Here is a 72,089-nt window from a genome sequence, read left to right as displayed (position 1 = left end):
GCCCAGCATGCTCTTCTTCTCTCTCGTTCTCTCTCTCTCTCTCGAAGAATAAGAAAAACTTTCTAAGAAGCTTTGATACATGTTTTGCTTGTGAGTCAGTTTGAACCAAGGTGCTCTAACTCTCAGCTAGAACTTGGCCAAGATGCCATTCGCATTCGTCTTCATCGGTTCATCAATTGAACACTGCTTGCCATAAGGGTTATGATACACACAGGCTGGCTAAGAGCCATTGTCAGATCTTGGATACGACCCAATTGTTGGCATTCCTTGGGTGCCATGTCCTCTAAGTTTGAACAGATCTATCCAATGGATCTATACCACGGAGTCTAGAGGCAGTAAACAGTTGAGACAGCATGGTTGTCCATAAGAGCTAGGCATTTCACTTGTGTGGATCTCCTGCTCTCTCTATAGCACTACGAGTGTCTATGGAAGCACAGTTTTGGGGTAAGACCCAACGGTTGATTACTAAATCACTCCATAGGCATTGAGGATCACATTTTGATCTATTCCCATTATACTTTCAAGGGAAGAATTCCGCACATCTACCACGCGGTAGTGGATAAATTCAGGTTTTTGAGTTGATTCCAATTATTCTGTACATGTTTGACTATGTTGGTTACCGTTACCTACTAGTTGAGCAGTTTCTACAAAGGGTCTTACCAAGGGGTTTGACTACGTAGATTCTAACCAACGGGTTTGGATTGCGAAGGCAACACCCAAAGTTTCCAGTGCAATGTTGTTTGGCTTTCTCACAGGTGGGCGACGTGCTCCTCTGCATTTGAATACGGGTAAGTGAACATTAAGTTCAACTCTCCAGGTACGCATCTATTGATTTGGTGTTCTTCTATTTTTTAGTATATTTTGCTTGGGTTTTCAAGTCATATAAATACGCTTGAATGTTTCAAAGACATGCCAAGGGCATGTTGCAACACAACATTTTGGGCCATCGTGTCCTATATATCTTTCTGCATTATGTTGTTATGAATCACGTGTAGGGTTTGCTTTGGCACATGTTGTCACACGCGATACAACATGGTTTAGAAACTCAAGGAGTTCGTTTTAGACAATGTGGAGAAATGATAATGAGGGTCCCTCTCACTCTTGTCACGGAGTGTTTTGCAGTTACCTCCACACACAAGTACATCTTGTACTTGATGGGTGTCACTTTTTCGGTCATCCTTATTTGAGACATATTCCACATGTGGAGAATATGAGTCTCTAGGATAGACACTGGCGTCGTTATTTCAATTATGTGTCGCGAAGATGTCCCTAGGTGCTGGTCCCATCTGTTTTGTAGACCATTTTTAGCACGACATATCAGGAGCAATTTTAGTGGCCAGAAATTGTCGGATACTTAGAATGACTTGTTAAGGTACAAGTGGTGCTAAACAACATTACAGATGATTGTTTTACATATAGAAAGGCTATGAGTTGTTAATGACAAAGTTTCATTGTTGTACCTAGAAGTGATCATTGTCTCATCTTCTATTATGGTTCAGACGTTTCAGCAAGGCTTGCAAATGATTGCAACTGAAAGTATTTAGTTTCTTTTCAGAACTATTTACATTCCTCTTTAATGTGTGCTAGGCGCATCACATTTGCCATAAGTATTGGCAAGGATGATCATGGATATAGAGGTTCGGATCTGTTTTTTGCTAAATGCATGCACACTAGGTGTTATGGGCCCTAGTGTTTAGCAAAGGCTGATTTGAAACGACATGCATATTCATCAAGTTGTTTCTTATGGAGCATACACGTCAGTACTATCAGTTATCCAAGGGGATAGGAAAATTACAAAGTGTAATCTTGTGCTAAAGGATATGCGAAGTGCGTACATTAGCACCACACGATCCAATTAATAAGCATTTATTGCTCTTCTTGGAGTTTGCTTACCATTAGGTAAAGCATGTTTGCGATTAAGTTTAGTCTCTTCATGTTTAAATCGGGTTCTCAACCTTGAACACTAGTTATGGTGGGGTTGTTTATTTTACTGATGAAATTTGAGAACAAGTCAAGGACTTATACTTCATTGATGAGTTATGTCAGCAAGTTACTTTGACGAAAAGTGAAAAGCGGTACTCTTTCAGGTACATCTTTGTTGTGATAACTCGTTTAAGCATGCTCATGTGCATTCTAAATGGAGTCTACACATTAGAAGGTTCCAAAAGGACAACAATGTGTAAAATCACGATGTTATTCTGATTTCATTGAACCTCCTATTGTACCATGTTTTGATCAAACAAACAGTTGAATCCATGAAGGATACCACTCTGGAAAACATTAGTGTCCTTATGAAGATCCTACCACTTTTGTTTTCGCGGATGAAAACGCTTCTCCAAGGGGGGAGTAATGTCATGCCAAGGGTAGGACTATAGGATACACATGCGGTACACGGGCTATATTTAGCTAAGAGCCAGAGGGCCAAGGGCCGATGTATAGGTATGGTTGGGTGGTTATTGGCATGTCTATCTCCTTATGCTCTTTCATCATGAGTTGAATGCACTCTGTGTATGGGACTTCTATGTATATACGTATATGTATATACTTTAGTACTTGAATTCAATGCAATTCTTGTTGCATAGAGGGGAGGCACTCCACTCTCTTCTTTATAGTTCAACTTAATTCTATACAATAGTTATTTGACATTTCTTTTTAGAACATCAAGATGTAATGAGTTGAATGCACTTTGTGTATGGCACTTCTATGTATATACGTATGGATCATTGAAAAACTCTAAAATCTCAGTTTTTCTCATAAACTTTTAATATTTCATTTAGTTTGTAAGATGAAACTGTGCAACATTACAACTCTATTTGTACCATTGCAATAGATGTGGATGAGTCTAATGTGGGTGGTTGAACTAGGATGTTATACAAAATAGATACATGTTTGCCTAATGTGAAATTTTGGACAATGCTAGATTCAATACGAAATGTTTAATTTTAAATTTCTTCTTGATTTATGGTGTGTATGCCATGTGTGAATGTACTATGTAGTATGGATAGTAATGAGCATCTTTGCATCTGTTCAATGTCTACTAATCTTCTATGCTATGTTCGTTTTGTAATGATGGGGTTGGTATGTCACAAAAGTGATGATGTGGCCCCACTATATGGGGGGGCAACACAGAGGAAGAGAGCATGCAATGTTACAAGTGACAAGGTGATCTATATAAACTATTTAAATGATTGCATGGTACTTAAATGATGTGGTATACGTATGGTGTTGAGCAAAGACGAATCTTGCTTGAGAAGTTGTGTTTATTTAGCCTCTAGCTATAATAGCTTGAGAGTGAGAGAATGAGCTAGAATAACATGCTAATCAAAGTATCCTACACTTTGCAATCCCTAAAACATTGTATTTTATTGAAACAAAATTGTACAACTTTGAACATCAAATTGCATTGCGAAGATTTTTTCTTGCTTGATTATTTTCTCTTTCTTGAATTCCTACCGACTCTGAATACCCTCTTCTAAATCCCTTCTCTTTTTTCCTAAGCATTGAATGCCCTTAAGTTGACTTTCTCATAGTTTTACCGCTTGATTCTCCTTTTAATGTCTCCGGTCAACTTGGATACCCCTAACTAGCTTGGTTGTCCTTCCTATGTAAAGGCTTCCACCTTTGATGCTATAAAGCTTTTCCACCCTCAATGCTTCCTCATGGATCTTCTTCAGTTCTCAGTGACCTTGCTCTTCTTCTCCTTTCTAAGTGTGCCCTTGATATTGAATGCCCTTAGATGCTTCTACCCTTCAAAATCTCCACACTTTGATGCTTCCATCCTTCTTCTTAACGATTCTCTCCCTTCAATGCTTCAACCCTTTTGCATCCCTTCTTCTTAATGATTCTCTCCCTTCAATGCTTCAACCCTTGTCCCTTCCTTTAGTGCTTCCACTCCCTCCCTTTTTCATTCACCCTTTGATGAGTGCTTCCCTTGGATTCCCTTGAAGTCAAACCCTTGAAGCTCTTACAAGTGTTGAATGCTTCTAAGAGTATTAGTCGTTGAAGCCCTCCTTTAATAGACGCTCAAGTCCCCCTTTTAATATCATCTTTTCAAAAATAGTGGATAATGTGGCAGTTGAGCTAGCTTCATGACAAATTGACACCCCCACATGTCAGGTGGAAGCAATGGTCACAAAGAGGAGTCGGGAGTGGGATTGGATGTGCATAGTTTGATTCGGGATCAAACTGCAAGTGATCAACAAGTGATCCCATTTAAAACTAAACCGCAAGTAAACCTCAAGTGATCCCATTTAAAATTGAATTGAACACTAAGCGAACCCATAAATCTCAAAGTGGACATCACATGAATGCATGAGCACATTGTGAGGCCGTGTCTTCCCATGTGAACATCAAGCGAATGCATGAGCACGTTGTGAGTTCGTATCTTCCTATGTGAACATCAAGTGAACCTAGGGATCTCCATGTGGACTACATGTAATCCAAATGTATTCACAAAGTGAACTTTCTCCAACATTTTTTCACTTATCAATCTTAGTTCATGCCACCATTTCAACGAGCATGCAATAGCTTAATGGTAAGGGACTTGGTCCATGAGTGACACATTGTGGGTTTCAACCTTGGGGGTTGCAGTGGAGATGCTTTTTATTTGGTTCCCTTAAAAGACTAACGGTGCACATTGATCGAAGATCGTACACCATTGATCTCACTTGAAAAGGGCGGTGTTTCATGACTGAGCTACAACGTTTGGGAAAAATCATTTTTGCAAACATACAAAATTCCTCTCCTTGTTTATTTCAAGAGAGAATTTAGAAAAATTAGGCTATTTTTTTCAATTTTTACACTATTTTTGTCTATTTTGGACGGCATCTCTCCTTTTTCCCGTGCTCTCAATCGGCATTTTTGAAATTGAAAACGGCACGAAATTAAGTTGAGACACATTTTTCCCGAACACTGCTGAGCTACGAAGTCAACAAAATGCAATCGCTTTTCATGCCAAAAAGCTCCAACCCAGTTTTTTTTATGCTTTTCCCCTTTGGCCTCATCGCCATCAGTTGAAGCCTGAGCAGGCTCAAAAAGCTCAAGCGGCCCCTCCTCTCACTGCCGTGTTTTTTTTCCTTCTTGTTCACATTGTCTTCTTGAATTGCCTCAATAAAGTGTGTCGTGCTCCTCAGTCCAATATGCGTGAAATCTCACTCCAACAGAAAGGAAACACAGCACAGCAATGGAACCAGCAACTCAAAAGACACAACCATAGATTTTGAACACCATGGAACTTGACTAGCTCATAGAACCATACATACTCTAGCTGAAAGCACACACAGCTCCAAGCCCAAGACTCATCGGTACAATGGGGGTGTCGAAGCTCCAATGTGCAGGAAGGTGTAGCCTCAAGACGCTAGACCATAGAAAGTGGATGATGTCCCGACTACTGGAGCCAACCACATACATATACAATCATAAAGAGCCACCAATGGCTAGCAAAAATATCTCAATCGAGCTACGTCTATCTCCAAACTATGGTGGTGGTGATCTAGCCATGATGTCCACTAGACCACCACCACGTCTCACTGCCCAGGCAAGAATCCATCTACTGTGAACTCCATACCAACTATAACTAACTACCTGTTCTATGCCAATGACATGTTGGCCCTGCTGCAACAGCCATTGAGTGGTCTAAAGACAAAAATGACTCTCTCGCATTAGGCCATCAAAACCCCAAGCCCTTTGAGAAACCTTCCTTTGCTTAAGGGCATCCACTGATGACCCCAGACTTCAAACCAAGTCCAAATAATATTCAATTTCTAGTGTGAACTCCATACCAACTATAACTAACTACCTGTTCTATGCCAATGACATGTTGGCTCTGCTACAACAGCCATTGAGTGGTCTAAAGACAAAAATGACTCTCTTGCATTAGGCCATCAAAACCCCAAGCCCTTTGAGAAACCTTCCTTTGCTTAAGGGCATCCACTGATGACCCCAGACTTCAAACCAAGTCCAAATAATATTCAATTTCATTGTACCCCTAAAATGTTGAGTGAACGATACCAAAAGTTGAAACCTTGCATATTTTCCAACCCAATATTGGGTGTCCTTTGAGGGGTCTGAAGCCGATTGAGCCCTTGGGTGCCCTAGAATGGTGGGTGTGTAAAAGAGGTGTAAGAGTGGTCAAAGGGTGCACTTTTCTCCCAAACAAAGAGGTGGACAATTTTATGAGTTTTGGCCTTCCATAACTCATACATACGATCTCTCATTTGAGCGAAGAATATAGATCTTTAATCTACATGTCGAGCTCTTTTTGTAGATATGCTACATGATATGGTTTTACCACTAGATTTTAAATTTTATTTTGGGAGAAAAATTTGAATTCAAATAAACTAATTGTTTTGCCTATTTGAATTCAAAACCTGTCCTTTGATTGCTTTCCTAATACGAAAGGTTTGACTCCCTTCAATTGCCAAATAAAAAGGCCCTCCTAGACCCCATCCTCTTCGTAATGCCTAGTAGATGTGTGAATCGTGTTGTTGTAAGCAAACTTCAGCAATGGCAATTACTTATCCCACTTAGGGTTTTGTGGTCAAAGACATAGTACTTCAACAAGTACAGCACCATTGAATAGGTGATCTCTCATTGTCCATCGGTCTATGGATGAAATAACAAAGAGAACTTGTGTGTTGTACCCATTCTCCAAAACAAGCTAGTCATCTTGGAGTCTCTGTTTGACACAATAGACTTTGGCATCCCATGATACTGGAATATATATGCACTGAAGAACCTCGCCATGTGATCGGCTTTGATTATCTACTCCATTGGAACAGCCTGCAATCTGGAACCTACCCAGAATAGTCCCAATGCCATCATGTCAACTGACGGTATTCAAAAGGTCAAACATGGAATTCATAACAATATTCTTCCACCATTGATCCGGAATCGGTAAAGGTTGTAGGAGAGCTCTTGCCTTGTGCCTCTCATACTTCATTTCCGGGCATACCATACTAGTCCACACAAACGCATCCATATCTGACTTATGCTAAGGCCAATAAAAATAGCTCTCTACTGCCTTGAGGGTGGTCCCTCATATCATCAAACTCATGATGGAATATGGTCATGATTGCGGAAATATGTCTCTTTGCAAGATAGAGCATCTGCAACTACATTCTTGTCCTCAACGTACACAATCTAAAAATGTACTCAAAGAATGTATCACTGCTAAGAGCTCCTTCTCATAGGTCTATGCAATCCTTTCTGAGTAGTTCAGAAGAAGACGACTTTCATAAGCTACCACAAGGTCATCTTGCACCAATACTGCTACCACATGCATCACAATGGACCTCAAAATGACTTTTCAAGATCCGGAACCTCTGAAGATTAAAAGACAGTGTTGTGGTCAACTTCTCCTTTAGTCGCTCAAAAGTTGTAATCCGAGCAGGTCCCCAAGTAAATGGAACCCCTGTCTCTGTAAGACCATGCAACAGTGAGGTAACCTCTACAAAACATTCTGGTAAACGTCCTTTAGTAAGAAAATAGCCCCAACAAGATCCTCACTTCATGCACATTCTTCAACTGTGGCCAGCTCTGGATAACCTCTACCTTAGCTGGATCATACGAACACACTCATGAGACATGAAGAGTGTATCTTCCACATAAAGAACTCCCACTTCTTTCCGTCGATGAGCTATGCCCTCGCACGTCCTTTAGTAAGAAAATAGCCCCAACAAGATCCTCACTTCATGCACATTCTTCAACTGTGGCCAGCTCTGGATAACCTCTACCTTAGCTGGATCATGCGAACACACTCACGAGACATGAAGAGTGTATCTTCCACATAAAGAACTCCCACTTCTTTCCGTCGATGAGCTATGCCCTCGCACGTCCTTTAGTAAAAAAATAGCCCCAACAAGATCCTCACTTCATGCACATTCTTCAACTGTGGCCAGCTCTGGATAACCTCTACCTTAGCTGGATCATGCGAACACACTCACGAGACATGAAGAGTGTATCTTCCACATAAAGAACTCCCACTTCTTTCCGTCGATGAGCTATGCCCTCGCAATATCCGTGCTAGGTGCTCTCAATGCTCATCCTCAGACTTGGAGACAACAATGATGTCATCAGAGATTTTGCCCATATACTTCCTGTGCACTTTGAAATCTGATCCATCATCTAGTTTAATGTTGCAAGAGCATTGGTAAGCCTAAATGGCGTCACCAAAAAGTCGTACAATCCGAAGGATGCCCAAAATGCGGACTTGTGTACAACCCCAAGAGCGATCCTGATTTGACAGTATCCACTCTTCATATTGATCCTACTGAAGCAAGTATAACCCTGCAACCTATCGAGTAGATCATCGATCCCGAGTGTACTGGAAACCTGTTCTTGATGGTAATTTTGTTGAAAAACGTATAGTCTATGCACATTCTCCAAGATCCATCCTTCTTCTCAACAAGAAGCACTAAATCAAGCCCTTGGCTAAAAGCTCATTCACTTGGCTCATGATCTCTTCCTGCTTTGCCACTAACTCTTTACGAGGGTTTATTGGGAGGTGAACTAACTGGCACAAGGTCTTTAGTGTGGTCTTGTCATTAGTCAGGTACTGATCCCACACTAATAGATGCATAGAAAATGGATTCCAAGTCAGGAGGACTCATGTTGGTAAAGTACACAATACCTCCTTGATACCATCAAAAGCTTGTCGCACGTCTTCTGGAGCGGATACACATATTGACATGGCATCCGAAAAAACTATGAGAGGTACCTGAGCTTATGCACAAATGATGCCAAATCCTTTGTGTTTCTTGGTGGATCCCTTGAACTCTTTGGCTCAATTTTTGGACAAGATACACCAAAAAATCGTGAGAGGTACCTGAGCTTATGCACAAATGACGCCAAATCCTGTGTGTTGCTCAGTGGATCCATTAGCAATAAGCCTTACTTTCTGACAAGAAGATTCTCCGAAAAACGAGACTTGAGAAAATTCACACAGTCAGATTCTAACTCAAGGACATTAGAAATGCACTCAAATAATAAATTCTCCTCTCTGACAAAGACAAGCAGGAATGCGTGATCTTGTTAACTTGGAAATTGTGACGCAGATGCAATAGGTATAGACTCCCTTTTGAGTTCTAGAATCTACATCAATGACAAGGCCCTCGCCTCTCCTCTTCAAATGGGCTTCCTAGCCCAAGAGTCCACTATAACACGATTCTTATGGTGCCAAGGCATCCTGATTGGTTGCCACCTAGCCTCGTCTAGTCAAGGGATAATTCACTTCTAATGCAAAGGGAGGATATGGAACTGCTCCCAGAAAATATATATCCCCTCCAAAGGGATGATATGGAGTTCCAGTCGAACAATCCCTTGAACATGGAAACGACGTTTGCCAATCACAGGTGTCATTACGACCTCGTGCCTTGGTGGGAGGATATGGAACTGCTCCCAGAAAATATATATCCCCTCCAAAGGGATGATATGGAGTCCCAGTCCAACAATCCCTTGTGAACATAGAAACGATGTTTGCCAATCATAGGTGTCATTACGACCTCATGCCTTGGTGCCACGAATGTTGCATTCATCTGTGGTCGCATCCTTTCATGCTTCACGCCCAAAACTTCGCCGCTATCTCTGGTAAAATGAAGTTGGCCTTGGCATCTTTGTCGAGCCTCTTGGTTTTGCCCCACGCTCCACAGAGCTTTGTAGACTCATCATCCCGTTGCATCCCCATGAGTTCAACTCAGACATCCCTAATGGCAATGTGCAATCTCTCTCAAACCAGGCATTTTCATGCTCCCACAAACAATGAGCCAGCCACAGATTTCAAGTATAGCCCCAAAAGCGATGTATTCTCCCCTCTAAAGATGACAACAATTAGGTTACCTGTTTGCAATTTTTCTAAAAGATGTGGAGGGGCAAATGGAGCACAACGAGGTCACTGCACGGCAGGGAATGCTTACTTATTTGAAGTATAAAGGCACAATTGGCACCCCTCCCACCTCCCTTGCAATGATTTTTCTTTGAGGTATAAAATTGTATGACCACTGTTGAAATACAAGCAATCACTCTTTGGCACTCCCAACCCTGATAGCGTCTTCAAGGATTACAGAAAAATTGTCAAACACAGACTGCAGTGAATATCATAGCAATCTCAGGTTTGAGTAATCTAGCTTTCATCACTCAATACTCCTTGGTGCTCCCACACATTATTCCATTCATTAGCCAAAAGCGCGTCATAGAAAAGAAATTAAGAAGCCATTCTTTCTTTTTTTCCGAGAAAAAGATCCATTCATTAGTCAAAAGCGCGTCATAGAAAAGAAATTAAGAAGCCATTCTTTCTTTTTTTCCGAGAAAAAGATCCTTCTATTAGTTAATGAAACTGCCCATAGGGCTACAACCACCTCTACTAGAGAGGGCTACAACAACCATAAGGGGAGACTCTCCCAATGAAAAAACAGCATATGTACAATGAGGTTATATCAAAAGATGGGAGGAGGGAAAAGCCACACAGGTGGACGGTAGTGCCACCTGAGCCCACCCTGGACCATGGTGAAGAAAGGCCCAGGGCGCCAGAGTCGAAGGAAAGCCTATCTATGCTCCCGCATGCGATGGGAGCTGCCCTGGAGTCTCTCGCACTATCCCTTGAGAGTATGGATCAGCAGCTCTAGCCAAAGATCTCGAACTGTCTCTGCTGGTGGTACAGGGCGAGTCTCGAAGATGTGGAAGCAGCGGGCCCGCCAGATGAACCAGAGTGTCAGGCCGCAAATGAGCTCCCAACACTCCTCTCTCTCACAGCACCACTCATGTGGAGTAAGCTCTGTAGCAGGCTGGAGTGTAGGTCAACCCCCCTAGAACACTATCATCTTGATGGTGGAGAATAGCTCAAATTGTAGTGCCGGGCCTGTGAGAGTGGACCAAGCAGCTGCCCCCCAAGTGTACTGCCGTGCTATGGAAAAAGCTGGCATCAACCGAAGGACGTGAAGCCAAACCTGCTGTGCCATAGGACAATCCCAAAGACAAACGCTGACTCTCCACAGAATGGCTGCCAAGAGACCACTATGTACAAGCCAGCTCCCCGCTGTTGTAGCTCTATGTGCAACCAGCCACTGGAACAAAGTGACTCGCCGCGGTTGTCTGGCGTCCCACAACCTCATCCAAAAAGCTGACAAGAACTCAGCTGTGAGACCCTCCTCCTGCCAATGAGGTGCTGCAGCAGGGCGAGCCTGTCTCCGTGCTGCCAGTATGTGACGTCTCAGTCGAACAGTGTACTGAAAGAAAGGGACACCTGGATGGTCGGCTGTGGTGAAAGGGTCCCGCCAAAACCACTCTTCAAGATCCCACTGCACTCGTGCCAGTGGACAGCTCTCCCAAGCCCACAGCCTCCAGTGGCCAGTCTCAAGAGCTGCTGGGTCAGGATCTATGACACAAGTCCTCCCACGGATGCCCACAACTCGGATCCTCTGAAAACATCACTCTGCAACCTGTGGGGCCTTAACTGAAACTCGGTGTAAACGACCCTCACCTTGTAGCTCGGAAAATAGGGAAGGTACAGTCTCTGAACAAGCCCGAACTACGATAGGACCTCCAGTCGCTTGAAGACCCCCATCCATCCGCGCGTTGCTGACTCGAGAGGTGTGAGCCACTCAACTCGTACTGCCTCTGTGATGTCTTGACACATGCTTTGCACCTCTCTCATGCCCTGTAGCTAGATGCTCTGAAGCTCCTCCGACAAGCCTGAGAACTGTAGCCAGTCACCTAAGGTGCGTGTTGGACCCTCTGCCATGGGACCCCAAGAAACATGAGGCCTACTACCAACCAAGTGGCCTCTCCGAGTGCTAACTATGGGGATCCAAACAAGGGGCTGTCGCAGACGCTCCTCCGTGCAAGTAGGTTGGTGCTCCTCCAGGCCTCTCCTTAACTGCTCTCAAGAGCAGAGCAGACTCACACCTAAACGGGCTTCCAGTCTCCTGCTCAGGCAAACTCTGCGCATCTCTGTGAAAATCCATCTAGTAGAAGGTCTCCAAGGGCCTCCAGCCTGAGGCACTCTAGCACTAAGCCACTGAAGCAAAAACTCCTTCCAGGGCTCCTCCCCTGGAAGCAATCCTCTGACAACAAACTTCCCAAGAAGGGCTATGCTCTGCTGTGCTTGGCCTATGATCCCAACCCCCCTGAGAACAAGGAAGAGTGATGACCTGCCTGGCCACTTTGGCCCAGGCTATCTGAGTGTTACGCCCTGACCAAAGGAAATTCCTGATCAGCTTCTCTGCCTGGCTGATGCAGGAACTCGAAAAGATCCAACAAGATGTGATGTACCACATAGTAGCCAGCAACATCTGGTTGGCCACTAAAACTTTGCCTGCCAGAGAAAGTCGTGCGGAGCTCCAATGTAACAGCTTTCTCCTGATGGAGAGGAGGAGGGAAGCCATCTGTTGCTCGAAAGACAAGTCCAAACCAACCTAACAGCCCAAGTATCGAACTGCAGTCCCTGATGCACAATAAAAGGTGTCAAGAGCCTGCTCACACCTATGAAGGTTGGCCTCCTGGCCCTCCAAGTACAAAGCAGAGTCGTCTACAAACTCAACATCCAATAACTCGTCGCCCCGAATAGGGAGCGCTAAGCCACGTAGACCAACCTACTGTGAAACCAAAAATCTGCTCATCACCTCAACATAGAACAGAAAGAGGAAGGGGGCAAGAGGGCAGCCCTGTCTGACCGAATGTGTGAGCATGAAGCGATCTCCTCTACCACCTACCAAAAGTACCTGACTGTGTGCCCGTCTGTAAAGAGCTGACACACCTCTAATCCACGCATCTAAAAAGCCCATCCTGCGTAGAGTGCCCTCGCTCGAAAAGAAGTATCACCAGATCCTCACCACGGAGGCGAGCGAGGACAGATGCCTCCCAAAATGTAAAGATCTTGTCAAGGATACTACGCTCCTTGGCAAAACCAGTCTGTGTCCCATGTATAATGCTCTCTAGAAGTGGCTGAATCCTCAAACTCAGAGCCTTGGCAAGAATTTTGTAGGCTAAGTTGAGAATGGTGATGGGCCGCCACTGTCGACTCTCATTCAAGGAGCCACCCTCCTTGGGAATGAGGTAAATCAGACCCTCACTCATGCTGTCAGGCATCTCTCCTATGTGCAGGATGTACTAAAAAGCGCTACAGAGATCTGAGCCAAGCAAGTCCCAATACTAAGAAAAAGTTGGGAGTCAAACCATCCTTATCTGGACAGCTATCACGAGGAAGTGCTTTGAGGGCCACGTGGAGCTCCTCTAGCTGAAGAGGCAGCTCAAGCCTCTGGCGCATCTCCTTAATCACAAGACAAGGTATTTGTGCCCAAAGCTGCTCTCTACATGCATCCTGACGCTCTGACTAAGGCTCTACTGAAACCAGGTCATGGTAAAAGTCAGTAGCAACTGCTCGCATGTCCTCAGGCTCTGAAGCAACTGACCCGTCAAGCCTCCTCAAATGGCTGACCCTAGCATTCGTATGTCGCAGTCCCACTGTCTCAAAGAAATTCCCTGTCACTTTGTCACCCACCTGGGTCCTGAGATGCCTATCGATGGAAAGCAAACTCATGGCGCCTCTCCTCTGTGCTTGCAAGCTCCTGGCGAGCCTACTGCAACTGCTCCTCCAACCAAGGACTGTCTGGATGCTGCTCCTGCATCCTCTGCAAGGAAGCAACGCGCCGTCGGAAACGCTGCTGCTCCTCTCTCATTGCAACCCAAGCGGGCCATGGACTCCTGAAGAAAAATCCAACTAAGCTGAGCAAGTCTAGAGGCCACTCTATGAGAAAGGAGAGTCCTGCATGTCTAAGCCCTCTGTTCAAAGAGCCACCACTCGCTCTCTAAGCACAGAGTCCAGTAAAACCCTCTCCGGGATACGTAGCATCGTGCTTCTCCTCCTCTGTCTATCTGTCACTGTGAGGATCATTGGTGCATGGTCCGAAAAAGAAGTCCCAGCCAGAATGCAAATTGTCCCACCCAAGTCACAAAAGTGGTCACTAGTGTAGAAGCGATCTATCCAGGCTGTCTGGAGGCCTCACAAAGCTAGAATACTGCCACACATCTGAAACCTGCAAAGTCATACATAGCCTCTCCCAAGCTGCCAACTCAACTCCATGCACACTAGTATGGCTACCTCCAATCCTGTCAGACATGTTGAAGTCACCCCCAATGCACCATTGATCTGCCTGCGGCAGAGACTCAACAATATGAGACCAAAACTCTGCACGTGCACTCGCCACATTGGGCGCATAGATGTTCAGGAAGCCCATGAGGTAACCCTGAACCTGTATAGTGATCCATTTAGCCCTACCTGGCACAATAATCCCTCTGCCCACAATGGCCTGCTGCAAAAAATCCGCAATAGTCATACATACCCCTCCTTGGATGCTTCCAGATCCAAATGCAGCTGACCAAAACGTCTCATAGCAACCATGCAAAATCTGACCACACCGTCTAATGCGGCTCTCACAAAGATATGCTCCTGAAGCATAAGAATGTCAATCTCACCACCCACAAGGCATCTCTGAAGCTCCTGACGCAACCGATCCCTCTGACGCTAAAACTGGGGCCCTCCTAATCCCTGCACATTCCATGAGATGATCCTCTTGGAGTCGATGAGAGAAAAAAAATGCTGCCACAGCAACCAATCTCGCTATCTTTGAGGCCGGTTTAGATGGGGAGTAATCCGCATCCGAACGACCTCTATACAAGTGCGAAAGGAGTGACTGTCCCGCCAAAGTGTCTGCACCAAATCTATCACCCCTAAGTCCCCTATGTGGTGTGAGAACTCATTAGCCTAAATCTGGAGCCAATGAAGAACTGTGTGTTGGGTCAACTTTGAAAAATCCCTACCGCACAGCGGAAAGGAGAAACCCACCGCTCTGTCCAAAGCCTCAATGCCTCTAGTTGCAAGAAAGAGGACGTAGACTCAAAAGCAAGCCTCCTCCAAGTCAGGAGAAGAGTCGCCCAAGAAGCTGTAGTCGAAGAAGTCCGAGTATCTATGAATGTCAAAGCTAGTCAAACCTCTAGGGAGTGCTGCAAAAGGAGAAGTCTGCACCAAAAAAGGCGGCCTCAAGTGGGGCTATCCCTCTCGAGCCACACGGCTCGTAGCGAAAGCACTACCAAGAGAAGTGGAGGAGGGGTCAGGAGATGAGGCTATGGGCCCCACCGAAGAGAGAGGAGGGACGGGAGGCGGAGGTGGAGGTGAGGGAGGGAGAGGAGGCGGGGGAGGCGGAGCAGTAGCGTCTGAGGGAGGAGGTGGAGGTGGAGGAACGGAAGTGGACGGGGCCTCCTTAGACGGGTCCTGCTGAAGGGGATCAAAATGATTCCCAGTAAGAACCCAGTGCTGCTGAGCTGCAGAAGGTCGGCCACCAGGGGGAGCAGTGGGGCGAGCCCACCTCTATCGGCAGCGGCCAGGCACCTGCTACCAACCGTCAGCTGCCTGATCGCTGGTCTCAGTCTAGGTACCAGCCTTTTGGTCCTGTGTGTTTGGCTGCTAGGCATGCTCAGCCTTTGGAGACTGCGCATGCGCTGTGGGTCGAGGTCTCCTGCGATTTGGGAGGCCCGCATACTCCACGCTCTGACGGAACCACAACCTCCACTCATCCGAGGTAGTAGAATGACCTTCGGGAGAGTGTGGGTGTCCCGAACCAAAACATGTATTGTGGGGATGCCGGCCGCCTTGGCAGCTACAGGGCTGTCGTGCAAGGTGTCTCCACGACAGTCCCAATCTCTGAGCCTATCCTGGATAAGAGTGGCAGGTACTCCCTCCTCAAACCGGGAAAGCAGACAAAGATGAGAAGGTCTGCCTCCTCTACCAGAACATCTGTAGCTGGATCGAAACCATGCCTCCACTATCGAAAGTGGGCTCGAACTGCTCGGATGGCCAAGGGGCTCATAGCGATGACCTTGGGCGCAATCTCGGAGGTCTCGAACTCTATCTGATAGTAGCCGCGTCCGAGGAATTGAACATCCAAGATCTTGTCCACCTCGACGAGAAGGCGGGTCTCGAGAAGATCACGCACCTCCCCTCTATTGGTGTGGTGCCAAGAATCGTCATCTCCTAAAGGCGTTCCACCTCTGCTACGAGCCTTGCTTGCTCTGTCGCCAAAAGAACAAGTCGAATGGTGGGCTCTGCAGGGTCGGGCGAGGGGGCTTCTTAAGAGTCCCTCTGAGCTGGAGCATGAGCCTCCATCAGTGTCTGCTACTGTGGAGAAGGGGCAAAGTGACGTCGACGAACGATGGCCCTCTGTTGGACCAAGCATGTCGAAGGTGCTGACGAAATCAGCCAAGCAAGACCCACGCGGGGGGGGGGGGGGGGGGGGGGGGGGGGGGGGGGGGGGGGGGGGGGGGGGGGGGGAGCAGCAGCAGCGATCCCAATCTCTTGTGGCTATCATTAAGAAGCCATTCTTGATATCTATCACTAAGAATACCCTTAAAGAAAGACCAATCTTGTCATGTTCAGTCTTGCAAAAAATGATTAGCTGTCAGAAGAGGATAAATGCTTCTTTACATGACAATGAAAAGCACTGTGGATATAGGTTCAAATGGCAACCGAAATGCCTCTGAATTTGTAAACATTAGATGCCTACCTAAGTCAGCTTAGACCATTCAATGTAAAAAATAGTGTACGTAACTGCGAGTGAATTGATTCTAGTGTACATGAGGTAGCTTCTAAGCTGAAGTCCTTCCCTTGATCACCTATACAAACGGAGCTGTTATTATCCAGTGTGTTGACATCTTTCAGTTTCATTACCAATTCCAAGTTGTTGGCACCTTGCCGATCTCCTACCAAAGCACAAAGGTTAGATAATACCACGTAAGGTGCAGTATTTTGAGGCTGGAGTTCCAAGATACTTTTTGCTGCATTGATTGCCAGGAACAGACTACTGCCAAGCCTACAACCACTTAGTAAAGCCATCCACACGATTGGACCGGGAATAAATGGCATTTTTCTGATGAATTCTGCTGCCTCCAGTATGCGTCCTGCACGACATAGAATATCTACCATGCATGCACAATGCTCTTGAGTATGGCTGATGCCATGTTCGCTGTACAAAGAATCAAAATGGTAGAAACCCTCATTAACAAGCCCTGCATAGTTGCACATCGATAATGTGGCGACAAACGTGACGTGATCAAGCTTCTGTTCTACTTGCATTTTGTGAAGACACTCGATTGTTTCCTCTACATGCCCATGTTGAGCATACCCAGTCATAAGAGCATTCCATGAAATTGAGTCACGCTCGTGCATGTCATCAAAGATTTGCCTTGCTGCATCAACATCTCCGCACTTCGCATACATGTCAATGAGCGTATTATTCAAAAAAAGATCAAATTCTACACAAAAGTTTTCAGCAGATTTGTGTATCTGTTTTGCTTGGTCCAAATAACCCAAAGTTCCACAAGCCTTGAGAACATTCAGAAATGTGATCCTGTCTGGCACGTGACAATCTTCCTTCATTTCTTGAAACAAATTCAAAGCTTCTTTTGCATGCCCATGCTGGAGGTATCCTGAAATAACAGCATTCCATGACACTACCTCCCGTAGGGAAAGACTTTTGAAGACATCACAAGCATCATCACAACTCCCACATTTTGCATACATGTCAATGAGCGCATTTCCCACAACATTGGACTGCAGGCCATTCCTTTTGATAAGGGCATGGACCTCTTTGCCATGTTTCAGACTTCCAAGGCTTCCCGAGGCCTTCAATAAACTCAAAAGTGTTACTTCATCTGGCTGCAGACCTTGAGAACCCATTTGTTGGAAAAGCTTAAAAGCTTCCTCATCCAATCCTGAGGAAGTATATCCAGCAATCATAACATTCCAGGTTACTAAGTCTTCTTTGGACAATAAATCAAAAAGATGTCGAGCATCCTCCACACTCCTGCACTTCGAATACATGTCAATAAGTGAATTTTCAACGTATGGAAAGGATTCATAGCCACCTTGCACAATGCAGGAATGAATACGCATGCCATGGTTCAGATGTGCAAGACTTGCACATGCCCTTATTGCTGTGAGAAAGGTTACCTCATTTGGTTCAATTCTGGTCTTTTCCATCTCTTCAAAAAGGTCAAAGGCAGTTTCAATCCGGCCTTGCTGAACGAATCCTGAAATCAAGGCATTCCAAGAAACCAGGTTCTTTTCCTCCAGTTCGTCAAATATATGTTGAGCATCATCTACCTCCCCACATTTGGAATACATATCAACCAAACTGTTCTGAATGAATTTATCTGCCTCATAACCACTAAAAGCAAGAAAGGCATGAATAAGCTTGCCTTTCTCTGTGTTACCTAGACTCGAGCATGCCTTGATCATGCTTAAGTATGTGATCTTGACAGGTTTTGTTCTGGTTTGGTCCATTTTCTGAAAAAGCTTGAAAGCTCGATCCAAATGACCATGTTGTACATAACCAGCAATCATGGCATTCCATGCCACCTCATTCTTTTCTTGCATTCCATCAAAAACTTTACATGCCTCTTCAAGACTGCCACACTTAGCATACATATCTACAAGAGTACTTGCAACGAATACATCAGATCCCAAATGGCTGCACCTTATATGGGAATGCACCAATATTCCTTGTTCAAGTGAAGGCAAGCTTGTGCATGCCTTTAGAACACTCAGAAAAGTCACTCTATCAGGTTGAAGGCCTTTTCGCATCTTATCGTAAAGGTGTATAGCCTCTTCTTTAGGCCCATGTTCCGCATACCCCGCAATCAATGCGTTCCACGAGACTATGTCTTTTTCTTGTATGTTATCAAATGCCTGACGAGCCTCAGTTAAGTCACCACATTTTGCATACATATCCACAAGAGCATTTTTCAATATCAAGTTCGCTATGATTTTACTATTAGCAAACTTTCTGTGGACTGACTTGGCCTCTTCAAGAGTTCCAAGAACTGCACATGCCTTGAATGCACCAACATAGCTTATAGCTGTTGGAGTAACATTTGCCAGCTCCATTTTCCAGAATAAAGCTAGAGATTTTTCTGCATATCCTGGTTGTGCATATCCTATAATCATTGCATTCCATGAAACCTCAGTTTTTCTAGGCATTGTGTTGAAAACTTTCCAAGCATCATCTATGCTTCCACATTTTGCATACATGTCAACCAAAGTGCTACCCACAAAGATGTCTGCTTCCAGCTTTTGCTTCACAAGAAAATTATGAGCCCACATGCCATGATTTAACATCTGCAATTTCGCACATGCCTTAAGCACATTTGCAAAGGTAATCTTATCTGGTTCAAAACCTTCTTTCATCATCTTAAGGAAAAAATATAGGGCATCTTCAAAGCAGCCATTCTGTGCATAACCAGAAATCATTGCATTCCATGATACACAATCCCTCCTTGGCATCTCCTTGAATTCTTGCAAAGCGAAATCTATACTTCCACATTTGGCATACATGTCAACCAAGCTGCTCTTTAGTAGCAAATTTTGATCAATTCCACTCTGTTTTAAAGAGGCATGTACTCGTTTTCCATGTTCCAACAATTTCAGCTTAGCGCACGCCTTTATGATACTTAAAAAAGTTACTTTGTCTGGGCGAACATTTTTCTTTTCCATGTTCCAAAAGAGATCCAACGATTTTTCTGGGGGACCAAGTATGGCATAACCTGCGATCATTGTGGTCCATGTAAAAACATCCTTCTTGTGCATGGACTCAAACAAACTACGTGCATCCACGACACTCCCACATTTGCAGTACATATCTACGAGGGCATTAAATAACACAAGACTTGGCTCACGCTCACTTTCAATGATAAAAGAGTGCACTACTTTTCCAGTTTCCAGATCCTTTACTCTTACACAGCAATGTAAAATAGATGCATAGTCTTCCACTCGTTTACGAATGCCCCTATCATCCAATTTGCTCAATAGAAACAGAGCCCCTCCTAACCTCAATGCCTTGGATAAGGCCCTAATATTTGACTCTTCGTTGCCAGCTTTCAGATCTAAACTCACTCTGGCATCACATGATGATGGAATCAGCTCAAGGGCACCACCCACATTAGTAAGATCTTTCCTTGTCTTCATGAGCAAAGCCATTCATTGTGTTGCAATCAGCTCAAGGGCACCACCCACATTAGTAAGATCTTTCCTTGTCTTCATGAGCGAAGCCATTTATTGTGTTGGAATCCAGGATGCCCCAATTACACCACTTACAACTTGTCTTCATAAGCAAAGCCGACTACCTTGTTCAAACCTAGCATGATGGTACCTGCAATATGCTGCCAGCTCAGCATAAATTTACAAAATCAGGCTCTTCTTTGCAAACTTGTCACTAACCATACTGCATATAAGACATTTTTGCCAGCACATAAAACGTGTGGGATAGGAACAATTTGTATCTACAAAAAAATTCGTTGTACAATCTACATTTCTCTCAACTTGTACGTAGATAGAATTCTTGCCTAGTGAAACTAGCCAGGCGGTGGGAGACAACTTTAGATTTTAGCACAATAGAAGGGGAAGCTGAGACATGGTAGAGCGGAATTCTCCACCTAAATGCACTCGCCCCAAAGTCTGGCCCTTCCGGTACTTTTTCATATCAAATAATCCATAGAGTACAACTGCCAGGGAGTCACTCTGCAGATGTGCAACAATGCATTGATCTGACGATAAGGAACCCCCAAGGCATTATTTTATAGGCACCGAGGCCAAAAGAAACTGTTACAAAAGCTAGCGCCCTCAAAAGCTCTAACTCCTAAAAACACAAGGCCCAAAACCTTGGCAAGTCAGACACTTTCATAGCTGATGCCAAAAAGCACCTCCCAGCTGCCACATCAGCATCTCCCAAATGGCAGCGTGATTTGCGATGGGAAATACGGTCTACCACATCATTGTTCTCTCTCTCTCTCTCTCTCTCTCTCTCTCTCTCTCTCTCTCTCTCTCTCTCTCTCTCTCTCTCTCTCTCTCTCTCTCTCTAGGCGATGGGATGCGAGCAGCCTGTGAACAAGGCAGCGTGCAGCTTGGAGCTGAGCAAGAGCAGGCGCTGCCTTGCAGTCCCACCTCCCCCCCCCCCCTCGCGCTCCTCTGCTGCTCCCGCTCCCTCTGTTGCTCTCTCTCTCTCTGTGCGAGCAGCGTAGATGCCCACGCGAGCGGGTTCTGAGCGAGCAGAAGAGTTCTCTGCAGAGGGGGGCCCCGAAGGACATCCTACGCGACCTGGTGATCCTACGCGCTGGTGACCCTACGCGCTGGACATTCTATGCGTTTTTTCACTTTTTTTTTCACTTACATCCTACGCGTTTTTTCTCACTTACATCCTACGCGATTTTTTCATTTCATCCTAAGCGAGACATCCTACGTGCTGGTGTCCTACGCGAGCTGCTGTCCCTTGCGACCTCCTACTCGAGCTGCTGTCCTACTCCGCTGCTGTCCTACGCGAGCAGGTCTCTCTCCCTCTGCAGCGGGATGTAGTCTCTCTCTCTCGCAGCAACCTACAAACAGAGGCAGAGACAAATATCTCCTACGTTAAAGTTTAAAGTCCCTCACCCTAGTACCCTACACCACATTTGTGGCTCGGGTTCAATGGATCCGCCTACCGAAGGGGAAGGGCCGGGTGTCGATAGCTACACCACCCCAAAAAAGACGACGGCTACTTTCAAACGGAGAAACAGAGATACTGTACTATCACCAAGATCCTTACGAGTTGGGAAAACCTCAAGGATACATGATGAGCTATTGATGGAGAAGGTCCAGGTGATGCTCAAATCAGAGCTGAACTATATGAGGGATGACATCAGGAAGGAAATGCACGCGAACGCTGAGAGCTATAGGAACTCCATGTATGGAGACATGATGAGAGAACTAAGGAGAGAGATCCGGGGGATACAGAATGAGGAAATTCAGATCGTGAAAACGGAATTACGAAACCTAATCAAGGCCGAAGTAAATGTAACAGAATGCGTTATGCAAAAGAAACTCGATGATGCAGTAGCAAGTTTTGAAGCATGGAGAACAAATATGGAAAAGCACATGGGGGAAAAAGATGCAATAATCGAGGAGCTAAAAGGAGAACTTGCGGCTTGCAAATCTGCAACTAAGGAGAAGGGAGACGACCAACCCTCGGTGCTGAAGGAGCTCGAGGACAAGAAGGATCATATGAAAGCTCTACGGGAAGGAGATGAACAGAAATCGAAAACGGCATCTTCATGGGCGGAACGTCTTGTTAAGACACAAGAAAAGGTTGACGAAGCAGAGAAATGGATTGAAGACGCGAAGAAAGGAAAGGCACAGATGCCTGAGACCACACCTACCTCCACCATTATTAATATGACCATTGAGGAAGAGCAGAAAAGGAAGAATCGGGCTCTGCATGTGCGGGTCACAAGAGTCAAAGACAAAGAGAATGTAGATGAAGAAGTGAGGGAACTGCTACAACGCATGGGCATCACAGAGCCTACTCACACAAGTGCATGGAGAGTGGGCAAGAAAGGAATCGACGAGAAGGGAAACGTAAAGGATAGGGCACTTATTCTCCGCTTCCCGAATATAGAAATAAGGAAAGAATTTCTAAAGAAGAGGCCAACTCTTAAGAAAACCGGTATTTTCCTGGGAGATGACCTTACATTGGCACAAGTGGCACACATGCAAGAGTTGATGCCAGAGATCAAGGCAGCAAGAGAAAAGGGGAAAATCGCCTTTTATAGAGGAGGGAAAGTAGTGGTTCTGGAAAAGCGCTCATCATGACGGTGCCAACGTCACCATGAAACGCGTTTCGACAGGTCAGGACAGGTGAAACGTTTCGGGCCTTGAAACGTTTCGCTCACTAAGTGAAACACAAGCCGTTTCACTAACAAAAAGTTACCATAGTTTTAGTTTCAAAGTCGCTAAACGCACGTTTCGTTCTCACATTTCACTGTGCTCTCATTTTGGACTGAAATGTTTCATGGTGAAACGTTTCGGCCTTGAAACGTTTCGCGGTTACGCGTCACGGTGCGAGACCTATGGGACGACGCTCCGGATAGCGGCGTGGAATTGTAATGGATCATGTAGGCTAGATGTAGGTGCCTTTGAAGACAGCTTTAGGGACAGAGACATAGTTTTCTACTCAGAGACACACCATATACCGGGACAGCTTATGCCACATGTGAAGGGGTATTTATGGGAAACAGTTGGTCAACCAGACAAGAGATCTCTGCGAGGTAGCCGGGGTTCAGGAGGAGTAGCAGTCTTATTTAAAGAGGAGCTGAAACCACTACTATAGATTATCAGGAAAGATGAACAAGCAAGATATATGTGGGTGAGAATGAGAGCCGAGACAGGTAGATTTCTATATACCGCTATATGCTACTTCCCTCCAAGTACATCAATCTACTCCTCACCTAAAGGACAGTCCCCTTTCTCCATATTGAATAATGACATATGGGAGTTCTCTAGAGATGGAGACATCGTTCTCTTAGGAGACTTTAATGCCAGAACAGCCAACTCTCAAGCAGTATTCTATGATACTTCTGAGGAAATGCTCAAAGAAGTGGATTTATCACAGGAGGGGCTTACTAGAAACTCACAGGATAAAGAACACACTGAATATGGGAGACATCTCATGGAAATGGCAACTACACATGGTTTGGCCATACTTAATGGTCTAGAGTATTTCCCTTTATCTAGGGGGTTCACATGCTTCCCGCACAGGCATGGGGCCAGTACAGTGGATTATGTCATGACTTCACCAAGCTTTATTTCTAGTATCGAGGACTTTAAGGTGGGACCCAGACCGGTTGGGATTGCAGTGGATCATGCTCTCTTGACCTTATCAATCTCCTTCCAATACAATGTCTCTCAAGTACAAAGGAAGAAGACACACACAAGATATACTTTCACGCCAGAGACCGATTCAATCTATGTGGAAAAGATCTATAATAGGATGTGGTCAGCAGAGCCAGTATATACTGTAGAGGAGATTACTTCTCAGCTAACAGAGATACTACATGGAGCAACACAAGAGGCATACCCACATACTCAGCCTGACCAGAAGAGAGGATCTGGGAACATGCCTCAAAACAGTTGGTACGACGAGGAATGCAGAGAGACGAGAACCCAGGTCCAAAAAGAGCTTACACTTGGGATCATCACATATAAGCAGTCTCGGATTGCTCTTCGACGTATAGTACGTCGCAAGAAAAGGGCATTTTTAGCCAAACTGGAGAAGGATTTATATCAGCTCTTCTTGAGTCAAGACTCGCATGAGGCCTGGCGTTTATTTCACGAGCACTCATCACCTCCGACAATTACTTCTCCTGAGATTTGGGGTCAATATGTAACATCATTATATACGGTATCTGGACAGCCTCCATTACCAGATCCGCTAGAGCCATGCCCTGCTACTAGTACTTTCTTTACTACGGAAATGGTGGAAAAAGCCATTGATAAGATGAAGAGAAGAAGAGCATATGATCATGAGGGTCTAGTAGCAGAACATCTGACCCATGCAAGGGATCTACTTTCAGAAGTCCTTGCTCGTCTGTTTAATCGGGTCATGTGTGAAGGATTACCTGATCTTGGAAATTATCTATTATCGTACCTATTTTCAAGTCAGGGGATCCTATGATACCCAGAAACTACCGTACCATTATGGTGGGACACACATTGACCCGACTGTACGCATCCATTCTGGAACAAAAATTGAGTAGATGGGCAGAGAATGAGGGCATAAGGGCAACAGGACAAGCTGGATTCAGGAGGGGTTATTCCACTTTAGATCATATTCTTACTCTCAGAACCATTATTGAGGAAGGAAGAGCAAGCGGGAGAAGGATGTATTGTTGCTTTGTGGATTTTAGGAAAGCTTTTGATACAATACCAAGGGCCAGATTGATGCGCAGAATGCAAGAGTTACGGGTCCCCAAAGAGATTATCTGGGGGATCATCGCCTTATACGGGTCAGTAACTGGCTATGTACGTACTCCAGAAGGGGACTCCGACATTGTTCATTCCACCGTTGGAGTAAAGCAGGGATGCCCACTGTCCCCTACTTTATTTGGTATGTATATAGATGAGGTATCAGATTACATTGATAGAGAGGGTGACAGAGGTGCTCAACTTGCACAGTCATGGATCCCTTTGTTGTTATATGCAGATGATATTGTATTGATAGCAGAATCACCAGATGGAATGCAAAGGTAGTTAGATGCATTACATAAATTCGCGGAGGACCGCGGACTGTCGGTAAATTTGGGTAAAACCAAAGTTATGGTGTTTAACACCACACCGCAGTGGGTTAGGAGATTGGCACCTACATTTGCATATGGCCAGGATACAGTAGAGTACACAGATGCATACACATACCTTGGTGTGGTATTTACAGGACCGAAGTTTACTCTTAAGAAAGCAGCGGATGCTAGATTGTCCAGAGCCTCAGCGGCCTTGGGAGGGTTGGAGAGGATGTGTTCACAAGTGCAGTTTCAGGAACCACGAACAAAACTTTGGCTCTTTGATACTGTGGTGGCTTCGGCTATGCTTTATGGGGTCCAGATTTGGGGACCATCTGTGGATCAGGATAATTGGAAGTCAATGGAGAAACCTTTGGTATCTATGATTTCCCGAATGATTAGAGCCAAGGCCTCCGTACCACACGCGATTACCCGAGCGGAACTAGCTGCCCCTCCGATAGAAATTGAAGCTCTTACCAGATCAGTGTCCTTTATACATGGTTTATGGGATACAAATAATTGCCGATATACTAGATTGGCCCTCGAATCCTCTCGACAATTAGCAATGAAAGGAGATATATCATGCTGGTATGCGCAACTGTCCTCGTGGTTTCAGAGACACGTGTTCAGTATGGAAAGATTACCCCCCTTCCAATACTCTCTTGAGGCTCCATCACTGGCAATCACACGAACGGAGATTAATAAAATCATCCGCCAGGATCTTATACAGTTGGACACTAAGAGGACATGGGTAGACCCTACACACGAATTGGGCAGGAAGATGGCCGACTACAAAGAATGTAACAAATTGTTGACGTGTCAAAGCCCTGAAGAAGGGAGCCAACTTGCAAATGTCGGCTGAGGGGCCTAAACCCTAAGAAGAACAAGTAACAGAAGAAGTGATGATGTGGTTGCCCGAGAGCAGAAACCCTAACCCTAATTTTTGCCAAAAAAACCCTAACTGCTGAAACCCTAATTCTGAAAACCCTAACCCTAAAACCTGCAAACCCTAATTTCTGCAAGAAACCCTAATTGCTGCAAACCCTAATTCTGAAAACCCTAACCCTAAAACCTGCAACCCTGATTTCTGCCAGAAACCCTAATTCTGGAAACCCTAACCCTAAGGCAGCAGACAAATTCCGAAAATTGCGCTGGCTGATGACGTGGCAGGCTGTACGGATTTCCGTAAATTGCGCTAGCAGCTTTTGGCATTGTTTTTTGGACCAGAAGTTTTTGAAAACTTTTTATGTTTTTTGGACGAGAAGCTTTTGAGTTTGAAAGCTTTTCATATAAACTGCTTTTCAGGCCAAGGGCCTTTAAATATGAGGCTAGGGCTCATTCTTTGGCATGCTTCCTGGAGAAGGTGCAGAGTTTGGAGTACCGGCTTGTACTTCGATGATGCAATATAAAGAAATACCGAAAGGGGCGCCAAGGTTTGGGGCCAATACTCTTTTGGGGTGGAATTCCGCCACTCCGTGTCGCGTGTCGTCTCTCTCTCTCTCAGTTCAGTTGTTATTGAAGTGCTAAAAGTTTGTTCAGTCTGTTCTTTTCTATTGGCAAGTGGTACCGCCTCGTGACAAAGAAAACCTTCCTACAGCTATCTGAAGATGGTTTTGTGATTCGCCCAAGCTACATGGAAACCCACCTGTCTCATGGTTTGAGATGTGCTATTGGTCAGATTCGTACATCCTCACACCAGCTGGAAATTGAATTTGGCAGATTTAGGGGAATCCCACCTGAGAGCAGAATTTGCAAGTTATGCGGAATGGAGCCGGAGACAGAATTACACTACATATGCCATTGCACTGTATACTATGAGATACGTGGGCGTTTTCATTACCTATTCAAAGAAGGCTTTGGACCTCTAGATAGAGTCATGCAATACCAAGATCAAAGGTGCTTAGGCCTGTACCTATTGGAACTACATCGGCACAGGGATAATCTAATGAGAAGACAAAGAGCACTACAGCCTCAGAGGCAGATCACAGATTTCTTCGGATCGAGAGAAGCAGGAATGGAAGGAGAAGCAAGAGGCCAGCAGCGAGCACAAAGGAGTACCCACATTCATACCAAAGGCACCCTCATGCACAGGGCGATTGAGCTTAGGAAATCGAGACGACCATGACCGAGATGCAGAAGCACACTTCACCGGAGGAGACTACAACAAAGGATTAGAAGCATTCTAGCCAAACACCCAGAATGCTCCTAAGAAGTTTATCTAATACTTTGTATTTAGTTTTTCGCATTTATTTTCACACACACTTTTCAGACATTGTAAGAGATTCACCACTTTTGTATCAATTTGGTCTCATAGGTCACTCTGGCCTTTTTGAAGATGTTAATATAACATTTCATTTCATTTCATCTCTCTCTCTCTCTCTCTCTCTCTCTCTCTCTCTCTCTCTCTCTCTCTCTCTCTCTCTCTCTACTTTATGGGGTCTAGGTTTGGGGACCATATGTGAATCATGACAGTTGGAGGAGCATGGAGAGACCCTTGGTAGTTATGATATCCCGGATGATCAGAGCCAAGGCCTCCGTACCACATGAGATTATTCGAGCGGAGGTAGCCGCCCCTCCTATAGCCATTGAGGCTCTTACCAGATCAGTGTCCTTTATGCACAATCTATGGGATACACATAGAGGCAGATATACTAGATTGGCTCTTGAGTCCTCTAGACAGTTAGCGATGCAGGGAGATGCATCATGTTGGTATGCGCAGATGACCTCATGGTTTCAGAGGCATGGTTTCAACATGGATAGATTGCCTCCTTTTCAGTAGTCCCTGGATGCACCCTCCCTGCCAGTCACACGGACGGAGATCATTAGACTCATTCGTCAGGATCTTATACAATTGGACACCAGGAGGACATGGGTAGAGCCGATGCAGGAGTTGGGCACGAAGATGGCTTTCTACAAAGAGCATCTTCTCCAACTTTCGGGAGATGGGTTTGTGATTCGTCCGAGCTACATGGACACTCATTTGTCTCATGGTCTACGATGTGCTATTGGTCAGATTCGCACATCCTCACACCAGCTGGAGATTGAGACGGGTAGATTCAAAGGGATACCACCGGAGTCTAGGATATGCCAACTATGCAATAGAGAGCTAGAGACAAAGCTACACTACATATGCCACTGCACTGTGTATTATGAGATACGAAGGCGCTTCCATTGCTTATTCAGGGAGGGGGGGAGCGTTTTGGACCCCTAGATAGAGTCATGAGGTATCAGGATCAGAGATGCCTTGGCTTATATCTACTTGAGCTACACCGACATAGAGATAGTCTGCTGAGGAGACATGGAGTACGACACTCACAGAGACAGATCACAGACTTCTTTGGATCGAGGGAGCCAGGAGACCAACCACCAGCACAGGGTTGTACCCACATTCATACCAAAGGCACCCTCATTCACAGGGCGACTGAGCTCAGGAGATCGAGACGACCACGACCGAGACACAGGAGCACACTCCATCCACGGATACTCCAGCAAAGGATCAGAGGCATTCTAGCACGACACTGAGAGTGTCATTGAGAACCTACTCTACATTTTCACATTTCAAATTTCATTTTCAGTTTTCATTTTTTTACATTCAGTACTTTTTGTACTTGTACTTCAGACATTGTATTAGATTCACCACTTTGTATCTGATGGTCTCATAGGTCATTTTGGCCTTTTGAAGACGTTAATATATCATTTCATTTCATTTCTCTCTCTCTCTCTCTCTCTCTCTCTCTCTCTCTCTCTCTCATACTGAGGAGATCTAAAGAGAGAGAATCCCAGAGACAGATTACCGATTTCTTCACACCAAACACTAGACTGACAGAGGAGCAGCCAGAGCTGCAAAGATCAGCTCTTACTCACACCCGCGGTACTCTCATTGACAGAGCATTGGAGCTAGGGAGATCGAGACACCCACGACTAAGGAAAGGAGCTTCATAGCATTGACGAAGACTGCAGCTGAGGATTCGAGCCATACTATCTCGCCATTCAGAGTACAGATGAGGATAGACTCACGGCCCATTATATCACCCTCTTGTACTAGGCACCCATTGTGTCAATGATCACACATATCCCACACAGTACCAGCTACTAGCACTCCTAGTTTCATTTTTAGCATCTCTTTTTTTGTACCCAGTCATGGTATCAGATTCACTAGTTTGTATCGGTTTGGTCTCATAGGTCATTTTGGCCTTTTGAAGATGTCTCTCTCTCTCTCTCTCTCTCTCTCTCTCTCTCTCTCTGGCAGAAGGTGAACCTACACAAGGGCAGCAAGACACATGATAAGAGGATTGGGGGGTTCTTTCTAAGCGCAAGCAGGTGCTGCAGCACTGAGCAGGTTCAAAGCACAAGCTGGTTCTGAGGATGAACCAATCACCTGACCTCGGGGACGATGATATTTATGAACCCCCACCTAAATTGAAAGCGACATTTAGGCGGAGGTTTCGTGAGAGCGCACTATCGCCACTTTCAATGAGACAGAGAAGCTGTCTAGAGTCAAAGATGACTTAATGTATGAGAAGGTACAGGTGATGATCAAGGCGGAGCTAAGCCTTTTGAGGGGTGACATTGAAAAAGAGATGTATGCAAATATGAGGATGAGGAAAGATTTGGACAAAGAGATGCTTAGTAAGCGTGACAAGAAGTACACATCATTAAAGACAGAAATGCAGACGATTGTGAGGGCAGAAGTGAATGTAATGGAATGCGTGATGCAAACAAGATTAGAGGATGCACTTGCTACGTTTGAATCCTGGAAATAAAAAATGGAAGAATGCATGAATGAAAAGAATGCATTGATCGAAGCATTTGAGGGAGACGTCAAAGCTTGCAAAAATACCCCCACAAAGGAGGGAGAAAATCAACCCTCAATGATAAAGGAGCTTGAAAGCATTAAGAAGCAGGTGAAAACTCTACGGGAAGAGGAAGAGCAGAAGGCGCGAACAACCTCTTCATGGGCGGAGCCCTCTTCATGGGCGGAGCACCTATTCAAAACACAAGAGAAGGTTGATAAAGCTGAAAAGTGGATCGAGAATGCAAAGAAAAAAAAAAAAGATGCACAGTGACATCCACTATCATCAATATGACAATTGAGGAGGTGTCACAAACTGATGACGTGGCAGAGCACTACGGAAATCCCACAAATTGCACTAATATGCTAACGTGCTAGCAGTACGGATTTCCGCGTTTGCCGCTGACAGGTGCTGGCGTGGCAGGCTATACGGGTTTCCGCGATTCATGCTAGTTGCTTTTAAACCAGTTGCTTTTAAGTTTGCAGCTTTTCATGTGACTGCTTTTGAGTTTGAAGGCCAAAGGCATATAAATATGAACTTAGGGCCACTCTGCACTCAAGCTTGCTGACGAGCAGTTGAGTAGAGAGGACCCTCAGACTTTGTACTTTGCTCAAGCATTAATATAAAAATAAATACCGGAAGGGGCGCCAGATTTTGGGGCCAATACCTCTGGGCACGGAACTACGTCGGGCAGTGTAAACTCTATTTTTTTAAGTGTGATAAAATTGTAAAGTATTTTAAGTTATTCTCTCGTGTGTCGTGCCAGATTTACGACTTGGGGTGTCCAAGTCTGTTACAGTGGTATCAGAACTCATTCGATTTTCCTTCAGTCAGGAAATCTGATCCCTCTACCACTACACACATGGATGCAAACGACGAATCCCACAAGAATCAAACGAACCCACCTGACAATTCTAGATCGGGTGAAAGTACGGGAAATTCAAATGGGCATTTGGAACAAGAGCCTGCGGAGTATGAACGAATGGAGACGCAACGTCAACAACAGATTGATGCCTGTGCCAAGGCAGATACTCTAAATATTTATTTCAAGAGATTTTGGGATGTTTTTCTCCCTTCCTCATCTTTGAAAAGATCAATTTTAAGCAGCGAATCAAGCGCTAATGTGGATTTCTCAAAGAGAAATCTGAATCTATACAGCAACTAATGGGACATGCTAAGCAAGGGTTTGCTATGCATTTAGGTAACTTGACTTATCCAACAGATCAATCTTTGACACTAAGGACCGAACAAGATTCCACAAATAATGACAAAAGACGAGGAAACAAAGATACACGTCCCCGACTAATAGAGGAACACAAACACAAATACCTTAAAACGGGGAAGTGTTTTGACTATGAGGAACAAGGATATATATCTACGCGGTGCCCTAAAAAGGCACAAGAATGAAAACGAATGACAGACTGAAATAGAACTGGGTGAAAAGATACTCGCTCCAGAACAGATATTGGATGGAAAATTGAAAAAGACATTGATGTGTTGACAGTATTCTCCTTTATTGACTTTATGAATAAATAATTTTGAAATAGGAATTCCCGAAGATGACTCTGATTTATGAAATCAATGTATTTTGAAAGATCTTGCTATTGTGTAAAGATAACAAGTGAATCGAGAATGAGATGATGTCGAATTTGCATATGAATGCAATTGGGAGCAATGACGGCTCCAGAATAAACCCGATCACGATTCGAGATAAGAATCGTGAATTTTGAATGATGATGATGACTAATGATGAATGATATGACTCGATATTGTGGTGAGCACATCAAGAGTTCCCAAGGGATGAGATGGCTACATAGCGATAAGGTCACTAGACTAAATGATTGAAACACTTTGTTGAGTATGAACGCTATGTGTGGTTGATGAACTCGAATTCCCAGAAATGTATCTGGTTTTTGAATACTCACTCATGTGATTGTGTTCGAGTGCAAGATTGAAAGACGGAATGATTGACGAAATGACTGCAGTATTTCGGTCTTCAAAAATCTATGGACATGATCACAATAAGAATTAGTTAATCTGACATCAGTGAGGTCCGGTGTGGATCTAGATGGGATTGCTAAACACGTTGCCAGGAATCATGGTCCTAGGTCTAGATGGATTTTTATGTGATATGATTTGAATGTGATGTGAATGTTTAGTGACTGTCGTCTTTGTGGAAGTGTTGGATTTGTGTCGTCTAGTGTGTCGGTACTTAACAGTGTCTATTGAACTCGTTTACGGCTTATGTCTGACTTTGCAAGCATAATCCAAGGCGATTACAATTCTTTCAAGAGGCGGGTATATCATAAACCGATGACGTGGCAGAGCAATACAGAAATCCCGCAAATTGCGTTGATACGTTGACGTGGCAGTAAAATGGATTTCCACGTTTTGCGCTGACATGTACTGATGTGGCAGGCTGTACGGATTTCCGCGTTTCACGTTGATTGCTTTTGAGCCAGTTGCTTTTGAGTTTGCAGTTTTTCATGTAATTGCTTTTGAGTTTGAAGGCCAAGGGCCTATAAATATGAACTTACGAGCACTCTGCACTCAGATTGCTGACGAACATATGAACAAAGAGGACCCTCGGACTTTGTACTTTGCTCAAGCATTACTATAAAAATAAATACCGAAAGGGACGCCAGATTTTGGGGCCAATACCTCTGGGCACGGAACTATGCTTGGCCATGTCGACTCTAGTTTTTAAAGTGTAATAAAGTTGTGAAGTAATTTAAGTGATTCTCTCGTGTGTCGTGCCAGATTTCCGACTTGGGGTGTCCAAGTCTGTTACAAGAGAGCTCGTTGCTCGCTGCCCGTCATCGCCATCGCTCAGCCCTCCCCCCCTCCCTCGCACAACCTCTCCCTGCCCTCGCCCGCTGCCTGTTGCACGCTGCCACTAAGCATTGTTGGTTGCCCGCTGCTGCTGCGCGGTGTAGGCTGCCCACTGCCCGCTGCCCCTCGTGCCCGCCTCATCCTCTCCTTCACCCACCCTTTCCCCCCTGTGCGTGCCCCTTACCCCGCTCCATTCGCCCCGCCTTAGCCCCCCTCCCTCCAAGCCACGTCCTCGGCTCGCAGGCAGGTTGTTATCTTTAGCTTCTTGGTGAGCGCCTCGTCGCCAATGCCCTCCTCGATTCAGTAGCAGACACAGAATGGCGGCTTCTGCTCCACCTCATAGGGACTCCATAGTAGCCCCCTCGCCCGACACTGTCACAAGGCGGGCAACACGTGCCAATAGAAAAGAACAAACTGAACAAACTTTTAGCACTTCAATAACAACTGAACTGAGAGAGAGAGAGAGAGAGAGAGAGAGAGAGAGAGACGACACGCGACACGGAGTGGCGGAATTCCACCCTAGAGAGTATTGGCCCCAAACCTTGGCGTCCCTTTCGGTTTTTCTTTATATTGCATCATCAAAGTACAAGCCAGTACTCCAGACTCTGCACCTTCTCCAGGAAGCATGCCAGAGAATGAGCCCTAGCCTCATATTTAAAGGCCCTTGGCCTCAAAAGCAGTTTACATGAAAAGCTTTGAAACTCAAAAGCTTCTGGTCCAAAAACCAATTTACATGAAAAAACTTTCAAACTCAAAAGCTTCTGGTCCAAAAAGCAATGCCAAAAGCTCCAAGCGTAAATCACGGAAATCCGTACAACCTGCCACGTCATCATGCCAACGCAATTTTCGGAAATCAGCCACGCTGTTGCGGTTTTAGGGTTAGGGTTTCTAGAATTAGGGTTTGCATGTTTTAGGGTTAGGGTTTTCAGAATTAGGGTTTCAGCAGTTAGGGTTGCTGGAATTAGGGTTTCAGCAGTTAGGGTTTCAGCAATTAAAGTTTCTGGCAGAAATTAGGGTTAGGGATTTTCTGCACTCGGGCAACCACGTCATCACTTTGTGACACTTTTTCTGTTGCTTGTTCTTCTTAGGGTTTAGGCCCCTCGGCCGGCATCTGTAAGTTGGCTCCATTCTTTAGGCTTTGACACGTCAGCAGTTTGTTACATCTCCCCTTCTTGAAAGAGAGTAATCGTCCGCGATTACAGCATATCTGCAAAACAACTCAAGTTAGCTCAAAAATTTCCGAGGGACAATCAGTTTGCTCTTTTTATTAAGGAGTTAGCTTCTCCTTTCTGCTCTTTTGATCAAGGAGTTAGCTGCTCCTATCGGCTTTTTTGATCAAGGAGTTAGCTTCTCCTTTCGTCCAGATCGGAACTCTTGATATTCCGGCGTAGTAAAATTAGCTATCACACCCAGACCGTACTGATCTTCCTCGGGTGTCTTGATGCACTAAAATTACATACCCAGGCAATCTCATCCAATTAGGAATATTCACTGGTTGGCACATCACAATGCAACACAAATGCTCACATATGCATGTTACAAGACATAGAAACATAAAGCCGCCGATGAACACTCCTCCCGCATAACCTAACAAGGTCCGGGCCGGGAGATATTCAACGACTCCCTCGTCACTCCTCCCGCATAACCTAAAAAGGTCCGGGCCGGAAGATATAGAGGCCTTTTGACAACCAAACGCCCCCCAGACCGCAGCCTGCGTCATTTGGAGGTGCTGAGAGTAACCACTGCTCAGACTTCTTAATACTCCTCCCGCATAACCATCCAGGTCCGGGCCGGGAGTCACAACAACAATTTTTTACAAGCATACAACCAAACGCTCCCCAGGCATCGGCCTGCGTCGTTCGGAGCTTTACAAACACACAACGAAACGCTCCCTAGGCATCGGCCTGCGTCGTTCCGAGGTTCAAACAATACCAAAACAGTATTTCTCACTTCTCCACCCGGGAGTAAAATCACCAATCATTGAAACCAGTATCAAACCAGAGTCAAACAATTCAAATCGGCACCAAAACAGGTTCAAAACAGATACCATCCATTTCAAACAAATTTCAAACAAGATCAAACGAAGCTCAAACTTAAAAAGCAATCTCAACATTAGTCGAGCTCGAAAAGTCGCCTGACTTTCCATCTTGAAACCTGCACCAAAAATTAGGGTTAGGTTCCTTCCATGAGGTCGTAGCCGAGCACAGCATGGTCCATCAGCTCTTGGACAAACAATGTTGCTCTGGCGGCGATGGCAGTCCCAAGATAGCAATCGCACTAAACCTCCAAGGTCATCTGCTCGTAAAGAGACATCTACTGAGAGATGTCGAGAAATTTCAAGATATAATCTGTTAGGGTTTCCATGGCAAGCATTTCAAGATACCCCACTCTGCCAGAAGTTGCACTCCGAAGGAAGATGTCAGAAACCATGTAACTTCGGGAAAATTATTAATTTTTTTTTCCTTGAAAGCTTGCCAAGTAGTTGGAGTATGCTGCTTGGTAGCTGTAGACATCAACATCTGCATGGCACTGCTTCTGAGAAAAACAGTGAATTGAAACAAATCTGGATCCTTCTCTTGCAAGTGATCTTAATTGGCTTATGCCCTGTAAGACATGAGCGGTGAAGATGGGAGCACACCCGATGCACGATGAAGTAAGTGTGGGAGTGGCTAATAAGTCCGGTTTGAAGCGCGAAGATACCTCAAATAAAATTCTAATAGCTTTGTCTGCTCTTTTGTAGGACCGGTATGCTTTCAGAAAAGCACACGCCCGATGCTCTGATACCACTGTCACAAGGCGAGCAACACGTGCCAATAGAAAAGAACAGACTGAACAAACTTTTAGCACTTCAATAACAACTGAACTGAGAGAGAGAGAGAGAGAGAGACGACATGCGACACAGAGTGGCGGAATTCCACCCTAGAGAGTATTGGCCCCAAACCTTGGCGCCCCTTTCGGTTTTTCTTTATATTGCATCATCAAAGTACAAGCCAGTACTCCAGACTCTGCACCTTCTCCAGGAAGCATGCCAGAGAATGAGCCCTAGCCTCATATTTAAAGGCCCTTGGCCTAAAAAGCAGTTTACATGAAAAGCTTCTGGTCCAAAAAGCAGTTTACATGAAAAAACTTTCAAACTCAAAAGCTTCTGGTCCAAAAAGCAATGCCAAAAGCTGCAAGCGTAAATCACGGAAATCCGTACAACCTGCCACGTCATCATGCCAACGCAATTTTCGGAAATCAGCCACGCTGTTGCGGTTTTAGGGTTAGGGTTTCCAGAATTAGGGTTTGCAGGTTTTAGGGTTAGGGTTTTCAGAATTAGGGTTTCAGCAGTTAGGGTTTCCAGAATTAGGGTTTCAGCAATTAAAGTTTCTGGCAGAAATTAGGGTTAGGGGTTTTCTGCACTCGGGCAACCACGTCATCACTTTGTGACACTTTCTTTTTTTTTTTGGAAAAATCAGGGCTGTATATTATTGAGTACAATATAATCCCCAGCGGATGCCAAAATAGCCTATCACGTGGGGTGTACAAGCGGAATGTAAGGTTGAGAGCCACTATAGTGACAACTCGACTAGAACAATCCCATGGTGGTCTGTATGATGAGTGGAGGAGAAACCACTGAGGAGTTGCATAATGCCATGTAATCTGTCCACCTGTAAGTGTAAAGAAGAGTGGAGATCGGGCCCAACGCCGAAGGAAGTCAAATCGACGAGCCTCGGCTGCTCTAGATGTACCTGAGGAAGAATCCCACTGCCAAATGAGGGTGTGAATGATGTCCAGCCAAATGGCAGTGAGGGTATCCGGAAGGAGCTGTGGAGCCGCACTGAGAACGTGAAGACAACGAGCTCTCCAAACATTCCAGAGTGCAATGCTAGTGATGACTGAGAAGATTTCATCACGTGTCTGAGGATCCCCCTGCCAAGCAATCTGTGGTAACATAGCCAAAGTCCCTCGCCGGTAACCAGTCGAGGTAAGCATAAGAGCTGGATCTGTGTCTGAGCCCTCATAGAAAAGATGCCGTCCGGGCATCAGCATCAACCAGGAGACAGATCCCCAAGTGAGAAATCCATGTTGAACACCAGCTCTGCTAAGTAAAAAGCAAACTGCTAGCCACACTACATGAGAAGACGAGCATGACCAAAGACAGTGTGCAGGTGACTCAGGTAGGCGCAAAGAACAGCAAGTACATAACGGATCATGACCCATAGAAGCTAACCAAGTCCCAATTGGAAGTCTTGCATGTGCAATCATCCACAGGAAAAAAGAAGTACGACGAGCCACATGTAAATCCCAGATGGCTGACCAAAACTGCTGTAGATAGGCATGGGAGAGACCTGAATGTAACCAGAAACGCATACGAGTGGGCTGCTCTGGGTGCTGTCTCATCAATGCGAATCTTCCAATTCTGACTATGTACTCAAAGAATGATACATGTGCACCGGTGGGGTTAGAGTGAGGCCAATGCCACTCACCTGGGTCCCAATAAAGCTGAGATAGGGCACGACCCTCCCACACCCAAAGCCTCCAAAGTGCAGCATCAGCGGAAGCGAAACGAGGGTCAACAGAACGACGCTTCCCGCGGGAGCCAACTACTCGTATGGTCTCCCATCGAGCGTCGGGGTAGACAAGGTGCGGAGAGGTAGTAGCATATGTCAATCTAGCATGCATCCCCGGAGAGTAGTCAGTATCAACTGTGAACAGCATGGTGTCTAAACGAACTAATAAGAGAGTGCTGTGAGCAAAGAGGCCTTCCCAACCACAATGGGGAGGCATCTAAACCGTGCCTCGCATGACTGCGTCCCAGTGTGAAGGAATGGCAGAGTCAATCTCAAGCAGTCTGTCTGTTACCCCGCGACCAATGTCATAATGTTCTGCCACAAAATCTGCATCCAACATACGTGTCTCATGAAACAACCGCATAGAGGCAGCAGGGCCAGTGTCCCAAGCAGCCCAATCAATGTGAGTCCTCTCTCCAAGCTGACGGGGTGGATTAACCAAAGAATCAAGAACTGCATCATTCCAAATGAGAGGCTGGCGCTCAATCTCCTCACGGCATGAGGGAGGTGAGCGTATGATAGCTCGTCGCATGGATACCCAATTCTGAAGGAGCGATCGGATGAAGGGTGAGAGAGTGCTGGTGCACAAGGGGCATCCGTAAAGAGAAAACGATACCCTGTTTGCCAAGTATGGCCATCTCTAGTGCCGAGGCGTGGAGTCGCTGTGGAAAGAGCGGCCTCAAGAAGCATCTTCCAAGGTTCTTGGCCGGGAAAAAGACCCCGAACAATAAGCTTGGTAAGAAGGGCGCGGCTCTGTAATTCTGGATCAATAATGCCAAGGCCACCCGCTGACCTAGGACGAATAATCGTGGACCAGCGAACTCGAGCACGAGTATCAGTAGTCCCATCTGTGCCACTCCATAAAAAGTTCCGCACGAGTCTACGGAGCTGAGCTATCACACCAGAATGTAGCATCCAACAGGAGGCCGTATACCATACTGTAGCCAGAATGACCTGGTTGGCGACCAATACACAGCCAGCCAACGACAGATGACGTGAAGACCAATGACATAGCTTCTTGCAAATAGACTGTAGTACGGGTGCAAACTGCTACTGTGAGGAAACGTCAAATCCAACCTGAAAGCCTAGATATCTGCATGTCTGACCTGGCTGTAGCCATGTGAAACCATCAGTTACCCCCCAAGTAGGTATGTCATCACTGCCAACCAGTAACTCGTAGGATTTATGCCAGTTAATGTGTGCACCACTGACAATGCAAAAAACCTCCAGGGCTCCCCGCATGGCATCAAGAGCTGCTAGCAAATAGCGCAACATCAGCATAGTGTCATCAGCAAACTCTTGATCGATAAGGTCCGGAGCTGAAGGTACTGGCATGGTCAAGCCACGAAATGCATGACTCTGAGCACGAAGAAAGTCGGACATAGTCTCTCCTACAAACAGATACAGATATGCTGCTAAAGGACATCCCTAACGGACAGATCGAGAGAGCTCCAAACTGCGACTGACACGACCACCAATAGTAATAGCACTGCTGGCTGTCCTGAAGAGAGCGGAAATGCCTGAGATCCATCTCAAAGGGAAACCCATCCTGGCTAATGATCCTTCGAGAAACTCCCACTCAACAGGATCGTATGCTTTCTCGAAGTCAAGGATGAAAAAAGCGAGAGGTTCAGAAGATGATCTCGCCCACTCTACTGTCTCATAAAAAGTGAAGATATTATCCAGTATGCATCGATCCATGACAAAGCCTGTCTGAGAAGTATGAATAATATCTGGTAAGAATGGTCGCAAGCGATGGCTGATCAGTAACGCTAATATCTTATAGACCGAAGGGAGTAGGGTAATAGGTCTCCACTGGCGGAGCTAAGTGGTGTCACCCCCTTTCGGAATAAGAGATATAAGACCGGAACAAAGATTTGGATGCATATATCCTGATGCAAAGATATCCTGACAACCACGAAGCAGTGGTATATGCAATACATCCCAATAGGTCAAAAAGAAAGCTCTAGTGAGGCCATCCTCGCCTGGACAGGAAGATGAATCTAGACTCTCAATAGCAGCATGAAGCTCTGCAAGTGTGAATGGAGCCAACAAGATCTCTGCCATAGTGTCTGTACAACGACGTCGGGTGTGATGCCAGATCTGCTCACGGGCAAGTAAAACCTCAGTAGTGCATACATCAACAGTGAGCAATGCCTCAAAATAATCTGCAGACATATCAAGAATAACATCAGGATGCATATGAAGTGTTCCCTGAGCATCGCACGAAGTCCTTCTGTTGCTTATTCTTCTTAGGGTTTAGGCCCCTCGACCGGCATCTGTAAGTTGGCTTCATTCTTTAGGCTTTGACACGTCAGCAGTTTGTTACACACCGCGTGTCACGAGGACGTGGCAATTATTAACCATGTCACAAAGATGTGGCAACTGCTAACCTTGGTTGTTGGTTTCTTTCCAATGGGGTTTATTTTATTTTGTTTGAGACCCTCTTTTTGAAGTAGCAAACGGTCGGACATTGTATGGCCAATGTGAACGGTAGATTCACCCGCAGACGGAAAGTGGTCGGCACTGGAATTCGTATGGTAAGAGGATGTCTAGGCTCAAAGCAAGATCATATAGGTCCCCCCGTCGCACTTAGCAAGTTGGTGGATACTAGGAAGTGAACTCGATTAAGGCGTAAAGTCAAGGTGGGACTACCAACAAAAAGTATCCGACGGTTGGGCCACATTGCACTTTTGGATGGGGTAGATGGTCAGAAGACCAGTGGGATCCCAACGGAAGCATCTCCTAAAATTTAGGAAACTGCTATTTTGGGCCGTGAAATGTGTTCCCGTCATTACCTCCGGTATGACTAGGGGAACATTTTACAACTCTGCCGCGAAGTCAACTGGGCAACCGGTCAAGATATTTTTAAGTGACGAACCCGAAACGGGAAAATGCTTGAAAATGCACCAAGTGGCAAATTCTCATGCACTTGCCTCTTGCAGAAAAATGGGCGCTGATTTTTAAGCTGGGAGAGGCCTCATTATGCAATCTGTCACAGGTTAAGAGCTATGGAGTGCTTCCTTTCCCTCTCATGTACAGTGTGGTGCTAGGAGTGATGCCCTGCACACTACACACTGCTCTCTCTCCCCCCTACGTGCAGTTATGTGATGCCCCACAAGAGGGCGCCTCATTTGACTGATGTACAGCTGTGTGGGTTCATGCTTTTGTGCTGAGGCAAGAGCCTCCTTGAGCAGGAACAGGGGTAGCTAGCTGCTACTCCAAAGTTGGCATTGGTGAGGGTCATCACCTCACCATACAGGTGCAAAATCAACGCTATGTATGAGCTGTAATTTGACTGTTTTTCAGCCATACGGACGCCATGGTACTTGGGAATCGTGCCCCACTGGCAGAGGACAACTAGGGGACTGTTTGGGGCTGAAAACAGGGCAAGAACCAGTAAATACAGCGTGCTGAATTTACTGTTTTTGGGCAGGAATCAGAGGGTATATGCCAGTAGAGCAAGTTCCAGCAGGGGAATTGGTTTCGCGCAAGTTTTGGGGCTGTTATGCTGTCGAAATTTGGCCAAAACAGGCGGTATCTAGTGGGATACAGTCAAAGGATTCCCAGGACTCTTCTTTGTACTTTACCCTCCTAAAGAATAAAGAAATATCGAAAGGGGCGCCAATACAGGTTGTCGGCGTCTGCTCGGAGCATTCTAGCTTCCGAGCCGTGTGTGTGATTAAGTGTTAATTCCCGCTACAGGTCTCCTTTGCGAAGTGCTCTGTGTGTGTGTCTAAAGTAAAGAATTACGGGTGAAAGCCAACGCCTACCGCCCCACGGGCCGGTTTCATAGGGCTCTATCATTACCCCTTCTTTGCGCACGTTGGGTTGGGGCATAAGTAGGCTGTAACCCAAAGGCTTCAAGGTAAAGCTGCAATACATTTGGTGAGACTGACAGTTCATGCTCTTCCATCCACTTTGCATCCATAGGCGGATAGTTCTTGAACTTCACCAAATAGCGTCTTGCAACTTGTCCTTTAACTTTTCTGTCCTTATGTGCCAAAACTTGTTCAGGTACCAGGATCTCATCAAGTTCTTCAACTTCTGTCTGATCCTCATCTGACATATCTTCTGGCACATCACCCACGAAGGGTCTTAGAAGACTCACGTGAAACGCATTATGAATCTTCCACGCATCAGGCAATTTCAACCTAAGCCACATCGTTGATCTTGTCAAGCACTTGAAAAGGCCCATAGTAACGCATGCTGAGCTTAGGAAACACCCTTTCCTTGCCCTTCATCTTCTTTAACCTTGCCTTTTCGAACCTTAACAAAACCCAATCACCAGGTGATAGTAGCAATTCACGACGGTGACGATCAGCAGCCTTTTTCTACTTTGCCTGAGTCTTCTCCAAGGCAACTTTAATCTTCTTATACATCTCATCCATGTTCTCAAGATATCGATCTGCCTCAAAGATCTTGTCCTTTGTATGCAAAATGGGAGGAACCTTTTTGCCGCCTTCAACAATCTCAAAAGGTGCCTTGCCAGTAGACGAATGCACCATATTATTGTACGCATACTCAAGCATAGGCAAATATTGTTCCCACTTGCCCTTATTATCTGACACATAGCATTTCAGCAGATCTAAGACAGTAGAATTAGCCTCTTTTGACTGTCCATCAGTTTGTGGATGAAACGAAGACGAAAACTTGAGCGTAGTGCCCATGTTCTCAAACAATACTCTCCAGAACAAACTGGTCATGCGAGGATCACGATCACTGATAATCGATTGTAGCATACCATGGTACTTAAACACATTGTACATGAACAAGCGTGCCATCTGATCATATTTTATCTTCTTCCTGACAGGGATAAAATGGGTCTGCTTGCTGAACCTGCAGATAATGGTCCATATACCATCATTCCCTGTTGGCGTCCTTGGAAGATCAAAGATAAAGTCCATAGCAATGCTTTCCCATGGCTTATCCGGAATCGGCAGTGGTTGTAACAACCCTGGTGCCTTTTGCCTATCAAACTTGACCTTTTGGCAAACTATGCATGCTCGCACAAAGGCATCCACATCTCTCCTCAAGGTAGGCCAATAGAAGAATGTCTCTACCGCTTTAACTGTCGCATCAATGCCACGATGCCCTGCATACGGTGGGACATGACTCTCTTCCATGACCTTATGTCGCAGTGGCCTAGTGACACAAAGTCTGCCATGCATCATCAAAAACCATCTCTGAGGAGGTAGTGCTCGTGATGTTGCCCCTCTTGTAACTGTTCAAAGATCCTTGCAAAATCTTCATCAACAGTATATTGTTCCTTCATGTCATCTAACTCATGATGATAAGGAATTGACACAGCTGAAATTTGTGGCTTTCTTGATAATGCATCAGCCACAACATTCTTCTTGCCTTCCACATGCATAATCTGGAAGTGGAACATGGAAAGAATGTTTGCCCATCGCATATGCTTTTCAGATAACTTTGACTGTGTCAAGAAGTATCGCAAGGTCTGATGATCTGTTTGGACAACAAAATCAGCACCTAAGAGGTAGTGCTTCCAGCTAGAAAGCGCATGAATCACGGCCAAGAGCTCTTTCTCATAGACTTGCATAGTCCTCTCTGGCCCTTGCAAAATTCGGCTTTCATAAGGTACTACCCGTCCATCTTGCATTAGCACTGCTCCGATGCTACTGCCACACGCGTCACATTGGACCACAAATGACTTCCTGAGATCTGGCAAAACAATAACTGGATCTGAAGTCAACTTTTCTTTTAAGAGACTAAAAGTTGAAATCTCTTTTTGGGTCCATCTGAAAGTGACCTCTTTCTTTTGCAATGCGTGAAGAGGCGATGCTATCTCTGCAAAATTTCTGATAAACCTTCTATAGTAGGAACACAATCCCAAGAAGCTTCTAACATCGTGCACAGTCTTCAAGTCTGGCCATGTCTTGATAGCTTCGACCTTTGCGGGATCCATTCTAACACCATCCTTTGAGACTATGTGGCCCAAAAAGTGGATCTCTTCGAGGAAGAATTCACTTTTCTTAGGATTGACAAGTAACCTGTGACTGCGCAGCTCTTCGAACACAATGGTCAAGTGACGCCTATGCTCCTCTTCATTCTTCGAATACACTATCATGTCATCGAAGAACGTTCCAACAAACTGTTGATGCGAGTGGAAAATCCAGTCCATCATTCTGTTGAACGTAGCAGGAGCATTTGTTAGCCCAAATGGCATCACTAGAAACTCATAAAGACCAAATGTCGTTCTAAACGCAGTCTTGTGCGCATCCTCTGGCCTTATACGAATCTGATGGTACCCACTCTTAAGGTCTATCCTGCTGAAAATTACAGCACCCTCTAAACAATCAAGAATATCATCAATTCTAGGAATAGGGAACCTATTCTTGATGGTATTCTTATTCAACGCACGGTAATCAATACACATGCGCCATGAGCCATCCTTCTTCTGCACTAGAAGCACTGGGGAGCAAAAGGGTGAAGAACTAGGCTGAATCAGCCCCTTCTCTAATAACTCCTCAACCTAGCCCATAATCTCTTTCTGTTGCGCCGCACTAGCCCTGTAGGGAGGTCTATTTGGTGGGCTACACCCTAGCACCAAATCTATCCGATGGTCCTCAGGTCTCTCTGGCGGCAATTGCGACGGTAATGAATCAGAAACTTTTGCAAAAATGCTGACCTTTCTTTATCTAACACAGATAAATTTGACTGATCACTATCTGAGACATCACGTGCAAAAATCAAGTACACAGAAAGATGATTCTTTATTACAGAAGTGATAGCAGAAGCAGATACAATAGGGACTGACTCTCCTTTAAGCTTTACATCCAAGATGTGAGTTTTGCCCCTATGCTGTACAATGATCTTTTTGTTGTAGGCATCCAAGACTCCATGCACTCGGAACATCCATGGGATCCCCAACAAGGCGTCACAACCTTCCAGCGGCATGATGTAAAACTCTTCAGTGTCCACATACGACTGAATATGCAGACGCAGTTTTCCAATGATGGGAGTAACACACTCCGAGTGGCCATGACATGCCAACCCTGTCTCTGCTGTGTACCCCATCTCTTCAGCTCTGATGCTCAGCTTTATAGCTAACTCTGGTGAGATAAAGTTGGCTTTGGCACCTGGATCAAAGAAAATGAGTGTTGTCTGATCCATAACTTTACCCCATGCCCTGCATAACTCACTGGCATCTGTGTTGGGCCTGTCACCCACCATGTCTGGCACTAAACCTGCCGTGGGTTTTGGCTTCTTGCCTTTCTGGTCTTCTTTATCCTCTGAGTCAACTGGCCTTTTCCTTTGTGGACAATTGATAGAAAAGTGACCAGGCTGTTCGCATATAAAGCATTTGTTATCAGCCATTAGGACCTTCTTTTCCTCGAGCGACTTGCGCACAAAAGGCTTCCTTTTCTGTTTCTTTGTCTGCGTTCCAGAAGTCCCGGCTAAATCCTTGTCTTTGGTGGCCTTTTCTAACCCCTGTGACGCATCAGGAGCCGTTTTCACCAAGGGCTTCTTCGCTGAATTTTTCTTTTGCTGCCCTCCTTTGTCACTGCTCGAAAATCCACTGTCCTCTCCTTTCAACAAGGCAAGACCAGTGTTCGCAACTTCCATAAGCTGAGTAAGAGTAGCCACTCTGTTCTTTGTACAGTAATCGCGAAGCCCTTTAGGCAGCCCACAACAGTACTTCTCTATCTGGTCTGTCAGTGGCACAAATCTGTAGGAGGTCACTGAGAGTAATGCTTTACTCCAGCAAGCTCTTGCACGAAGCTGAAGTAAGCTGGTGCCAATCTGTCAAGACGTCGGCTTCAAATTCATTTGATAGCCAAGCAGATGCAAACATTTGCTTGAAGTAAACCCAAGTGGCGGGTGCCTGTCCTTGCATTAACAATGTCGTCCACCATGTAAGCGCATTGTCCTTTAAGAAAGTGGCAGCTTTCCTGACCTTCGAGGCCTCTGTAAAATTCCCTCCCGCATAAGCTGTATCAAACTGCTGGAGGAAAGTGAGGGCCTTTGTCTTATCCTAGAAACCACTGAAGGTACTGAACTTTACCGCTGCACCACCTTCTTTATAAGCCTTCGGCTTCTCTAGTTGCCCCAAGTTGTCATACGGAATGGTCTGCAACATGGGCACTGTAGTAGACATGATCGGCACGTGTTGGCCATTCACATTTTGCGTCAGAGGTGCGATATCTGGCTGCTGTCCAGAAAAACCAGCCATGCCAAAATGACCCTGTGGCACCCCAAACTGGCCGTGGTTGCTCTGAAAACCCTGCTGCATGCCGATACTACCATACATGGGGTTTGGCATGATGCCTTGCATACCCCCAAACACTGTTCTTGGCATGTACGGCTGACTTCCAAGCGCATAACCAGCCATACTTTGGAACACTGATCCACCCCCGAAATACCCAGGATGTACCGTGGGTGGTGGAAAAACTGAGTGCATAGCCTTGTATCCAGCTCCCTGTCCATTCAAGACAGCACGCTGGCTCTGAAAGGTGGCGGGCTGAACTGGCACAACCTGTGGAGTAGGCGTTCTAGCCACCTATTCAAGCACGGGAGGAACCTGCTTTGGAGCCCCCGACTCCGCAACATGTTCCCTTTCCTCCTGCGCCACATGAAGTACCTGGGCTTGAGCATCAACAAGCTCCGTACGAGGCGTAGGTTGCCTATTTTGCTGTTGCACTAGTGGCGCTTGCAAGAATTCCATAAACCTCGGATTCTGCACCAGCTACAAAAAGACATTCACCGCGGCAACTAACTAAGTCTTGAACGCATCATCCTCAAGTTGCCCTGTCATAAAGCCCTGTACTACTGGAGGGACATTCATGTTGACAGGAGGTACAGACTGACGTGGCTGTGAGCTCTCGCCAATCTCTCGCGTGTTTGCGTGTGTGTTTGCAAGTACTTCATCGCGAAGGAGAAGCAAGAAGGCTTTGGCCTACGCTTGGGAATTCCGGGAACGGAATTCGGAAATTGTCTGCGGAGTCTCGACTCCGAGTACAGACGGAAAAAGGATTGAGAGCTCGTCTCTCGGATTTCCCTTACGGGAAGGAACGACCATCGAGTCAGAGAATTAGAACGGAGGGGTTTTATCCGGTTCTTGTGCTTGGAAAAAGATTCTCCCTAATAAAGGATTTCTCTTTAAGGGGGGGGGGGGGACCAGCCCATTTTCTGGTCCCAGTACTGTGTCGATCTTCTCACTCTCTCTCTCTCTCTCTCTATCTATTTCTCTCTATATCCTTTGGCTTCGGTAATAAGTGATAAATTCTATTTATCTGAGTATATTTTGTATTGTTATGTGCTCCTGTTTGTGACACCCACCATAGTGGATTGTCTATTAACCTTGGGAAAACCAAGGTTATGGTGTTTTAACACCACACCACAGTGGGTCAGGAGGTCAGGATTCACTTTTACATATGGCGAGGAGACGGTGGAGTATACAAATGCATACACCTATCTTGGGGTAGCCTTCAGTGGACCGGTGTTTTCATTAAGAAGAGCAACAAAAACTAGATTGACGAGAGCTTATGCAGCTCTAGGAGGACTGGAGAAGATGTGCTCGTAGGTTCAATTTCAGGAACCTCGAACAATGTTGTGGCTTGAAGACACTCTAGTGGCTTCAGCTATGCTCTATGGGGTTCAGATTTGGGGATGCTTGGTAGACCACCATGGCATATTTGGCAGCACTGATAGATGGAGATGTATGGAGAGGCCTCTAGTCTCTATGATCTCTCGGATGATTTGAGCTAAGGCCTCAGACCCACACGAGATTATTCGAGCCGAGCTAGCTGCCCCCCCTCTCGCGATCCAGGCCTTTACTAAATCAGTATCCTTCATGCATAATTTATGGGACCTTCCCTGAGATAGATATGTTTGGCTAGCCCTTGAGTCATCTCAACAACTAGCGCTACACGGGGACACAGCATGCTGGTATGGGCAGATGACATCATGGGTTTAAACCTTCAGCATGGATAGATTGCCTCCATTCCAGTTGGATGCACCCTCCCTATCTCTCACAAGGAGAGAGATCGCTAGATTGATACGTCAAGAATTGATTCAGCTAGATACCAGGAGCACATGGATACAGCCGACACAGGAGTTGGGCACGAAGATCGCTGGTGACGATGCAACGACGACGCGCTGAAAACGCAGATGCTGAAATTTACATTTTCCGGGCTAAATCTGCAAACCACGCTGGACTTGACCGTGCGACGAGGATCTGTTGCAGGAAGGTGAGATCTGTGAGGTTCGGGGGTTCTTTTGCGGGTTTTTACTGCTGAAAACTGAAAACGCTGGTCTATGGGCTGATTCTGTCACGAAGATCTGCAAAAACGCTGAGGTCTCAGGCTGATGCAAAAACGCTAGGGCTGAACTGGACTCAACTGTGGAAATCCGCTAACGCTAGGGAGTCTGTTGTGTCTTGCTGTGGATCTGCTGATCTGCAATGCAAAAACGCCAGGGGCTGATCTTGTCCAAAAACGCTAGGTCTTCTGTCTTGGGGGGTCTTGCTGAGAAGTTGCCTGATGAACACAAGGTTCCTACTGCCTCTTCTGCTGTGGAATGCTAGCGCTAGGTTTCTTATATATTTCCTTACTGAATTTGCCCTACCCAGTTCCCAACAAAAGTCGCTTAAAAATAATAAGTGAAAAATGTCAAAAATAGGGAAACTAGGTCTATGCACTGTAAAAATGCTCCTGATGGGTTCTGATGGCAATCTGATGATCATGTTGTGTCACGTGTGCAACCAGAGGATATGCATCTATTCTAAGTATATGGACATGCACGGTCTACGAACAGACTCACAAAAGTGCCAGATCACTTCCTAAGCTAACTAAACTAAACCCATGTCATGAAGTAGCTTGTCCACGTACACATAGGGTTAGATGTGCACGTGACAAGTACTTTCTCGGACAACGCCCAATGTCGGGCATCCTCGGACACTGATGATGATGATGATGATTTTAGTCTTTCACTTTATTTTTATTTTTATACCCAAACATTGGATTGGATCCACCAAGATTGTATCAGTTTGGTCTCATAGGTCATTTTGACCTTTTGAAGACGTTTAATATAACATTTCATCTCTCTCTCTCTCTCTCTCTCTCTCTCTCTCTCTCTCTCTCTCTCTCTCTCTCTCTCTCTCTCTCTCTCTCTCTCTCTCTCTCTCTCTCTCTCTCTCGTGGCTTTTTGACACTAGTGTGACTTCAGCTATGCTTTACGTAGTTCATATTTGGGGAACCTCAATGGACCACCATGGCAGATCTGGAAGCACTGATGAATGGAGATGTATGGAGAGGGCTTTAGTCTCTATGATCTCTCTGATGATTTGGGCTAAGGCCTCAGTGCCACATGAGATTATTCGACCCAAGCTAGCTGGCCCCCCTCTCGTAGTCGAGGCACTTACTAGGTCAATATCCCTCATGCATAGTTTATGGGACCTCCCTAGAGACGTATATGCTCGGCTAGCCCTTGAGTCATCCCGACAGATAGCGTTACAGGGGGATACACCATGCTGGTATGGGCAAATGACATCAAGGCGGGAGCCAGACCAATGGGCGTAGCAATGGATCATGCACTTTTGACTATCTGTTTCATTTCAGTATAGTACAGCCCAGACATCAGGAGGCAAGTCACATACCCGTTATACATTTACATCAGAGACTAACTCGGTTTATACAGAGGAGATCTATAGCCGTCTATGCACAGCTGGTCCTGGCCTCTTAGTGGAGGAGCTCACCACTTTACTGACTGAGACACTGCATGGTGCAGCGTCAGAGGTATACCCACACACTCAATCTGGTTGGATGCGATATTCTGGGAGCATACCCAGAATAGTTGGTATGATGAGGAGTGCAGAGAGATGAGAGCCCAGCTTCACAGGATCTTCTTTTAGGAGTCATACTTACAGACAATCTCAGATTGCTTCCTGGCACCTTGTCCGACGGAAGAAACGAACTTACTTGGCACAGATGGAGCAAGACTTATATCAGTTGTTCTTGAGTAGAGACTCGGGAGAGGCATGGCGATTCTTCCATGAGCACTCCCCTCCCCCAGTGATTACTTGTCCTAATGTGTGGGGCAAGTATGCCTCATCGTTATATACGGTTCCTGGACAGGACCCCCTTCCAGATCCTATAGAGCCATGCCCACCTACCAGCATCTTCTTTACCACTGAGATGGTAAAGAGAGCCATTGATAGGATGAAGACCAGTAGGGTATATGATCATGATGGTCTAGTAGCAGAGCACTTTACACATGCTAGAGATATGTTGGTAGAGGTTCTTGCAGTGTTGTTCAATCGTGCCATGTGTGAGGGGTTGCCTCAGACTTGGAGGTTGTCTACTATTGTGCCTATCTTCAAAGCAGGTAATCCTACAGAGCCTGGGAATTACCGCACTATTATGGTTGAGCACACATTCGCACGGTTGTATGCATCCATTCTCGAGCGCATGAGTTGAGTAATTGGGCAGAGGGTGAGGATGTACAAGCAAAGGGCCACGCCGGTTTCAACAAGGGTTTCTACACTCTTGATCGTATTCTGACACTCAGAGCCATCATTAAGGAGGGGAGGTCACATGGGAGCAGATTTATTGTAGCTATGTGGATTTTCGCAAAGCATTTGACATGGCACCGAGAGCTCAATTGATGCGCAGACTGCAGGAGATGGGGGTGCCCATAGTGTGGATTATGGCTCTATACAGATCAGTGATGGGACATGTACGCACTCCAAAGGGGATATCTGATTTAGTTCACTCCACCATTGGTGGGGTGAAACAGGGTTGCCCATTGTCTCCTACTCTATTTGGTATGTATGTTGATGAGGTTTCTGATTACATTGACAGAGAGTGATAGAGGTGCCCAGCTGGCAGGGACGTGGATCCCATTGTTGTTATATGCTGATGATATTGTGTTGATCTCTGACTCACCAGAGGTACGCAGCGACAGTTGGATGAATTACACATTTTTGCAGAGGATAGTGGATTGTCTGTAAACCTTGGTAAAACCAAGGTTATGGTGTTTAACACCACACCACAGTGGATCAGGAGATCAGCACCTACTTTCGCATATGGTCAGGAGATTGTAGAGTATACAGATGCATATACTTACCTTGGGGTTGTCTTCATTGGGTTGAGGTTTTCTTTGGGGAGAGCAGCAAAGACTAGACTGACTAGAGCTTTTGCGGCCTTGGGAGGCTTGGAGAGGATGTGTTGCACGTTCAGTTCCAGGAACCTCGGACAAAGTTATGGCTCTTTGATACTTTAGCATCCTCAACTATGTTGTATGGGGTGCAGATACGGGGACCTTCTGTAGGCCAAGATGGTTGGAGACGTATGGAGAGGCCCTTGGTATCTATGATCTCTCGACTGATCAGAGCCAAGGCCTCTGTACTCCAAGCTATCATTCGAGCAAAGCTAGCTGCCCCTCCTATGGAGATTGAGGCGCTTACCAAATCAATCTCCTTTGTGCACAGCTTGTGAGATACTACTAGAGACAGATATGCTAGACTGGCTCTTGAGTCTTCCAGACAGTTAGCTCTTCGGGGGGACATTTCATGCTGGTATGCACAGATGATATCATGGTTTCATACGCATGGCTTAACCATACGGACAGGGTGCCCCCTTTCCAGTACTCTCTTCACGCACCCTCGATGTCTCTTACACGGGTGGAGATTACTAGACTCATTCGTCGGGACCTGATCCAGCTCGATACCAGGAGGACATGGATAGAGCCGCAACAGGAGTTGGGCACGAAGATGGCTTTCTATAGAGAGCATCTTCTCCACCTCATAGGAGATGGGTTTGTGATTCGACCCAGCTACATGGACACACATATGGCTTATGGTTTGCGGTGTGCCATTGGTGAGATAAGCACATCCTCACATCAGTTGGATATTGAGACTAGTAGATTCAGAGGGATATCAACAGACAACATGACTTATGCCAGCTAGAGCCAGAGACAGAGCTACATTACATATGTCATTGCACAGTGTACTGTTGCTAAATTGGCTTTATCTGACATAAAAATAATTCTAAATGAATTATTGGGTTTATAAGTGAGAGGGTTTTCTCACTTGGAAACACTAAGGAAAAATAATTCTAAATGAATCATTGGAATTTTAAGTGAGAGGGTTTCTCACTGGAGACATCCGAGTACAGAGAATTCCTAGTGCGTCATTCAAAGTAATGACCGGAGCACTGTGAAAGGGAATGTCTGTAAGGCCACCAAGAACCGGTACTTCTGATGCGTCACATCGGATGGGTGGCAGGGAGCATCACGAAAAAGTATCCGACCATCCGGGAACGGACATCTCTGATGCGTCATAGGATGGGTGACATAGAGCATCGTGAAGGAGATTGTACCGTAAGTTCGGTAGGAAAGGATTAGGTGATGGGTATTCCTGATGCGTCACAAGGTGGGTGACGGGTGCATCGGAAAGGGAATATCCATAGTCGAGAGGAAATTCCGAACTATGTTAGAATTGTGCACAAGGAAAAGTAAGCACTTGAATGATGGGTTCAAAGGAAACTTTGAGGAAAAACAGATGCTTTTTGAGAAAGCGGGATTTCTTTTCGGGAAAGCAGATGCTCCTGTGAGAAGTCTATGTCTGCATTGCAACTGTGCATGTGATTGCATCCAAGGACGCCTGGGAAGTGCTGTGAAAGCATTGTTTTTAACTTATAAGGTTTGATTGAGTTTTTGGGCAGGATGTCGGGTCCCAAACCCTCAAGGGCCCCCTTACTCTATTGCCAGAGCAAGTACTTTCTTTGTTCTTGCACAATGCTGATACAATGACTAAATGTTGATATGCTAATGTTGATGGGTATTGATGCTACTTTTGTTGGGTACTATTGGGATACTACGGGTACTGTGGTACTGTCGTACTCAAGTACTAATGGGTTCTATGTCAACGATGATGAAGACGACGACGAGGTACTGATGGTGGTCTATGTCGACGACGACGACAAGGTACTGATGGGGTCCATGTCGATGACGATGACGAAAACGACAACGAGCTGATGGGATCTATGTCGACGACGATGACGATGACGACGACGTACTGATAGGGTCTATGTCGACGACGATGATGACGACAACGAGGTCCTGCTGGGTTATATGTCGATGACGATGATGTCAACGACGAGGTGCTGTGGATCCTTATGCCGAGCCAAGGCACAAGGGGTACTAGGTGCTCGGATATTGTATCGACAACGACAACGGGTCTACGGCGGAATGCTGAAAACTGTTCCATCGACTTGGCCACGATGGAACGACCGGCTGCGACAAGGGAAGGACTGATCTGCTAGGGGTGCAACGGCGGGAAGCCGGGATAGGCAAAAACGGTGGCTGTCTTGGCTGAAAATGCTGATCATCAAGGCTGAAACACTGATAGAGAAGAAGGATGAAAACACTAGGTGCTGGCCTGCAATCCCCAAGTCTGCAGGTTTCTCTTTTGCTGCTGTCTGTCTACCTTCAACTAGCACCCAATGGGTTTCTTTTATAGGCCCTTTAGCACGTGCAGTAAATGCCTTAGTGCTAAAATGCGGTCTTGTGCAAGAGAGGGTATGCAACTATGACCGGCCTGGACATGCACGTCCTGCTAGAGGCTCACAAAGTGCCAGGCTAGGTCCTAAGCTAAGACTCATGCTAGACTGTAGCAGAAGCATGTCCATGTAGCGCAAGTGAAGTGCGTACGTGACACTACTCTGGCTCCCTATCCACCAGCGCAACATTTGCCATCTTCGGAACTCTTTGATTTACCATCAACTTTTTCCTTTGTTTCTTTCTTGGGACACTTCGCAACGATGTGCCGCAGCCATAACACTTGCCCTCTTTGAAGTAGTTAGCACGTTGCTCTCAATTCAGGCCCCATGGAATTCTTCTTCTACTTCTTGCCCTTCTTCTTCTTGGAAGACTCCTTCCCAGTTGACTCGGAGCCTGGCTCATCAGTTGCTAAGTCAACGAGCCTAAGTGCATGGAGAAACCATCTTTTGCATGTTCCATGAGCTTGTGAATGCTCTTGGACTTTTGCTTCAAGCCGTATCGTCGGATCTCTTTGGAAATCCACAAGAAAAGGTATCCCAAAATCATTGACAATACATACCAAAGGTATCGTCTTTCCGCATCTTCAGATCGTTCCAAGCCGTTATCACATATTGTTCGTACTGCTCGGTCGACCGTATCGAAGTGAACACTTTCTTGAACTTTACCCACGTTCTTGGTGCTTTACTGTAAAGAAGCAAGGTCGACCACCATGTATGAGCATTACCCTTTACAAAAGAAGCCACCTTTCCTACTTTGGAGGCTTCAAAGAAGTTGCCCCCAAAGAAAGCAATGTCAAACTGCTGAATATAAGAGAGGGCTCAATGTCAAACCTTATAGCCCCATCGTTGAACTCTTTGGTCTTCCTTTTCTTCTTTTCAAGGTTGTTGTCAAGAGACGGGCACCATGTGCCAACGGAAAAGAACAGACTTTTAGCACTTCAATAACAACTGAACTGAAAGAGATGCACAACACACGAGACGGGGAGTGGCGGAGTTCCACCCCAGAGAGCATTGGCCCCAAACCTTAGCACCCCTTTCAGTATTTCTTTATATTGCTTGAACTCAATACATTGCCGGTACTCCATCCTCTGCACCTCACGTGGAGCATGCCAAAGAATGAGCCCTTGGCTCATATTTAAAGGCCCTTGGCCTTTAAAAAGCAGTTTACATGAAAAGCTATAAACTCAATAGCATATTGTTCAAAAGCAAATGCCCAAAAGCTGTAAACGCAAAAGTTAAAATCCATACAGCTCTGAGTCAACGTAAAACGCGGAAATCCGTACAAGTCTGCCACGTCAGCATGTCAATGTAAAATCCGAAAATCCGTACAGCTCTGTCAGCGCAAAATCCAGGACTCCGTATTGCTGCCACATCATCTTCTCCGCATGTCTATGTGTGCGCTTGCTTTATATTAATGCCTTTATGTCGCTTGGGCCCCATCAAACGGGGTCCATAAGTTGGTGGGAACTTCTTCCGCTTCTTCTTCTGATGCTTCTGCTTCTTAGGGTTTGGGCTTCTCGGCTGGGATCTGTAGGTTGGCTCCGTTCTTCAGTGGCATGACACGTCAGCAATTTGTGACAGTTGTCATACTGAATAGCTCGTATAAGATGGTTCTAATTCTCTTTTTTCCAAGAAAAAGATCCTTCCATTAGTTAATAACAACTGCTCAGGGGGCTACAAATTGCCCCAACAAGAGAAAACAACCACATAGGTAGGCGGTAATGCCATCTAGGAGCCCCATGGACCATGTAGAAAAACCCTGATCGCCAAAATCATAGGAATGCCTCGCGGCGCTCCCGCATGCGGTTGGAGCTGCCCTTAAGCCTTTCAAACTGTCCTCTGAGTGTATGGATCAACTCCAACAAGATGTCTCGTACAGTCCATGCCCATGGGATGGCCTCGAAAAAGTCAGGCTGCAAATGAGCTCTCAACAGAACTCTCTATCACTGCTCCGCTCCTGAGGTGTAAGCTTTGTAGCGGACTGGAGTGTAGGGCAACCCTCCTGTATCAAAATCATCCTTTTGGGCCCGTGAGAGTGTTGTCTACATGTCGACAAGGCAGGTATCAGCCGCAAAATCCGAAGCCAAACCTGCTATGCCATGGTGACTCAAGTGGGTGGTCACAAGCAGCACGGCTCGCTGCTGCCTGCAGGCTCGCCGGACGGCCACTTGTCACAAAGTGATGACGTGGCTACGGACAGCAGAAACCCTAATTTTAGCCAAAAACCCTAAAATTCTTGCAAACCCTAATTTCCGGAAATTGCGGAGGCCAAAAAAAAAAATTTGATGAGCGACTCAAATCCTAGCTTTTTTTTTTTTTTTTAAATGATGAGCGACGCAAATCCTAGCTTTTTGCTACGCAAGGATTTGGATGAGAGAGAGTTGAATTGCTTTATTTTAACTCTCATTGAGAGAGAGAGAGAGAATTTGCTTTTCCTTTCAAGCTTTTGGGGCTCTGCTTTTGGGCATCCCTTGTAACCTTTAAATTAGTGGTGAGGGCCTCACTTCTCAAAGCATCTGGACGCAGACTCTGAGAGTGAATCCCGACCCACTCTCTTGTACTTTGAACTGATTAATACAAAAAGAAATACCAAAAGGGACGCCAGTCTTTGGGGCCAATATCTCTAGGCACGGAACTCCGCCGGGCCATTGCAAATCTATTGTGATCTGTGAATTGTTTTGAAGTGGTTATGTGGTGCTGTCGCGATTGATTCTTGACTTGGAGTGTCAAGTGTGTTACACCACTGTAGACCAACCAACTCCCAATTGCGCTCGCTCAATGGGCAACTAGCCACTAGCACATGGTGACTCTCCTTGGTTGTCTGTTGTCCCACAAGCATCCCCAAAAGTCTGTCAGAAACTCAGCCATGAGATCCTCATCCTACTAGTGAATTGCAGAGCAGGACAGGCCTCCCTCCGTGTGGCCAATATGTGACGCCCCAGTCGTGCTATGTTTTGAAAGAAGGAAATCCCTGGGTGAAAGAAGGAGATCCCTGGGTGGCCAGCTAAAGCAAAAAGATCCCGCCTCACCTCGGTCCCACTACACTCGCACCAAAGGGCGACTCTCCCAAGCCCATAGCTGCTAGTGTCCGGTCTCGAGATCTCACGGGTCAAGATCAAGCACGGGTCACGCGTCATGGGTCCTCCCTCTGATGCCCACAACTCAAATCCGCTGGAAGCAGCACTCTGCTACCTCTGGTGCCTCAGTAGTAACTCTGTGGAGGCGACCCTCTCGCTGAACCTCAAAGAGCATGCAAAGGCCTGAGTTTGAACAAGGCCTAACTACGATGAGGACCTCAAGGTGAGTGAAAGCCCGAATCGAGAGGAGTGTGTGTATACAATTCTGGCATTACACATTGTATTAACTGACAAAGTTTGTACTTTATCTTGGGGTCGGTGACCCCAAGATTTTGATTATGGAAAACATTTTTTGTTTAAGAGGGAGGGAGGGATAAAATACCTGGGGTTTTCCTAAGTGCCGTGTTGTTGTTGTAGCACTAACTGCACACCATGCTCAAAGTTAATGTTCAAAGGTATATAAACAAAACAAAGCCACAATTAGCAATAAGAGAACCTTCCATCATTATTGGTGACTAGCCATCTTCCATAGTGCTCATAGTAGGTTTTCAGTTTTCTTCTACAATATATGAGGGCTTTCTGTGCTAGCCATTACCATCACCAAGATATTATCTACTTCTGAACAGATATAATTTTCTTGTCCTCTCACGAGGACAAATCTTGATGTAGTATCAATTGTACTTAATCGAAGAGCCCAATGTAGAGATGGCAAACGTGTCCTTGTATGGTTAATCACCATCCTTTTCCCCCTCGCTGTTACGATCATGTCCATCTCCATAGAAAAATATTCTGGAATACTACAGCATATTTGGCTCCCAAAATTAGTGAAGCAAAGTGGGTCAATTTTTTACTCACTCATACGATACACCACAAAAAAGTTCATGACAAGGGGGAAAAAAAAAAGAACAACTTCATGGACTTACCAGTAATGGAGGCAACCTCAGGCCACAATGGTAGCACAAAAAAGGTTCCTCACATGAAAAAAACGAACATGAGTTTCAACTTCATGAACTTACAAGTAAATATGGAGACAACCCATCAAGCCACAATGGTGGGCTGATGCTAGCGCATCTAAGCTGGCTTTCATGCTACGCTAGCGAGCAGCCACGAGTGACAGGTCCCTTTTGCCACCAGTTCAAAATCTAAGAGACTCATCAGAGAATGACGGGTTTTTTATGTCAAGACTCAATAATCGTTGATAGCCTACATACTCACATACTCCAGACATCCTGTAGTCACAAAGATACTACAGAATCTTTTGCAACTTCCTCAGGGCACGCCGATCCCCTCCCATACCCTACTTCCCATTTCCATCGCTGGCAGAGAGAGAGAGAGAGAGAGAGAGAGAGAGAGAGAGAGAGAGAGAGAGGTGCTCTTTCTCAATCTCAAGGCAGAAGCTGCAGCCCTCAAAGGTAAGCTGATGAAGTTGCAGGCCTAAAGGAGCTGAATTGGGACTGCAGCTCTCAAAAGGACGGAAGCGACAGGGCTGTTCATGAGCGAGCCTTCCCTTCCCAGAGTTCTCCCATCCTGGCACCTCAGATAGCTGGAACTTCATCAGGAATTTTATGTGGTTTGGTCATGCACCATGAAGGTTGAAACATTGTAAAGCATGGTCTTGCGCAATACTATGTCTCATGTCTCTGCTTTGCTTTGCGCACGGAGTGAGAGAGAGAGAGAGAGCGCCAGACTCCCATGCAAAAAGGGGAAGAAGGGGGGGGGCGGGGGGGGGGGGGAGAGAGAGAGAGAGAGAGAGAGAGAGAATCTGAATGGATTCTCCTTTCAATCTATCTATACTAATAGCTAAAGGGGGAGGGAATTCCGGTTCCACACACACACACCCCCCCTTTGCCACGCGTCATAAGCTCCTCACTCCGACGCGCTCAAGCAGTGTAATCTGAGGAGAGAGAGAGAGAGAGAGAGAGAGAGAGAGCCAGCCTTGACGTCGGTTTGTCTGGCACGTGACATGCACAGCCCTACGTGTACGGAGAAGCCATGCACTAGGTGACACGTGTACGGGGGAGCCTTACACCAGAGAGAGAGAGAGGGAGAGAGCACGCCTGCTGCTGTTGCAGCCCTGCACCCACAGCCGGAGGTGGCCCCTCCGCGAGAGAGAGAGAGAGAGAGAGAGGGAGAGAGGGAGAGAGCACGCCGGTTGCGTCTCTGTGTCAGCGCTCAAAAAAAAACTTTTTTCCAGAAACTTGGCAAACCTACATATGTGAAATAGCATAGGTAAATCGAGGTTTTCTCACCTTCAAATATAAAATTTAGAGGTGGGATTACACTAAACCTAGGTTTTTTTCGAGCATTGCCTGGCTCCGACTTCAATCCAACGTGTTGTGTCTGTGTCAGCATGTAGATCCAGTGCTTGAAAAAAACTTTTTTCTAATAACTTGGCAAACCTGCCTATGAGATTCAGTGTTCGGAAAAAATGTGTCGTTTTCAATTTCAATCCAACGTGCTGCGTCTGTGTTAGCACGTGCGAGAGAGAGAGAGAGAGAGAGAGAGAGAGAGAGAGAGAGAGAGAGAGAGGTGTGCCACCAAGTCAGTGTTCGAGAAAAATCATTCCTCCAAGGGATGGAATTTCTCCTTTTTCCCTTGCCCTCAACCGGCATTTTTTAATTGAAAACGGCACGATATTATGGTGAGACACATATTTCCCAAACACAGCACTACTCGAAAAAAACTTTCTTCTAATACTTTATTCGAAGATATTGGGTCCTACTCGGTCTACACCCCAATTAACCCGAATCTCGGCAGATCCGCGGTGCCCTCGCCAAGCAAAAGAAAATACTTCGATTTCTCCTCTGTGTTCCTGCGCGTGCCCCGCAGCTCCATACCGACTGAGGACAGAGCCCCCCCACCCCCCCTTCAACCCCCCGCCTGCTTCTGAACACCGCGTGCTCCAGCTCCGCGCATCCGTTTCAATCACGTCCAGCCCAGAGCAAGGCCACTTCTTGCACAACACCTTGGCCTTTTCACCATCGTAATGGAGCGCATAGACCTCCGTCCCCTGCCGAACCTGCACACTCCACCCCTCTCCGCGGAGACGATAGAGGACCAACGCAAAAAATCCCTCCTATCTCGCCCTCGCTGTCAACATGGAAAAGACCACAACTCTCCTCATCGGATATTTCCCGCCACGTTAAAATTCTTCTTCCCTCTCTCTCTCTCTCTCTCTCTCTCTCTCTCTCTCTCTCTCTCTCTCTCTCTCTCTCTCTCTCTCTCTCTCTCCGCCACATGCCGCCCCCGACTCTCTTTTCCCTAAAGCCTGAAGAGCATCTCCTCATATTTTCCTTAATTCACCCCAAACCAGAATTGGGCACGCCTACTAACTTGGCAGACATACCTAGGAGAAATTTTGTAGGTGGGATTCTGTGTTCGGGAAAAATGTGTCTCAGCTTAATATCGTGCCATTTTCAATTTCCAAAATGTTGTTTGAGGGCGAGGGGAAAAGGAGATATTCCGCCCCAAAAGAGAGAAAAATAGTGTAAAAATCCAAAAAAAAACTTTATTCAAGGAAAGGAATTTTGTATGGTTGGAAAAATGATTTTTCAAGCAATGCTGCTACCGTGTGTGCTTCTGGGACCTGGCTCCACCTTTGATCCAACGTCTTCTCAGAAATCTATTCAATGCTCATAGAATTCACCATGATATTGTTAGAGTTGCGTCCCGCACGGCTGTTAGAGGGGTTGTAGGGCATTGTCAAGGAATGCAGTGTAAGTGCCAGATAAAACTCACTAAGCGCTGCAGCCACTCTGTGGGACGTCGACTGTTCAGTGCAAGGAGGACATTGAACCCCGTAACCACGTGGTGGGACGGGGATCTTAGACCGAGGTTGTTGAGAGAAAACGTAGTGCGTAGCTCCGCCTTGGTGGACATGTATCAATAAATGTGGTGCATTTCATAAACAAAAAGTGCGTGAGGAGCCTCTTGATCGAGATGTCGTCTCTTAGAATGCGCGCACTAATTGCGGGATAGACGTCGATTGTTCGGTGCACGGAGGACATTGAACCCCCGTAACCACGTGGTGGGACGGGGCTCTTTGATCCAGATTCTTGAGAGAGAACGTTGTGCTGAGCACCGCCTTGGTCAACATGTATCAATAAATGTGGTGCATTTCACAAAGCACAAAAAGTGCGTGAGAAGCCTTTTGACCGGGAAGCTACTCTGTGGGACACGTCGTCTCTTGGAATGCGCGCACTAATTGCGGGATAGACGTCGATTGTTCAGTGCAAGGAGGACATTGAACCCCCGTAACCACGTGGCGGACGTGGTGGGACGGGGCTCTTCGATCGAGGTTCTTGAGAGAAAACATCGTGCTGAGCACCGCCTTGGTCAACATGTATCAATAAATGTGGTGCATTCCACAAAGCATAAAAAGTGTGTGAGGAGCCTTTTGACCCGGAAGCCACTCTATGGGACACGGACTGTTCAGTGCAAGGAGGACATTGAACCCCCGTAACCACGTGGTGGGACAGGCCTCTTAGACCGAGGTTGTTCAGAGAAAACGTAGTGCGTAGCACCGCCTTGGTCGACATGTGTCAATAAATGTGGTGCATTTCATAAAGCACAAAAAGTGTGTGAGGAGCCTCCTAATCGAGATGTCGTCTCTTGGAATGCGCGCACTAATTGCGGGATATGTCCAACTGGGGCAGGGCCAAGAAGCTCCTTCAATGCACGGAGGACATTGAACCCCCATAACCACGTGGTGGGATGGGGCTCTTAGACCGAGGTTGTTGAGAGAAAACGTCGTGCTTAGCACCGACTTGGTCGACATGTATCATTAAATGTGGTGCACTTCACAAAGCACAAAAAGTGTGTGAGGAGCCTCCTAACCGGAATGTCGTCTCTTGGAATGCACTAATTGCGGGATATGTCCAACTAGGGCAGGGCCAAGCAGCTCTGTGCTATTTTCGGCACAGATGTGAAGCGAGGGTGTCTCTCTAGATGCAATCACATTCGCTTGCATCTTGAAGGTCAAAGATGGCATGGAGAAGGGGGAGATCTACGAGGAGACGTGTGTAGCTTGGGCTCTTACAGTGGGGGAAGGAAAGGCAAGGGTCCAGGTCGCGAAGCTCTGAGCTATTTTCAACAGATGCAAAGAGAGCACATCTCTCTAAACGCAATCACAGACACTTGCACCTTGAAGGTATGTGGCCGATGCTAATATGGGTAAAAGAATTCACGATGGTATTGTTAGACTGAGGTTTCTGAAAGAAAACATCGTGCTTAGCATTGCCTTGGTTGACATGTATCCCAGATGTAGTGCACTTCATAGAGCACTAATTACAGGATATGTCCTGGCTCTGTGATATTTTTGGCAGATGCAATCACATTCTCTTGAATCTTAAAGGAAAACATGACAAGGTGAAGGGCGGGGGTCTACGACGAGACGTCTGAAGCTCGGGCTCTACAATGGGGGAAGGAAAGACAAGGGTTAGGGTCGCGAAGCTCCGAGCTATTTTCAAGCAGATGTAGAGAGAGGGCACAATCACGTACACTTGCACCTTGGAAGGCATGTGGCATTACACATGAATTCGCAATGATATTGTTAGACTTGGGTTGTTCAAAGAAAAAGTCATGCCTAGCATCGTCTTGGTCCACATGTATCAATAAGTGATGTGCACCACATAAAGCACAAAAAGTGCGCGAGGAGCTTCCTAACCGGGATGTCGTATCTTGGAATGCACTAATTGGGAGATATGTCCAACTGGGCAGGGCCAAGAAGCTTTGTGCTATTTTCGACAGATATGAAGCGAGGGTGTCTCTCCAGATGCAATCACATTCGCTTGCATCTTGAAGGCGAGCAAATGGCATGGAGAAGGGGTGTCACAAGCCGATGACACAAGCGGATGACACAAGCGGATAACACGCGTAGAGAGAGAGAGAGCGAGAGAGAGAGAGAGAGAGAGAGAGGCTGTCGAAGGGGGTCGGCCATGCCGCCGCTGAAGGCGGTGCCATTTCCTTTGCAGCGGCTCACCCCCTAGCCTCCATCACTCTCCTCCACACTTTCTCTTCGTAGCCTCACCTCCTGTCATACTTGCCCACATTTTTTGCCTCCTTACGATTGCTACACATATGGATTGACAGAGAGGCGAATAGCCTCTAAGCACGAGACAAAAAGAGGTGAATAGTCTCTGCAATAGCAAGAAGAGAGAGAGAAGAGAGAGAGGGAGAAGGGGTTGCCATCACGCGACGGGGGGTTTAAGAGAGATTAAATGGCAGGCATCGGTCATTTCTACTTTGAGAAACCTTGACCTCTCACTAAAATGCGCCTTTCTCCCTTGTCTTGTCCTCCTCCTCCTGTCACCCTTGAACAACAAAACCCTCCCTCTCCCCAAGGTGTTGCCGACACCCTCCATCTAGGACTATGAGAGAGCGAAAGAGCGTGTTCTACAGCACTGCTGGTGGTTCTCAGATGTAGTCCTCCTGCACAAGTTGCTGTTCCACTAGAACTCTAACTCCCAAAGCTGAGAGCATCTTCAAAGATTCTCTCTCCCATTTCTTTTTCTCGATGTGTAACACGTACTCGCATACAGACTCTCATACTGGCACATTCATAAATAAAACCCCAATAGTCTTTGGATACTCGACCTAGATTCTCTCCCCTCCCCCCCTTTCCATGTCAGCGCGGGGAGAGAGAGAGAGAGAGAACCTTGTGCCCCCCCAGTGCTCCTCCCTGGCGCCCTGCCCCACGAGCTCGCCCTCTGTCCGCCAGCAAACTGGCTTGCGCACACACATTGCGAGGCCCCGTTTGCAAGTGCGAACAGAGGTCCGATCTGCTCAAAACGGATTTTTGCAACAGCACAAACACCTCCCTCTTCTCCGCCCTTCCCACAGAGAGAGAGAGAGAGAGAGAGAGAGAACTCCCCCTGCTGGTCGTAAGTGACACACACACACAGACACAGGGGACAGCCCCCCTGCTGGTTGTAACTGTGTGTGTGTGTGTGTGTGTGTGTGTGTGAGAGAGAGAGAGAGAGAGAGAGAGAGAGAGAGATCGCCTAGCGTAGCCGCCCTTCCACTTTCTAGAGAGAGAGAGAGAGAGAGGGTCTGGCGGAATCACACGAGGCACAGAGAGAGAGATGGATGGAGCCTCTCCATCGACTCTCCACTTCCTCTCCGCCTATAACCCAGAACGGATCTCCTTCCAATTCCATGCAATTCACCCTTTTTTTTTTGAAATTGTCCACAAATACTCGGTATTTACACTAAAACTTGTAAAAGCTCAATTTTCTCCAAGGTAGGCTCAAATTTTCAAAATCTAGCCTAGGTTTTGCAATTTTAGCTGGATGTTTTACATGGGCCTCTAAAAGAGAAGGGGCGGGCGGGCGGGCGAGCGGGCGGGGCACATAAGATCCTTCGAGAAAGGTTTGCCTCAGCTCAGCCTTCGCGACCGGTTGAAAATCAACATTAGCCAGCTGCAAACCATGACAAAGGGAAGAAAAATCGATAAAATAAGCAAAGAAATAGTTTAAAAATCTTGCAAATTTTGAAAATTCTACTAGTATTCTTGATTTGCATCTTTACGATGAAACCTAGTTGTTTTGGAAAAAAGACTTTCTCGGACACTAAGTCTTGAGTCGAGAAAAGAGAGAGAGAGAGAGAGAGAGAGTGCTTGAAAAAGCCTAGGTTTAGTGTTATCCCACCAACAAAATTTGATATTTTCTAAATTTTAAATTCCTACAAAAATTTGGACAAATCTAGTATAAAAAATTTAAATGTAGTCAATTTACTACTTAACATTAGTCTTTCTAAGTTTTTGAAAAAAAAGTTGTGAGAGAGAAAGAAAGAAAAGACCCATCACTGCTTTTAGGATCAATTTCAAAATTAGGAAAAGATACAAGCAAAATTAACTTTTTTCCTAAAACTTGTAGAGCCTACATTAGAAAAATCTAAAAAAATCTTAGAGGTAAAAACTTGAAGAGAGATTGATTTGGGAAATGAGAGGTATCAAAGGTTATCAGTTATTTTCTTGTAGGATATGCATGCCTCAGCTATGGTCACGGATTTTGAGCCTCCGAGTAGAATACAACTATGCATACCAATTAGCAATTGTAATCGGCTCAAGCATTAAATAGCGAGAGAAGAGTTGTGAAAGAGCTATGTGGCTCACAAAGAGAAGGTGATGCCATCCCCTTGACCAATGTTCACAAAAAATCAAGGCTTGGTGTATTTTAACGAGTTGAAATTGCAAAACTTCTGTTAGATTCCAAGCTTTGTAGACATGTAGTAGTGTTAGTGTGTATACGCGCTTCACCAGGGGCACTTTTCTCCCACTGGGTTTTTCCCCCTGGACATCCGGTGTGAAAGGACACCTTATCTCTTAGGGTTTCATATAAGCTTTGTAGCTCCAAGTTTGTATACACTATTATTCTAATACAGAGAGAGAGAGACTATAGAGATCTCGTACGCAAGCTCTGTGTCTTCTCCTTCTCCATCTTCTTCCTACTCTGAGTTGCTGTCTTCCTTCTGTTTCCTGTTTCATCATCTTCAATAATTGGTATCAGAGCGAGGTGATTTCCAGAGCCTTTACTTGCGTTTTCGCGTCCGCGCGCGCAGTCGCAGTTTTCAGGCAGTTTTCGGAAAATTTGCTCGTGGGAGCATCCTTGACGTTCCGGGAGTATTCTGAATAGGTGACCTCCAGTTTTACCCCCCTTTCGAAGCCGTTCAAGCCCTCAGAATTTTGTTCTGAGCAGCGTAGCAGAAATTACTTTTCGGAGGCGTTTAGATAAAGAGGGTGTGCTTTTTGACAGATTTTCTTCAGGTAAACAGTTCTTTTGGGAAGTAGCTTGTCTTAGCTTTGTGCTGAGATTTTGTGTAGAGTTTTGCTTGCATTGGAGAGGAGATTTGCGAATCTCTTGGAGGTTCTTTTGCTCTCTTGTGTGCATCCACAGTATGGCTCAATCTACGGAGAAAGAGATTTTTGGTGCGTTTACATCCGAAGACAAATTGGATGGTACCAACTATTCTCTTTGGTCTTTTATGGCCAAAAATGTTTTGGTTGGTAAAGGATTGTGGGATTATGTATCTGGAGATGAAGTTCGTCCAGGTAGCATTGCACCTGCCACGCTTAGTCGTGGTGTAGCTGTTGGTGCAGGACCCTCACAAGTCACTCCAGAGCAAAAGAGATGGGATACTAAAGATGCACAAGCTATGGCTGTGATTGCCTTAACCATAAAGAGGACAATCACACCACATATCAGATCTTGCAGAACTTCTGAGGATGCTTGGAACACTCTGCAAGCTATGTTTGGAGGAAGAAACGCTGCCAGAATAGAGTTTTTGAAGAAACAACTTGACAAAATACAGATGGACAAAGGTGACGATATCGTCGAGCATCTTACAAAAATCAGGGATCTTAAAAAGCAATTGCTTAGCATTGATGAAGTGATTCCAGAGAAGGACTTGGTTTCCAAAACACTCAATTCACTACCACCATCTTATTTGACTTTTCAGACTTCTTTGACTCTGTTTTTGCGAGTTAATCCTGAGCCTCTTCATTTTGAAGAGTTAGTGGCTTTGCTATTGCAGGAGGATCAATCACGTAAGAACAAGTCTTTACAGGTGGATGGTATGGATCATGCTCTTGTTGTACAGAACAAAAACAAGGATAAAGAGAGTGCTCATCACTCCAAGTCTGGTGCAGGACAGTCTTCAGAGAAGTCTAAAGGTGATTCCGACAAGTCCAAGAAGAAAGGTAAATGTCACTACTGCAAGAAACCTGGTCACTACATTAGTGAGTGTAAAAAGCGAATTGCTAAAGAAAAGAAGAAAGAGTCAAGTTTGGTTGTTTCAGCTTCTGGTGATTCTTCTATAGCTAAAGAAGAGTCTGCAAACTTTGTGCAGGATTCTTATGCTTTTGTAGTATGTTCAGATTTTTCTGCTTACAGTGTTGACAAGACACAAATGATTTGGTACTTTGATAGTGGTGCATCCAAGCATATTACTTCAAGGAAGGATTTGTTTTGTTCATTGGATGTAGCTCTAGCAAGAAAGAAAGTGACATGTGCAAATAATGCTTCTTATCCAATCAAAGGCGTTGGTAAGATTTTGATTACCATTTCAGATGGTTCAGATTTATGCTTGCCAGATGTCTTATATGTTCCAGGGATCAAGAAGAATTTGTTGTTTGTATCCTCTCTTTCAAAAAATGGTCTTCGGGTCATTTTTGAGGATGACAGATGTGTCGTATGAGATATGATAATCTTGATCAATCTTTTGATCAGCATGTGACACCTCATGATGTAGAGGAAATTGTGCGTGAAGAGCAAGAAGTTCTCAGGGAAGAAAGAACCTTGCCTAAATGGGTTCAGAAAACTTTGCAGGATAGCAAGTTGGATGCACCGTTGCCATGAAAAACACGTGCTGGTACTACTTTTGGCAGAGAGCAAGTAGATTTGGCTTGCTTTAGCACTCTTTGTGATGCAGATGAGCCTGATTCGTTTGAACAAGCTTTAGAGTGTGTTCAGTGGAAAGATGCTATGCAGCAAGAAATTGATTCTATTCATAAGAATCATACATGGGATCTAGTGGACTTTCCTACATGTAAAAAACCTATTGGTACAAAGTGGGTTTTTAAGGTAAAAAGGAAACAAGATGGTACTGTTGACAGGTACAAAGCAAGGCTTGTGGCAAAAGGCTATGCGCAACAGAAAGGCATAAATTATGATGAAACCTTTGCTCCTACTTCTCGTGCGTCCACATTTAGATCACTAGTTGCAATTGCTGCTCATCATGGTTGGAAAGTGCATCAGTTGGATATCAAAACTGCTTTTTTGAATGGTGATTTGCAGGAAGAAGTTTATGTAATTCAACCAAGTGGTTTTGTTGTAAAAGGTCAAGAGCAAAAGGTATGTAGATTGCGTAAAGCTTTGTATGGTCTCAAACAGGCTCCAAGAGCATGGTATGAGAAGATACATACTTATTTGATTGGCCAGGGATTTCAGAATAGTCCAACAGAAAGTACTTTGTATGTCAAAAAGAGAGATGGAGTTCTCATTATGCTAACACTTTATGTGGATGATATGCTTCTTACAGGTAATACTGCAGATGAAATTGAAGCGTTTAAAGATGCTTTGAGAAAAACCTTTGAGATGTCTGATCTTGGTTTGCTACATTATTACTTGGGTATTCAGTTTGTGCAATCAGAGGATGGCATATACAGGTTGCAAGCAAAATATTTGCATAAAATTTTGGACAAGTTTGGTATGCAAAATTGTAAACCAATCTCTACACCTGTAGAAACTGGATCAAAGTTGAGCATGCACGATGCTGGAGAACCTTTTGATGTACATACTTATGCAGCAGCCGTTGGTTGCTTGATATATTTGGCAGGCAACACTCGTCCAGACATTCAATTTGGGGTTTCACAAGCAAGCAGATTTATGCACAGCCCAGGTATGCATCATTGGCAGGCTGTGAAGCGCATACTTCGTTACCTTTCAGGTACCACTAATCTTGCCATGTTCTTTCCAAGGGGGGATATGTATGGAAAGCACAGTTCTATGCAGCTTCTTGGTTACAGCGATTCAGATTGGGCTGGTGATTTTGACACACGACATTCCACAAGTGGCAATTGTTTTTTCTTGGGAAATGCATGTATATCTTGGCTAAGCAAGAAGCAACCCACAGTGGCTACATCAACTTGTAAAGCTGAGTACAGGGCAGCTTTCACGGCAACAGTTGATTGTGTATGGATACGCAGGTTATTGGTAGATCTTTGTGAGTGTCAACAGGCACTCAATACCATTTTCACTGACAGTCAGAGTGCTATGGCAGTTGCAAGGAATCCAATATTTCATGCAAGAACAAAGCACGTAGAGGTTCACTACCACTATGTCAGGGAAAGGCTACATGCGGGGGAGATCACACTAACTTACTGTCCTACACAGGATAACATTGCAGATCTATTTACGAAGGCGTTATCACGAGAAAAGTTTGAAGCTTTCCGAAAAGCTTTGGGCTTACTCTCATACACATGATGATCTGCTACCTTGTACGGATTCACACTATCACTACAGGGGGGATTTGTAGACATGTAGTAGTGTTAGTGTGTATACGCGCTTCACCAGGGGCACTTTTCTCCCACTGGGTTTTTCCCCCTGGACATCCGGTGTGAAAGGACACCTTATCTCTTAGGGTTTCATATAAGCTTTGTAGCTCTGAGTTTGTTTACACTATTATTCTAATACAGAGAGAGAGACTACAGAGATCTCGTACGCAAGCTTTGTGTCTTCTCCTTCTCCATCTTCTTCCTACTCTGAGTTGCTGTCTTCCTTCTGTTTCCTGTTTCATCATCTTCAACAAGCTTGTCTTTAAGAAAACCGGCAAAATTTTACAACTTTTGGTGCCAATACATTCTTCAACTTTTGACCTAAAAATCGGTGGAGTTTTTAAGTGTGCCCTTATTTTCTATGTGTAAAATGTTTTTGGCAAGGCCTTGCCTTGGGCAAGTCTTTGTCATGCAAAGCGTGGTTCTACTAAGACTATGAGCATTTTCTCTCATCTAGAATCGACAATCGATCATATTTCCATACATTGCCACTTCTGTGGGCAAGTATACCCCTGTGTGACCACTCATCAATTATCCAAACAGATAAATAACTAAGCTGCATGTGACCACCCCGTTAATTTTCATTGGAAAGAAATGCCTTTTTCTTTTCTCTCTCTCTCTCTCTCTCTCTCTCTCTCTCTCTCTCTCTCCACCTATACTTTGATGGCATTCTTATCATTAACGCTCTTGACCCTCTCTTCTTCATGACAAACAAAAACATTTACTTTAGCTCACTCTCAATTGAGAGCATCATGGGCCAACAAGCCACTTTCTAAACCTTTTGCGTATGATTGATCAAGGGATGCTCATCAAACACCTAAATAAAAAAGAGGAAAACCTCCCTTACAAGCCCATACAAAACCTCCCTTGAAAGACTTTGTGTGCCCCTCATATTGGGCACACAAAGTCGTACTATCACAACTCAAGCCCATTCTTTTTTGCAACACCGACCCAATTGATGCAGCCCATGATATTAGGGCCCTCATCTAGGCTTTTTGCCACAATGGTTTTGAAAAGGCAAAATTGTGGAGATTGGTTAGGAGTCACCTCCAAAGGTACGCATCATCTTCCCATACATGCCTACTTAGTGATGTCTTTGAATTCCTAAAAATTGGAGGGAGGGCACTAGGACCCCTTAGGGGGGGGCACTAGGGGGCCTAGTGTCCCCTATAGAGGGATTATCCACTCTCCTAGTGTGGGAGAAGGAGGGTCCTCTCTCTTCCACTCGTGAGCAACTACCCCACCATACAAAACCCCAATAAAAAAGTGGCACCCTAAGGCTTGGGCACACACGCCAAACTTTTAATAAACACTTGCCTAAAGACCAACAAGCCTACTCTACCCCTCATGCCAAAAATACCAGAGAGAACGTTGGGTTGTGGATTGACTCAAGAGGTTACAAAAAGAGACCCTTTCATTTAAATGATGCCTCTAAAACTGACTCACCACTCCCCTTTCCCATAGAATTAAAAAAACCCCACTCTCTCTATCCGACTCTTTTTGGAGGGAAACCTTGAGTGAAGAGAACATCTATATAAATGGAGAAATTCCAGGGAAGATCACTCCAACCCTTGCTTCTCAACTCACGACCTACATCTTACCTATGGAGTCTCCAAACCAGGTCTTTTTTTCTCTAAGTTTTTGTACTAGACGGACATCTATAACATGTAAGAGTATCCCATGACACCTGCCTTCCACTTGATGAACTAACAAAAATAAAAAATAAAAAAATTTGTGGGTGATGGTGGCAGATAACAGGATACCCCTTTATCTAATGCATTGGCAAGGAGGAAAAACCCTCAAATCTCTATTTGATTATTAAAAAAAAAAAAACTTTGCCTTTTTACCATTACTCACTTTGTACTCTTGGGATGAGGTTTAAAATCTTGGGTTTTTGCAAATTTTGTGGCTTTTTTTCATGGTTAAATGGTAGATGTTTTGTGAAATCAATCTAGTAGCCTACTCTCTCTCTCTCTCTCTCTCTCTCTCTCTCTCTCATCTTAACTGGATCAGCAAACATTGTATTGGGACAGTGCAATCAGTACCATGAGCCAACATACTGTTACGTACAGCAGGCCCATGGGGGCAATTCCTCGTCAGCACTATCCAACATGGAGGTACAACCAACTTAGCTTGGGGAGTTCAAGCACCAGATCATCTAAGCGCTTAAACTGTATCATCGGCCATAATGGTGTGCATCATATTGTACATTGAAAGCAAAATTTGAGTGCTCAAACTATATTATCATCCACAATGGTACATTGAAAGCACAAGTTGTGAAAGACTTCATCATAGGGGCTTCATAGGGACCTGTTTGAGACTAAGGGGGATAATAAATCCACCAAAATGGGCCTCCATACCTCAAGGCCTACTTCTTTAGCAGTGATTGTGGAGAAGCTCTCTTGTAAAGCCTGGGTGACTAGACTTAGGATCCACCTCCCAACCTCCCAACCTCCCAATATAAAGGCAGGCTCCTAGCCTCATGCCCTAGCCGGATCCCCTTGTCCACACTGCCTAGCCTGGCCCCTGGCCCAGTTCATGACTCCCTGGCCTTGCCCTTGTCCTGACATTACTCCCCCCTTAAGGAAGAGTTTTCGTCCTCGAAAACAAAAGTGGGAAACTTCTTCTTAAGAGCACTAATGTTTTCCCAAGTGGCACCTTCCTTAGGTCGATCTTTCCACTTGATTAAAGCTTGTCGACGTACATGATGATGCATATGTAACTCATGATAGTCAAGAATTCGTTCAGGTTCATGCGGTAGGGTAGAAGGTTCAACAAAATCAACCAAAATCTGTTGGTCAATGACATTGTCATCCCCATGTAATCTCTTACGTAAATGGCTTACATGAAACACCGGATGGATACGAGAATTTGTAGGTAACGATAGTTTGTAGGCACGATCACCCACTCGCTTGAGTATTTTGAAAGGCCCACAATATCTTGGAGATAATTTAGGTGTTGGCCCTGTTTTCAGACTTTTTGAATCTTTGGCACACGTAAAAATACTTCATCTCCTTCCTCGAAGGTAACTTGCCGATGTTTCCCATCAGCGTACTTCTTATACCGGTCCTGCGCTTGTTGGACGTTCTGACGAGCGAGTTTCAGCATATCCATGTGGTCTTGGAGAAAATCCTTATTCTGTTGGAGTTTTTCGGTTGCCTAGGTTGAAAACCATACATGAGCATGAAAGGACTAAATCTAGTTGTGGCATGCTTAGCACTGTTGTAAGCAAACTCAAGAAGAGGTAGATATTCTTCCCGGTCTGTTTGTTTCTTGCTAATGTATGCGCGTAGCATATCCTCTAGCACTTGGTTAACTCCTTCAGTTTGACCATCCGTTTCTGGATGATCGGCTGTACTGAGGTTGAGTTGTGTACCTAATCGTAAAAACACAGCCCTCCAAAAATGACTGTTAAACTTGGGATCACGATCACGCACAATGTTACTTGGCAAGCCATACAACTTGTATAGATTATCCACAAATAACTTGGCTAATTTTGGAGTCTTAATCGTTGATTTGGTTGGAATAAACTTACAGAGTTTAGTCAACTGGTCTACGACCACCCATACTGAGTCATGACCTCATACAATGGTTGGTAAACCCACAATAAAATCCATAGAGATACTCATGCTCGTATTTTTACGAAAATAGACTTGCGGTCGGGTTATCACCAAGTATGTATTCGACTTGCTAATATACCCAAAACTGCATTCCGAACAAGGTTTGGACACTACGAGTTTTTGGTTATGCCTTTTGGGTTAACCAATGCGTCCGCAACATTCATGACATTTATGGATAGTGTCTTGAAATCGTACTTGGGCAAATTTGTCATCGTCTTCCTCGATGACATTCTAATATACAGTGCTTCTGAGGAAGAACACTTACAACATCTGAAGCAGGTGTTTGAATTGTTACAAACAAACCAATTATATGCCAAGGAGTCTAAGTATGATTTCCTGAAAGAGAAAATTCACTATCTTGGGCATGTTATTTCAGCTACTGGACTACAGATGGATCAATCCAAAGTGCATACCATTCGGCAGTGGCCTTCTCCTAAAAATCTGAAAGAGTTACAGTTTTTTTTAGGATTTGCAGGTTTTTATCGAAGGTTCGTTAAAAACTATGCTAACATT

At 45.4% G+C, this 72,089-nt stretch overlaps 1 protein-coding gene across 6 annotated transcripts; it reads right to left on the bottom strand.

Moving 5' to 3' along the window:
• Positions 1–16,409: 16,409 nt before the first annotated feature.
• LOC147429766 (pentatricopeptide repeat-containing protein At2g03380, mitochondrial-like) lies at positions 16,410–57,610 on the bottom strand. 6 transcript variants are annotated; one of them, XM_086496007.1, is made up of 3 exons: positions 56,401–57,610; positions 56,287–56,327; positions 16,410–20,192 (listed from the first exon to the last, which is right to left on the bottom strand). In XM_086496007.1, the coding sequence occupies exon 3, from the start codon at positions 20,018–20,020 to the stop codon at positions 16,556–16,558; it is 3,465 nt and encodes a 1,154-aa protein (XP_086352133.1). In that variant the 5' UTR covers positions 20,021–20,192; positions 56,287–56,327; positions 56,401–57,610; the 3' UTR covers positions 16,410–16,555. The 6 variants fall into 6 exon arrangements, with proteins under 6 accessions (XP_086352133.1, XP_086352131.1, XP_086352132.1 ...); XM_086496005.1 differs by having other exon boundaries at positions 56,287–56,701; positions 56,828–57,610; XM_086496006.1 differs by having other exon boundaries at positions 56,287–56,701; positions 56,921–57,610.
• Between the last annotated feature and the right edge of the window lie 14,479 nt (positions 57,611–72,089).

The sequence above is a fragment of the Adiantum capillus-veneris genome, chromosome 22 (assembly GCF_014529385.1).
Source record: "Adiantum capillus-veneris isolate H3 chromosome 22, ASM1452938v2, whole genome shotgun sequence".
Lineage (NCBI taxonomy): Eukaryota > Viridiplantae > Streptophyta > Polypodiopsida > Polypodiales > Pteridaceae > Adiantum > Adiantum capillus-veneris.
This window is presented reverse-complemented; position numbering and strand designations above follow the sequence as displayed.

Excerpts from the sequence above, each read along its gene's own strand:
- LOC147429766 (XM_086496004.1), bottom strand. The coding sequence starts at position 20,020 with ATGGCTTTGCTCATGAAGACAAGGAAAGATCTTACTAATGTGGGTGGT.